The sequence below is a fragment of the Pseudonaja textilis genome, chromosome 8 (assembly GCF_049901715.1).
Source record: "Pseudonaja textilis isolate UNSWEBS1 chromosome 8, rPseTex1.2, whole genome shotgun sequence".
Classification (NCBI taxonomy): Eukaryota; Metazoa; Chordata; class Lepidosauria; order Squamata; family Elapidae; genus Pseudonaja; species Pseudonaja textilis.
Genome location: NC_141997.1, coordinates 34,037,233 through 34,109,321, shown reverse-complemented (window position 1 = coordinate 34,109,321; position 72,089 = coordinate 34,037,233). Strand labels below are relative to the sequence as shown.

Here is a 72,089-nt window from a genome sequence, read left to right as displayed (position 1 = left end):
TCTCTGTGTCCATCACCCAAAAAGTCCTCCTACTTCCCTGGAATTCATCTTGATTTGAACTGAGGAGCTGCTAGATACAATCAATTTGTTTACCCCATTGATGGATTTTTTCACAAAACGTTTCCTTATTTTGACATTTATGTGGAAATGAAATGTCTATTGGCAGCACATTAAAAGCTCTCCAGGTGTTTAGAGGGTTGTAGAGAGAATTGACATTATGGGTTATTATCTATATCCAGGGGTGGGATTCAATTTTTTTAACAACCGGTTCTGTGGGCATGGCTTAGTTGGTTTGGGTGGCTTGGTGGTCAAGTTATTGGCTGGGCATGGCCAACTCAATATCACTCATATTGAGGCACGCATCTCATCTCCTGGCCTCTCATGTTTGTGGGGATGCTGCAACAGTCATAAGTGTGAAAAACAGTCATAAGTCCCTTTTTTCAGTGCCATTTGTTGAAGTAATTCCCCGTTAGGAGAATGAGCGCACACAGGGAGACGTAGTGAGAATGATGAAGAATAACACACAAACAGCACACAGCCACACTGTATAGTAAAATGTAGGTTTTTACTTCCAGTAAAACGGTTAAGCAAAGTTCAACAAAACAGTCCAAGTCATTCACGGTTAAAGCATTCAGTTTTTAGTCCAGGGATAATCCAAATATCAAAGTCCAGTATCAAAAACAGTTCAGTAACAGACTTACATCAAATCCAAGAATAACAGTCAATAGGAATGGCAACATCCTTCAGAACAACAGAACAGGAACAAGCCAGGTTTCTGGTTCCATCTTATGGCTGTTTGAGGAACCACATCCAATTACAATTTTAGCATTCCCTTAAAGAGACAGTATTAAAATGTCTATCCTGGTTTACATATTTTCCAACCCAACTAACTGTTAGGTGACTTACATTCCTAACATTCTCCCCTTTGGGTAGGACAATATATACAACCTTACATTCTAAGTCCATAATCCTCACAGCAAGCCTTATGCTTTACAGAGCCTTGGGATTTTGTAAAATGATCTGCAATATTATTTTCTGACATACAGTATTCCAGCTTAATCATCTTACTTTGCACACATTGTCTCACATTTAAATATCTTAAATCTGTGTAACTTTGAATGGTCACTCCACACAAGCAAAGTACCAGCAAAGGAGGGGGAAAAAACTCCAGAGACATTCCTGAGACAGGAAGTCTAGTCCTGCCAAGAATGTAATAAGGGTCAACGGAGAACCAGTTTCTGTAAGCAACACCAGAATGTTTCCTTCCTGCCTTCCTTACAGGATTAGGCCAGTAATTTCTTCTAACAACCAGTTCTCTGAACTGCTTAGAATGTTAACAATTGGTTCTAGCGAATAGGTGTGAACTGGTAGAATCCCACCCCTGTCTATATCTTTTTTATCTCTCTAAGGAGGCTCTGTTTTAAAGATAGAAATTAACTGTTCCATGTCCTCTCTCCACACATTTATTTCACATTATACCTTATTGCATTTAAGAGCAACATAGAATATGAATTACAACAAAGAGAAATTCTTAATATTTCACAAAATTAATCCATATTCTAATTATAAACTGCATTATTCCAAAAATGTTTTAAATACTTGAAATTACCTCAGCTTGTTATAGGCATATGACACAATGGCGGGCAGGGGAAGGATGCTGTAAAATCTCCAGTCAGAAGTGGCATTTGCTGGTTCTATGAACTACTCAAAATTTCCGCTACCGGTTCTCCAGAACTGGTCAGAACCTGCTGAATACCACCTGTGGTATGACAGTGACACAGTTCATACCTCACACATATTAGTCTCTTATCCCTTTAATAGTGTTACTATACTATTCTTGATGATAAAAAATAAATAAAAGTGATCCTGAAGAACTCTTTGAAGAACCATTTAAACTGGTGAACATTCAAACCAATGACAATTGCAATTCAACTTAAGTAAGCATAAATTCAAAGTAAGCATGAGTGTATATTGGTGTACTTCCACCCAAAGGAAAAAAAATCATATACATATGCACATATATATGCACACACAGAAATGCACATACACATACACACATATTTATATACATACATACATACATACATACATACATACATACATACATGTATATTGGTGATGTCTTCAACCCTCTAAGCTGCAAAAATAAACATGAAAAAAGTGAAATGATGAAATTAATTCAGTGTGCAGCAGCTGTGTATAAGGCAAATTGTATGTGAAAGAAAAGAAACTGAAAATAAAAATGTCGATATTTAAAATACTATTATACAAAAATGTGTAGTCTTATGTCTGGAATATTGCTTACACTTCTATCTGAAAAGGAATATAATGGAAGTAGGAAAAATAAAGCAGAAGTAGACAATGAAAATTTTCATGGGACTTTTTCCCTACAAAAAGGGCTAGAAAATTTGGGTTTCTTTATCCTGGAAAAAATTACCTGATTTAGTTTTAAACAATGAGACTTGGTATGAAAAAAAAAAAAAGTGGAGAAACCTTTTCTTCTTCTTTCAAAATATAGGATTCAAGGCCATCAGTGAAGCTGATGGTAAGGTTTGAAAAAGGCAAAAAAACAAAAACAAATCGCAGTTTCTTCAAATCGCACACAATTAAGCTAAGGTCTTTACTATAAAAAGTTTTGATTGTTGCTATTTTTTCATAGTTTCCCAATAAGGATTGGCTAATTTAATGTATAACATGTCTACAAAGTTTCTTGGTCCTGAAGACTAAATGGGAGTTAGAGCAATATGTATCCAAATACAAGTTAAAGAGGGAAATGATAGGTTAGTCTTCATCGCTTGCTTGCAACTATCCTAGAAATATCTGGTTAGATATCATGAGAACCTAAATGCAACATTCTTCATGTGTTCAGGCAGGATTGTTCTTTTGTTCTTATGATCCATCTAATTTTTCAGAATAGTGCAAACTGAAATGTGGTAAACATGGACATTTATTTCATATACTGTTTTCTTCAGCACATGAACTTTTGTACAGGACTTTTTTGAATTGGGATATAAGTCACAAAATAGAGAGAACTGCTTAATATGAAAGCTTTCTGCATACTAAGAAGGAGTTTTTGACCTTCATGTTTAAAAACATCTTTTAAATATGTCAATTGAAACTCTCTGGCATCCCAAGTAGGGGTTCACGTGATACTAATAATCTTCTTCCTGTGTGTGCATCTCCCATTCCATGCACACCTTCAGCCACAGATGGGCTGCGAGGGCATACTTTACCAACTGGTTTGTGAATGCACGCTTACCCATATTTGCCCATGGCTGCAAAACCACTGGAATTTCCTGTGCGTGACAGCCAGGGTGAGTAGATCGGGCGAAGCGTGGAAAGAGCCGGGCTGTGAGGGCAGAGCGAGTGAGCAAAAACATGAGATACATAGGACAGTGCCTGGGCAGGTGGGTGGGCCCAACTGGTGGTCCTAATTACATGTACAGGCAAGCAGGTCCAAACCGGCATTAGCCCACCTTCATTTCCAAAATAGATAATATAGTTTATGTATCCAAAAAGCATATTTTCAAATCTAGTGCAAAGTACTGTATTTTCTTCTATGCCTAGAACCAAGATGCCATCAAGCATGTTTCAATCTATGATAGAATGACATTAGAAACTGTTATATATACTGTCAGACCTTTGTAACTCAGAATTGTTACCATTAACTCAAAAGGAGACTCTTTTCAGAGTTTCAGATTCAAAAACTGATAACTCAAGATAATTATTATAATCTTTGCTTGCACATCTCTAATTGTTTATTTTTACCGTTCTGTTATTGGGTATTGAAGTCAACACATTTCAATTATAGATTTCTCTCCCTGCAATTTTGACATCTCACTTGACAGGCCTCCTAATAATGTAATACATAAAATAACCTTTTAGTACTCTTCTGGACAATGAATGTACAGTAATTGGTTTCAAACGAGAATTGTAAAAATGTAAAAAAAAAGGTATCTCACCACCCACAGCCTATTATATAGCAGCATGAAAAGAAGTTCCAATAATTTCTTGTCAGAATACCTAAATTGTTCAGGCTGATTAGCTAGTAATAAAGTCTACCTTTCAAAAATTAAGTCTTAGTACAGAGTGATATATGTTTCACTGATAAATAAAATGAGTGTGATAATTTTAAGAACATGTGAAAGATACAATAGAGGTAGGTTTCAGTGCCTTCATTAAAGAAAGGTTGTTAATTATTTTAGATTAAATCAGTGCAGCAAGATGATTAATGTAATAATCCAAAGCTGATCAAAATCAAATTAAAGTGAATCATTAGAAACACAAAACAAATTTGACTGCTGTGTAGATGTCAACCAAATAAAATGAATAAAACCAATGTTCAGAATCCTTGGCTTGCACAAATCAGTATTTCAACTTACCTTATTAAGAGAGTAGTACAATTATTGATCAAAGTTAAATAATATTGTAAAATCCAAACTGTTTATAATGCAAGAAATGTTTTTTTCAATAATCACATTCCTTTTCAGACTCACAAATTGACTCAGAAGCACTTAGCATGGTCAGAAAAACTACTCAGAGGAATTTTCAATAAGTGCTTAAAATTATCATGGTTTCTCCTGATTCTCATGGTTATAGATATATATAAGGCAGTGGTGGGATTGAAAATTTTGTACTATCAGTTCTGTGGGCGTGGCTTGGTGGGTGTGGCTTAATGGGCAAGGCAGGGGAAGGATCAGAGGTGGTATTCAGCAGGTTCTGATTATTTCTAGAGAACCAGTAGTGGAAATTTTGAATAGTTCAGAATTCCACCTCTGACAGCCCCGCCCCCATCTATTCTCTGCCTCCCGAGTCCCAGCTGATCATCTGGGTCTTCTTTTGTTGCCCTGCACAGGATAACGGAGCTGGAAAGCAGGTTAGTGGGGTGGGGAGGGAATGGAGATTTTGCAGTATCCTTCCCCTGGAGTAGGGTAGGAATGGAGATTTCACAGGATCCTTCCCCTGCCACACCCACCATACCACATCCACCAAGCTATGCCACGCTCACCAGGCCATACCCACAGAACCAGTAGTAAAAACATTTGAATCCCACCACTGCAAAGCATACTGTAAAAATCCTCATTCCCTCCCCATTCCTGGGGCAAGGTTACTGCAAAATCCCCGTTCCCTCTCCACCTCACTAACCTGCTTTCCAGTTCTGTTCTCCTGTGCAGGGCAACAAAAGAAGATCCAGTTGATCAGCTGGGACTCAGGAGGCAGAGGATAAATGGGGGAGGGGCCAGTCAGAAATGATATTTGCCAGTTCTCCAAACTACTCAAAATGCCCACTACCAGTTTTCCAGAACTGGTCAGAACTTGCTGAATACCACCTCTGATATAAGGTCTACCTAAATGCTCTTGTGCAGGAGCTGAGAAGGCATTGTTCTAGGTCAGCCATAAATATATTGACCTATGTATGTCTATGGCCAATGATTCATGGATATGTTACATAGAAAAGGGAAGTAGCTATGGATGAGTATAAAGTCACATGGTTTCATTTAATTTAATTGCAATGAATTTAATTAAGGCACCGGCTGATTCAACCTGATTCTGGACTATGTACATAAAACAAATAGAATAAGTATTTAAGTTCTACGCTTGGGCAGGAAAAACCATATGCACAGATACAGATTAGGTGAAACTTGGCACAATAGCAATAACTGAATCTTGGAGTCCTAATGGACAATCATTTAAATATGAGCCAGCAGTGTGCTGCAGCTGCCAAAAGAGCCAATGCAATTCTGGGCTGCATTAACAGAGGGATAGAATCAATCAAAGATATTGAAATCTAGAAAGTGCAAAGAACAGCAACAAATACGAGATGATTAGGGGGGCTGGAGGCTAAAGAATGAATATAAAGAATGGTTTCAGGAATTGTGTTATTCTAGTCTAGTGAAAAGAAGTACTAGAAGCAATATCATAGCAGTGTCCTAATATTTTAGAAACTGCCCCAAACAACTTATTTTCCAAAGCACCAGAAAGCAGAACAAGATTTTGTGAATGCTCCATCACTGGAAGTTTTTAAGAAGAGATCCATTTGTCCAGAATGGTGCAGTGCGCAATCACTGAATTGGTTGTTATACCAGTGGAATCCCACCCCTGGTCCAACCTCCAACTGAAGAAGGAGACCATACACCATTCTGGATAAATATTTCTTCAGTGTCTTCTTAACAATTCCAACTATGGAGCATACAAAACTGGAGGCAAGCTATTGCACTGATTATTTGTTATGTCAGGAAATGTTTCCTTAGTTCTAGGTTGGATCTCTCCTTATAACAAGTTCCCATCTGTTACTTCTTGTTCTGCCCTTAGATGCTTTGGAGAATAGGTCAACCCTCTGTGACAGTTCCTTCAATATTGGAACACTGCTATCATCTCACCCTAGTCCTTCTCTTCTCTGAAACTAGACATATCATGTTCCAATAACCATTCATCATACGGTTTAGCCTTTAGACCATTTATCTTCTTTGTTGCTCTTTTCTGCACTCTTCTAGAGTTTGAACATCTAAATGTATTGGGGTGACCAAAACCAGACACAGTATTCCAAATGTGGTCTTACAAGTAAAGCATAAAGTGGTACTATCACTTCACATGATCTTCATACCATCCTTCTGTTGAGTCCAGAACTTCATTGGCTTTTTGGCAGCTGCAGCACATTACTGGCTCATACTTAAGCTGTGATCCACCAGGATTCCAAGATCTTTCTCACAGCTAACTGCTGTTGAGCCAGGTACCACTTATTCTACCCTATGTGTCAGGATTCTGGCAGTTACTCCAATTAAATCAAGAGCCTGAAGCCACATTCCCAAAACTAAAAAAAAGATTTATTTGAAGGTAACATTCTATGTCCAGAAAGTACATTTCATATGAATGGAATGTAATTTCGATTCCACACTGCCACCTGCTCTTTGAAACTCCGCCCTTCTTTCTGTTGTCAACTATAAAACATGTATACAAAATATTTTATGAATTGACACTATGTATCCTATGTTTTTATTTTTGTTGTTTTGTTTTTTGCCTAAGTGTAAGATGCTACTTTTCTTACCATTGAATTGCACCACTGAATTGTGATGAGCTGAGTTTTAGCTCACAAGGTGTATGCTTTTTTATAAGATTCGTAGTCAGAAAGAGTGCTACCAGACTGCTACTGTTTATTGGGCTGTAAAATTATTTTTAGAGGGGAGGCATGGATTGATCTGCCCACTGGGTGCAGTTTGCTGGCAGCAGAATACAGTTGATACAATTCTATTTTAGCAAATCACACTTTAAATCAATTCCCATGTATAGCTTCTGCTAAAATGGAGTCTTTAAAAGAAATCCATATTGGAGAGTTCCTATATACTTTCAATTTTATTGATAGTAGATTTGTGAAAGGTAACTTAGATCTGTCTTTGGGAAGAGTTATCTGGGTTAAAGCAAAGAAGAAATGCCATTTGCTTTCGCAAAGTATTCCAGGCTGCACTGAAAATTCTCCCTGTCCTCTCCTATCATTTGCCAATGCCAGAAATGTCTTCACTGAGGATATCCCAAAGAAGGCAAGAAGTATCTTTTCCAGCCACATCCAACAAACTTAAAGTATATGTTGCTGGAGAAAGGGATGATTTCTCCTTCTTAAATAATGACCAAAACTGGAGAAGAGTAGTGCAAGAAAATTTCAGGGAGTTTTACAGAAGAAAAATTGGGAACCAGAGTGCCAACATGGTTGCTTAATAACAGAATAACAGTTGGAAGGGCTTTAGAGGTCTTTTAGTCCAACCCCCTCCTCAAGAAGAAGAACCTATACCATTCCAGACAAGTGGCTGTCCAATCTCTTCTTAAAAACCTCCAGTGATGGAGCACCCACAATTTCTGAAGGCAAGTCTTTCCGCTAGTTAATTGTCCTCACTGTTAGGAAAATTCTCTTTAGTTCTAGATTGGTTCTCTCCTTGATTACTTTCCATCCATTGTTTCTTGTCTTGCTTTCTGATACTTTGAAAAATAGGTTGACCTCCTCTTCTTTGTGTCAGCCCCTTAAATGTTGAAACACTGCTATATGCCACCACTACTCCTTCTCACTAGACTAGACATATCCAATTCCTGCAACTGTTCTTCATATATTTTGGTCTCCACCCCTATAATCATCTTTGTTGCTCTTTTCTGTACTTCATAGTGTTTCATTTCACTTAGAATTATGGTATCCATGTTACTGTAAAAATAGTTTCAAACAGCTGCTTATTTGAACTTTTCTGAAATGGAAGCACAATTTCAAAGGGTTTTACAACCATAATTAACACAACATTATGTTATAATTACTGGAAAGTTTGACACCATCACAACACACCTGCATATGATAATAGGGAATGTTACTCTACAGTTACCAGTCTTTGTTAATATATGCTGAAAGAGGCTCACACCTGGGTTAAAATATGTAAGATTTCACTGTTGTATGTGTCAGAGGACTTTGCAGGAAACACTCCTGTTTTTCACTCAAATATAAAGTTGAAAAACTTAATGCAACTTACACATTTATTTTGTTGTGCTGAACATTATCCCATTGGGCCATTTTATGATGTTTTGGGGCCATTTTGAGGCCCAAAACCACACTGAAAATGGCCTGAAAAATGGCCCATTTTTGGCCCAGAAAATGGCCCCAAAATGGTCTGAAAACAGCCAAAAAGCAGGCTGAAAAATGGGTGGGGGTGGGGCCAGCCAGTGATGGGATTTGGTGGTTCCCCAAACTCTGCCTAATCTTGACTACCAGTTCATCAGAACCAGTGCGAACCACCAGCAGCCCACCTCTGCTTATAACTCTTGTGATCTATACCCTTCCATTTTGATGGAAATAACCACTCTGGCTTCCCAACTTATGTTCCTGATTCTTACTGATTCTTTTTAATTCCTTGCTTGTGGGCAGATACTTGGCTTTCAACCTTGGGACTTGATCTTTTGCACTTTATCAGTTCTGAACCTCTGAATTATAGTAGCCTTTAGGGAACTTTCACCCAGCAGATTTACCAAGATGCTTTGCTACAAATCTCAGGCAAAAACACTAACTGCCTACCTACCTCTAGCTAATTTACAACCTTCCATTGCAGTATGATCTCTTTCTTTAGTATTGTCTTTAATAATTTATAGCAAAGCCTATATACCTCAGAGATCTGTAAGTGACAGCTCTCTGCCTGCTTCTCACCTCAATCAGGATAATTTTCACCCCTGTTTGAAGATAGGAACAACATTTGCCATCTCAAATCCTCTGACATCCGATTTCTCAGAAATCATAGAGCATGATTCCAGATGTCATCCAGAAATTCCTTCAATAATTGCTGATGCAACTGATCCATTCTTGGAGTCCTAAACCCATTCATAGTAGCCAAGTACTCACAAATAATTCTTTTTAAAAAATCCTGGATTTCTACTTTCTTATGTCTAAATAGTTCTCTTTTTATCCATTTGAACAGAGTTGCCGTTTTGGGAGAAGACCAAGGCAAAGTAGGAATTGAGTACTTATGTCTTCTCCCCATCACCTGTTACCATCTTACTATATCTTTCAAATAGCCTTCTTTTTTTCTTCCTTGCCAAAAACAAGAGTCCTTTCAGATTTTTGGCTTCCTTTTGCAAACATTAACAACTAGTTAATACTCCACAAGGTTACTTTTAAAAAAGAATGGGTGTTTTAATTCTTGGCTCATATTTACACAGTAATTTCTGAATCTTTTGCATTCGGGGGAAAGAACTTTAATATCTCTCATACAGATAGTCCTTGACTTACAACCACAGTTGAGTGAATTTTTATTAAGTGAAGTTTGCCCCATTTTATGCCCTTTCTTGCCACACTTGTTAAGTGAATCACTATAGTTATTAAGTCAATAACACAGTGAATGAGTTCCCCCATTCCTCATGGACTTTGCTTGTCCAAAGGTTGCAAAAGCTGATCATGTGACCTTGGGACACTGCAACTCTCATAAATATGAATCAGTTGCCAAGCATCCGAATTTTGATCACATGACCACAATAGTCATAAATGTGAAAAACATTCATAAGTCACTTTTTCAGTGCTAACAGTCTCTAAATGAATTGTGAGTCAAGGACTACTGTACAAATAATAGCTCTCTCCACCCTGGACACTCCCTGATCACTTCTATAAGATGCTGTGTCCTCCATATTTATTTAATTATCATATGGCTTGTGTTAGCCAGGGATCACCGAAGTGGCTGGCTGCCTCTGTTAAAGGATTTATTTTTTTGGGGGGGGGTGTTATCTTTTCCCCGCGGGATGCCTGAATGCCGGAAGGCATTTGGGGGAGGATCCTTTCTTGTCCCTATGTGGTTTATTCACTCATGGGAATCGAGCCACTGACCTCAGCGGTGGCAGGCCCAGCATCTTTCCACATGAGCTATCTCGGCCCCCATGTCCTCCATAAAGAAGTCTCTATAGATGCTGTCTCCATTAGAGTGAAAGTTGGTTGATTTGCCAACTTTCCAAATGAAGATCAAGTGTGTTGAGTGTGCTTGAGTATAGAGGGTGAAACTGTTTCACATGTTCTTTTAAAGCCCCCACTGTGTATATATTGGTTATTGGAGCAAACAAATTAACTCTTTATTCTATTAAACTCTGCTTAAAGCCCTTCAGATCTGGTTTGCAAGATGATTCCAGACATATTATTCCTGACTTTCTTGAAATGCAGACCATCTCTTGCCAGAAATTACTCTTTATGACCTCTCCTTGCTCTTTCCTTTCCATAGATAAATTACATCCCCCTTTGACAGGGCTTGCAAAATTTTAATACTCGGTGAGATAGGTATCCATTTTTATAAAACAATCCGTATTCATACATCAATCAATAAAGCAATCTCTTTGATGTTACTGATTGTGATTAATTCATGTAACATCCAATATATATTAGCGTTTCATATGAATAAAATATCAAGTGCATTTTCCTCCAAGGAGCTTATAATGCAAATATTTATGTTCTTATCTTATTTAGCAGACTGATATCTGGTAAATGTGAGTATGCTGGCCACAATATTTCGATCAGACATCACTTTTTAAAAAAGGGCCAATTTAATTTGAACTAATGTGGAGCCCACCTGTTGTGGCTCAGAATCAATTCCAAATCTAAAAACTTACTGCCTGTTCATCACATTGACATGGATATATATATATGTCAATGGGAACTTCTCTTCTCCTTATCTATCTATCTATCTATCTATCTATCTATCTATCTATCTATCTATCTATCTATCTATCTGGAGGCAGGGAGACAGGGAAGGAGGGAGGGAGGGAGGACAGAAGAGATAAAAGTTTATAAGTACACCTTTCTGAAGCCTGTCAGCTTTTAGAAATGCAGCATTTTAGCATTAGATCCCTTTGAATCTTTTACTTTTCTGACAGAAACATCTCTCTGATTTTTGATAGAATTGGATATCACTGTAAACATAGTTGCTGCTTCAGTGGGCATTAGCACAGATTGTAACTCTCAGGGGGCAGAGAGTTAGGCAAGGAGAATCTTTATAGATTTTGCTTTAAAAAAAGAAACACCACCGTCTCTCCTTTTAGGAAGTCATGCACTTTTATGAAAATAGCAGACCTTCTAATGCTGTTTGGTAAAAGACTCCATGGCAAATTATGAAAGGATGGGTGCAGTATTAGATGTAACGAGAGCTAAATTTAGGATGGAAAAACAGTGAAAACATCTCTAAGACTGGAAAACATTGAGGGGGAGGGAGGAAGATTTGATTCCCCACTCAGTACATAATGTTCTGGTGCTGGCTCATCTACAAAATGATTGCTTTCTGCAGTGACTGTGAATATTGCAGCTGATGCTCACAAACTCAGCTATGGTACAGGAGAGAGAGAGAGAAAATCTGCTTTTCTTCTACAAGTTCAAAGCACTAAACAATGTACCACTTCAACCTTTCTTTCTTTTCTTTCTTTTCTTTTCCCTCATAGCAGAAATATTGCAGACCAAGTGACTGATTAAAATCATCCAGTGAACTCTCAGGTCTGAGGGTCAGTCCTATTCTACTACCTTAATCACCACATCACAGCCTATGAATCTGCCTCATCTGGTTGTGCACAGGGGTGGGTTTCTACCGTTTTGGTCAAACTGCTAGTTCCAGTGATCATTTAGTCCCGCCCATCCACCCCTGCCCTAGCCTGTCCTTTATCTCTGTGTTTTGCAGCTCAGCTGATTTGCACGGCACAGCGGATTGCCATGCTTCAGCTATTTTAATCCCTGGGGCTACAGTAGAAGGTAAGTATTAGAGCTGAAAATGGGCGGATTTCAAATGCTGCGCGCACTCACTAAACCGGTTGTTACACTAGTTGAATCCCACCACTGGTTGTGTATATTAAAACTGTATTAAGTGTGGTAGTATTGATATTGCTAAATTGAACTAGTTACTATCCTTTCATACTAGGAAGCACAGGAGCTGTGATTGGTGACAGGAAAACTGGTGTTACTCGGGTTAGAGACAACTATTAATTCAGCATTACTCCATGTCTGTGATGACCCGGTGTGTGGCGCAAAGGAAACACAGTCAGATAATCAATAGGAGTCCCTTTATCAGTTCCAACTTTGCCCCCAATGTCCTGGTTACCTTCTGGCTAGAGAAAAACTCTCCCAGGAACAGCCTTTGGCTGCAGAGAATCAAGTCCAAAATGTGGTCAACAAAAACTATAATTACAATCAAGACAAGATGATGTAATTAGTCTGGCAGGGCAAGGAGAAGGAATTCCAGACTTGAAGGAATGGTAGTAATTCAACACGGTTAGGAGGATGTCAGAAATGCAGATAAAGTCAACACAAGATAAACTCATGTTTGTTCCCAGCATGCATCTCTTTTAAATTCTCTTCCCAAATGTGGCTAATGAATGGAATCAGGGCCCTTTCCTCCCCCATAAGCCATGCAACCCACATTGCTCTCTTATCCGTTTCTCCCTCTGTGCCCTAGAGGGGGTAGGCCTGGGTCTTCCTCTGAACTCCCTCTCCCTTGTTCTACCTATCCCCTGCTCTGTTCAACCGGATTTTGCCCTTCCCCAGTTTCCTCCACAGCCATGGAGCCACACTCTCACTCTCTGTCAATTGTTCATCTTCCTCCTCTGATTTAGACTCCTCCAGGAGCATGTCAATGTCAAGGCCACCAAAAAAAATTAGCCAAGGATCCATTAACTTCAAAGATTGGTGAGGGGGGGAGGAGGGACTTTAAATTCTGGACTAAAGATACCCCAGAGCTCCAACCATGGTACTTTTCACTTCAGCAGTGAATCAATTGTTGTCTTTATTGCTTCAATATTATCTACCATAAATATTTTATCCCAGCTGAGTCATCCCCAAAAGCCTTCTGCCAAGTTAAACCAAGGACTTAAGCATCTGATGAGCTATGGTTTACTGCTGAACTCTGATGCAAAGCTTGATAACTGGGGGCAAATGAAGAAGGGGAATAGAGAAAATTTCTTTCAAAAAAATATCAGTATGGAAGATAACTGTCTCCCTTCTTCCATGTCTCATTTCTTTTCTTTTTTTTTTTCTTTCTTTTTTTTCAGTTTAAACACAAAGAGACAGAGTGAGGGAAAGAGAGGAGGCACAGAGTGCGAAAGAGAAAAAAGAACAAAAGAACCTTAAGTCAGGCTTAACTTTTGCTGCTTATTGGGGAAGGTCAATGCTGTTTTTTTAATAAGAATATGAAAGTAGTTTGACATTGTATCCCTCTGAAATGTTTTCCTTCTGGCTTTCCAATGTATCCCCCAGTCCTGGGTCTTTTTATTTTGTTTTTGTGTCTTTCTTTTGTTTTTGTCTAATCAGTTCTGGTTTGGGTAAGATTCAGTTTGAGATCAGTCAAGGTTGCATAAGTGCTGCCACTTGCTATCTGATGCATGTAAGGTTTTACTTAAACTTACAGAAGAAGAAAAAAAGAAAAAGAAAAGAAAAGAAAGGCAGATTGACTAAGTCACCCCCTGCAGTGTAAAATCTCTTTTTCTATACCTTGCTTGAATTCTTTATGAAAATACTTTAATTACATGTGAAAGAGGAAGGAAAATATGCCATTTCTGGCTGAGAGAAGAGAATTACTGAAATTCAGAGGGATTACATTCAGAAACTGGTATCTTTCCAGGAACCTGTAGTCAGTTGATGAATAATGAAAAGGGATATTTGTAGGATTTGCAATATTTAATTTTAAATTGAAATATTCTTGAATTAAATGCAATGTGAAAACAAAAATCTCTTGTAATGTTTTTGAAATACCAAGTGTCTGCATTTCTGCCCCATATCAGGCCAGTGGTCGCCCAGCCAATCAGTGGAGGAACACCGACTGCATTTTATTCCATCTCAACAGTGGTGGGATTAAATTTTTTTTTACTACCAGTTCTGTGTGTGTGTGGCTTGGTGGGAAGGGTATAGCTTGGTGGGCATGGCAGGGGAAAAATACTGTAAAATCTCCATTCCCACACCACTCTTGGGGGAAGGTTAGTTCATTCCCTCCCCACCCCACTAACCTTCTTTCCAGCTCTGATCTCCTGTGCAGGGCAACAAAAGAAGACCCAACTGATCAGCTGGGATCGGGAGGCAGAGAATAGATGGGGGAGGGGCCAGTCAGAGGTGATATTTGCCGGTTCTCTGAATTACTTAAAATTTCTGTTACTGGTTTTTCACAACTGAACCTGCTGAATACCACCTCTGCATCTCATTCTTCATTCCATTGAATTAATTTTGGGTAGTGAAAGAAGAAAAAGGGACTGGGTGAAAAAGAGAGACACCGAGAGGTGAGGGGTCAACAATATCAACAATATTATTGGGCGATCAAAGCCCCATGCTCTTTAATGTGCATTTGATGCATCTTAAAAGAGGACGTGGTTGAATGTTCCTGATGAAGGAAAATCATACAGTTTTGGGAGATCCTAAAAATAAGATACTGAATCAAACAAGAGTTCATGAAGGGAAGTTAGTCACAGCTTTTCTTTTGTAGGAGGACCCAACCCATTTAATTTATGGACTTAACCGGCTTGACTTTCTAGAATGGATAGGAGCCATTCAGCATCAGGGGACTAGCAAAAGTTGTCGTAGTCCATCACTATTCAGTGAAAAGCTTCTAGGCCATGGTCTTGCACCTTCAATTGATTCAGCCTGATTAATGTAATGAAGAAATTACTGTAGGATTGGAGTATCTGTTAGACATGTAAATGGACAGATTATCCATCTATCCATCTTTCACCGCTGGTAGTTTCTTATCAATTGTAAAAAAAGAACAAATGCAAAAAATATGTAACTTTATTTATGTTATGTATATAACCTTCCTTCCATTAGCCAAGTTACAAAATTCTGCTATATTTACAATAATTTCCTACAGCCCCTGTGCATTTTAATTTTAACAGTTTTAAAAAAGCAATTTTAGTGAAAATGTAGCATTTGTCTGCCATCTATTGGTTCATTATAATTGGTTGCCTTTTATCTTTATAAGATTCTATTTTTCATGTCCTTTTCTAAAACAAACTAATATTTGTTTCTCTAAATTTAGAAAGTTCTTCCTTTTTTAAAATAAAGATCTGATGAAGATTAAAGTTTTTTTTTTTTTTGATAAAGATCACACATGTACTATGTACTATTTTGAGGCAGCTCAGAAGATTTATAATGTAGTCCCTGCTTCTGTGTATCATTTCTCATGTAGACAAGTACGTGGATGATTTCTGAATTCCCCTTTAAATGATAATCTATTCATCATTACATTAACACATCACCACTTAATTGCATAGGAGCTTCTACAATGAGTGAATGATGCCTTTTCTCTCCACATCAAGGCATAAATTCATCCAGTAAATCTCTAGCCCTTTTGATTATTCAGAACAGTTATCTACGAATGAACAACAGAAGTAAAATAATAATTAATATTTGAAATATTAATTACAAAATCGCTCTCTCTGTGTGTATACAGTGTGTGTGTGTGTGTGTGTGTGTGTGTGTACACATATATACATACGTACATATATAAATACATACATGAATTCATTCATACATACATACATACAGCTGATTTGGAGATAATTTTGTGCCATTTAAATGAAATAAGGAACCAGGCCAATGAGAGTCAAAACTGCCAGAGTTGAACCTTTGAACATTGTTTGTGGTATTTCAGAGTCCTATTGTTCAACATAAACTGTCCCACAAAGACATATTACCCTTTTCGTTACTAAACCATCATGTGGAGCTGCCACCAGGATAACTTACAGTATATGGACTTGTGAAAGAATTTGTTGTAAGTATGTTGATGATCTTCAGTTATTCTGCTTCCTAGCTATTAACACTCTTGAACATTGCCTAACTTTGATAACGACTTGGATAAAGAACAAAGATTAATTAATTCCATAAAAGTTGGAGATAATACAGTATTATCAATACTGTATTATCTCCAACTTTTATGGAAGTAATTAATGAGACTTCGGACTGAGGTGTTACCTGTTCTGCATGAAGTTACATTTCTCAATCAATCAATCAATCAATCAATCAGAACTGAGCTGGAAGAAGAAGTCTTCTACTTCAATCCCCTGCTTAAGGATCAATCAATCCCCTGCTTAAGCAGGAGATCCTATACCATTCCAGACAGATGGCTGTCCAGACTTTTCTTAAAAACCTCCAGTGATAAAGCACCCACAACTTCTGAAAGGCAAGCTGTTCCACTGGCTAATTGTCACTGTTAAGAAGTTTCTCCTTAATTCTAGGTTGTTTGTCTCCTTGATTAATGTCCATTCATTGTATCTTGTCTTGCCTGCTGGTGCTTTGGAACATCAGTTGTCCCATTCTTCTTTGTGACAGACCTTCAAATGCTGGAATATTGCTAACATGTCATGTCTTTTTACAATTTGGGGTGGGGTGTTTCTAAAGCCAGAGCTAACACCAGAGCATATAATGGTGATTACATAATGTTTGCACCATTATAACTAGTGCACACCAATTAGTGACCCTTCATGAACCAGATGTCTTAGGAACAGTTATTCACAAATGTGGGGTTGTTCCTCAACAATGTCAAGAAATTGATTGATGATGAAGAAGGAAGGTTTCTAATCAGGGCAAGCTATACAATGTCTGAAAGATTTCAATTGGTTGTTTCCTTTATCAGGCACAATTTAAGTTGCTAATGTTGACTTTTAAACCCCTAAATGACTTAGATCTGACTAGATGAATGACCAATTCTCTGTCCAGCAGGAGATACCCTTTCGAAGAAGTTGTTTGACAGAATCTCATCTTTCTGGCATACCAGACAGAACTGTTTATGATCTGCCTCCCAAGAATCACACAGATGGTACTATTTCTATTAAGCTTTTAATTATTAACTGAACTTGATTTTAATGATATTGGTTTAAATTTTACATCCCATATAAATCAACTGCTTTACCTCTATGATTTATTATTTGCTTTTTTTAAATTGAGGTAATTCCCCGTTAGGAGAATGAGCGCATACAGGGAGACATATTTGAGAGTAGTGTTTAATAATATACAAAGAGCACACAGATACACTGTACAGTAAATGTAGGTTTTTACTTCCAGAAAGTTTTAAGCAAAGTCCAAAATAAGCAATCCAAAGTCATTCACAAGTTAAATCAGTCAGGTTTCAATCCAGGGATAATCCAAATATCAAAGTCCAGTGTCAAAAAACAGTTCAGTAAGACTTACATTAAATCCAGTAATATCAGTCAATTAGAAGAAATGGAGGAACAGCAATACTTTCCAACAGAAGGAAACAGAGATACACTCAGACTCTCTCTTCTGAGACTAAGACTAAACAAACCAGGTTTCTGGCCCCATTTTATGGCTGTTTGAGAAACCACACCCAATTGCATACTCTTGCATTCCCTTACAGATATAGTACTAAAATGTTTATCCTGGTTTATATATTTCTAACCCAAATACCTGTTAGGTGACTTATATTCCTAACAGTAAGACCTCTTGAATGTTGTATGGAAAGGAGCCAGGGTTACAGTTAATTAATTATAAACTACAATATATACACTCTGCTTTCATTTCAAGTAACCATTGATATCTCAGTTAAAAGGAAGACTCCTTTAATGAGACAAAAACAAAACAAAACAAAAAGGGCAATGTGTTCATTTTCTTTGACAAGGGCCTCATGACTCCGACAGCCTGCTTAAGTGCTAAACTAGGCTTGTCCTAGTCACTGTAATTAACTAAAAAACACTAGAGCATCCCTAGACAAATTTCCAAGTTTCTGATTTTCCTCATCTCATTGTTCTACAAATGAAAGGGCTGCCATTCTGAAAAAAACATACTCTGTTAGCATGATGTCCTTGATTACATGAAGGAGACTGGCTAATGTGTTGTACAAATCCCTAAGCTATACACTGTCACACTCTCAGTAGAAACATTCAGCCAGAAATTTGGATGTGCAAATTAAGATACCCTTGCCCAAGAGAACATGTGAAGTTCAGAAGAAAGATCCTTATTTTGTAGAGTGCTCTCAGATATGTTAGATCTTTCCCTAGCTGTGGATATTTTTTAATGAGAAAAAATATTTTGGCATCAAAGTGAAGTATTGACATAAAAGATTTCCCTTATCTTAAAGCAGGCCTGTCAAACTGGCAGCCCATGGGCCAAATGCACAATACACAGGCCATGCCCACCTTGGCTCTGCAAAGGCAAAAAACATTGTGATACATAACTATATGTCATGTGACACGATCACGCTTGACACCCATGTCTGAAGGGGATTCTGTTCCTCTGTCAGAGCCAGAGAGACTCAACTGTCAATCAACTGGTAAAGTCATGATAGCTATGGCCTGATAAAACTACCTGAGTTACCTAGTTAGTTTTATTGTATGAGGAAAAACAGTGAAAGTACAGCAGAGAAATGACCTCATGCCAGTTTCATTGGAACATCAGTGATTACATTCACCTGTTTTTAATAATCCAATAATTTCTAAAAAGCTTAAGGTAGAGGCTAATTAGATATAGGGTGCAGGTCATTCATCTCAAAAAGAATTTAATTAACCATGAGTCATTGTAAAACCAGGTAGAAGTGGGGAATTCAGTTTAAGAAGAGACAGTGGATCTAGAGGTGGGGACCATGGGAATAAAATTCAGAGATTCTATATTAATAAGTTTATATTTTTCAAAAAAAATTACTCCACTAGAATTAAATATGCTATGTCTTCTGAAATTGGCATGGTTCTCACATATTAACTTTTGGATATTGATTAAATTGAAAAATTGAATTTACTTACACATATTGAATTAGGGCATCCGTCGGAACCCTGACTACTACACAGACATTTGAGAATACCCCCCATCCCAAAATGAAATTAGGGATGGTGTGGTCCATAGCAACACAGATGAATCAGATCCATGAGTAGCTATGGACAGCTATAAGAGACCATTTGATCAGAGTTCACAAATTGAAACTGATCCCAGTTTTTTAGCTCCAGAATATTTGCAAGAGAAACCAGGAGCTGGAATGTACAGTAATTCTTTATCTTAGAATTACTAATGGTTAGAGAAACTTCTGTCATCATTTTCTCATAACTTGATTTACCTGTGTATTTTGTCATAACTTGCACCTCTGTAAAAAAAAAAAATGGGTTAAGTTTTGTAGCATTCCAAATGCACACAATTTGATTTCTAATTAATGAATTTCTCAGTTGTCTAAAGTTGCAAGTTGACTGTTTACTTTTCAATTTGTGAGAACATTCCAAGTTGCTCCATCATGCTGTAATAAGCTTAAGGTAAAAGCTCCTTAGATACAGGAGGTTCTTCAAATTTGTCACCAATGCTTATAACTAACTTTGGATTCGGCAAAATGCTTACACAAAACTATATGGCTGCTGACCTGCCACAGTTAGAAATTCTGCTATTTTGGGAACATCTGGCTTATCAGCTCATCAATTTATCAAAAATATCTGCAATTTTTGTTGATATGGCTATCAACCCAAACCTCATTCTGTTTGTGACTGGCTTCAGTAAATTAGTAATTTTGTCTTCTACAGAGAATTGTATGTTGTTTAATCGCTCAAATTATCTGCCTCTGATTGTTAATTCCTAGGAGGTCCCATCTCCCTTTCTCTTTAGTCTCTGTGACCTCCTCAAGCCATAACTGTTAAAAATTATGACACTTCCATTTAATACCCCAAAATTACATCGCATATTGCATTGCATATTCTAATAATCCAAACTTCAAAGATAAAAACAAAAAAACCTATGTCTATAAATGCCCAACTGATTTTGATTCCTATGAGAATTGACCATGTTTTTTTAAAAAAGAATTCAGAAGTCCCATGTCCTACTCACAGATACACATATACCCAGAGATAGAAAGAGTATTTTGGAGAATGGTTTTAAGATTATAGTCCAACTCCACAAACATCAGAGCTCCATGACATCAAATTCATGATGTTATGTAATCTGCACTGGTCCAGTCAATCAGTAAGTAGGTATTTTATGCAATCAGAAATTCCATAGTATATCTATATACTACTGTTGGAAGATAAAAGTCTGCTCATTCTAATGGCGCTTTTTCAAAAGATTTTCTTTGTTTTTCTTGGATGAGAAGCAAAGTGTCTTAAAGGAAAAACAAAGGAAGCCCAGTTGCCTTTTGAAAAAGTACCTTTCGGACAACCATGACTTGGATGATTGAGAATCTTCATAGACACCCTGATCTTCCCTCATCCCCACTTTCTTTTAACCTGATACAAAGAAAACTCTGCCTGCATTTGATCCTTAGGCTGAAATTGATTAAATATGGAACAGAACCCTCAAGATAAGGGTAATCTTTTATGTCAATACTCCACTTTAGTGCTAGACTGCCTCATAAAAGAAAATTGACAGCCAGGGAAAGATCTACATATCTGAAATCACCACACTGAGTAAGAAACCACATTCCTTCTGGAATTCACACTTCCTCATGGCAAGGACATCTTAATTTGTACATCCAAATCAAAGCCCATTGTCACCATAATGACCATCACTCTCAGCTCTCCAAACTGACGGCCACCTTCAGATTGCTGAAGCTTCATTTTGCTCTCTGCTTCTTCAAATAAAATTCTGTTTCTATTTCTAGCAATAGTCCTGCATGTTTTTTCCCCCATAGGGTAACCTGTCTTGGAACCAGACCAAAAAAATTCTTCTACTCAAACTCTCATTTCTTTTAACTGGGCAAAAGGCAATAATTCTTGAACCAAGGTACCTTAAATGGCTGACTGTTAGAATGTGCCCAAACTCCAGGATCTATGATTCTCGAAAGAATGAAATTTGGGGAAATTGTGGTTGCTTCTCTAATGCCAGAAGATGCAATTCAATGTGGTTGAATTGTTTCTCCGGCCATGTGATCAATTAAAATGACAACACAATTAAAAGCCTTAATCAAATGCATTAATGAAGTCCATAGCATCTTCTTTACTCTAAGCTTTTTCAATTAGCCAGCATATATCAGCAATATCTCTTGTATCTATAGAACCTCTAGCAGAGGGGTGTTAAATTCAATTTCATTGGGGGCTGCAATGGGGTTGTGTTTGACCTCAGGGGCTGGAGTGGTTATGGCCAGGGTAAGCAAGGCCAGCTTTATGCCACTCATATCAGGGGCATCTGTGGTGGCCCAAGCACTCAGCCAGCAAAAACAGGCTCCTGAACTCCATTTTCAGCTGGGACAACTTCCTCTAACCTTCTGCCAGCTTTCTGTTTTCACTGGCAGAGGCACCATGGGCCAGACCTTCACTGTTCCCAGGGTGGCTCCATGAGCCAGATTTAAGCACCCATGTAGATCCTTGTTGTGGTTTGCCAGCAGCAGGTGTGGACGGCTGAGGACTCAGAGAGTGAGGACTCACATGAGGGGCCTGTGTGTGATACAGAAATGGGGCCAGGACCATCAGGGAGTGGAATGCTGCCTTTGGAAATTGTGGAGACTGGCAGAAGTGATGAAGAGGCCCCTGAGGAGCCTGTGCCCAGTGTGCGTGCATGCAGGGCTGCTCAAAGGAAAGAGCAGCTGCAGCAGCATGGGCAACTCAGGAGTAAGGCTGCAATGTAATGGCCCCTCCCTTAAGAGATAAAAGCCAGCTGAGAAACCAGAGTTCTTTGCAGGAAGCAAAGAAGTTTTTGTACTCAAGCCTTGTGGACATTCGGAGTATCTCGGTTGGTGTCTGGAGACTTTGTGTTTGAAATATTTCTTAGTAACTTTATATAGTATTCTTGGCAGCCTTGAACAACCTTGGCAAGGCTCGTTCTTATCAGAGACAATTAGTTTGAAACAGGCTTTTAACCATGAAGGAACAGAATTCGTAAAGAATCATTAAAAGGTTTTGCTGTTACCTCTGTTTCGTTTTTGTTTCCTTGGAACGAGGTGTGAGTCAGAACAATTCTAAGCATTACTTTGCTGCCCTGTGATTAATAGGCAAAAGCAAATTTATTTCACCAAAAGAAACTATTGGGAACAAATCAAGGATTTGTGAATCTGTAAAAGATTTTTGAATCTGTGAAAAGATTCACAGTACCTGTTCCTGTGATGAGGCACAATCACTAGCTTTCCCTGCCTGCAGCAAAGAAACAATTTGACAATTAAGTGGCAATTGACAGTCAATAATCTCACACAATGAAGCAACTTTAGTTAAACTCTCCTCCTTTCTCTCCGCTTCCTCTGCTTGGCATGCAATAAGGTTAAAACAATGCAAAAAAGCCACTCTCTTCTATAGATAAATTTGGAAAATATTTGGAAAATATAACTACTTGAACAACATATGGGAAAGCAGATGGTCATAGGCAGGCATTGCCATCTCAGAAAAAAAGAAGAGGTTTTCATTGTTGATGACATTTAAGCGGATGTGAGAAGATGTGTAGCATGACAGATGTTTCCTGATCAAGCAGCTTGGAAATTCCTGATAGAAGCATGTGTTAAAATTAGAAGGAGAGTTAAAGAAAACCTGCTCGTCTGCTCAAAAACAATCATTTTGTATTGCAGTGTCATTTTATTTTATTTTTTATTTTGGTTTTAATTTTGAAAACCTGCTGGTGCTTTCTCTTAAGATTCATAGAGAAGAACTACAGAATGGCAACAACCTTATCACTTTTTTTTCAGAATTATCGCAATAATGTAAGTAGAATAATTCTGGTGTTTATTTCAGTTCTACCAATAAGGGGAAAAAAAAAACCTTTTTATTAAGGCAATTGCTGTTAAAGAATATGCCCCATTTTCAATTTTACCAGGCTAATTGCTAAATCAGTAAAGCTATGAATGTTGTATACATAAAACCAAGAAAATGATTCTTGGTGAAATTATGTCACTGAACACATTCGGAGAAACTAGAGTTTAAAAACAAACAAGCCAGCAGCAGCAGCAAACGGGAGCAGCATTTCCTAAATTCATAAGCAAAGTGTCAACTTCGAAACAACTTTGGCCAAAGCCGTTTTTAGTTCTGCTTCGTTTCTTAGTTGCCACTATTGGAGGGCGGGGGGAGTTAGAAAGGACTGGAATGCAGTGCCTTAGCCTACTAGACAAAACATCAACCCAGACTCAACATGTGAACATCTGAGGAGACCGACGGGGAGCTACTGTTGGACTGATTGGTTATCAGGACCCAAGACACCTGAGGGGGGTGGGAGGTTTCTATTCTTTTCAATGATCTGATGCATGTGAATTAATCAGAGCTAGCTTCATTTTCTAAGTGCTGATCTGTTGTACTCAGTAAAAGTTCTTTAAGCCTGAATGGAGGTTCTGAGTCCTGATTCTGTTGGGTTCATTGCTCAGAACTATGACACAAAGCCTTTATTGAAGGGTGATTTCAACTACAAATGCACAGAGATGGGACTAAATTTTACTGATTGTGAACCTTTTTAATTTATGTATTTTGAAATAGCATATCATGATGTACTTCCCATATTCTTGACCATGAACATTATAGAGAAGCATAATGGTGGGTTTGCTTCAATTTGGAAAGTCAGTCCAAATGATTCTAATGACCATTTTGTACATTTTGTATTTGTTCACACATATTATACAGTGATATTTGTCATAAAATAGAATTTGGTGATCCTACTAGAAGAAAGTCTACAGCACACCCTTTTCTTAAGTGCATTTGTATTTCAATGTTATTCTCTCTACCCTCATTTTTAAAAACTTTTCCCCCTTTTTTCCTCTGCAAAAAATGTGCTTCCACTGTGTACATTGATCTTGCCTGAGCTAAAGAGTAAAGACCAGGATGCCATTCAACAACTTTTCATATTTTTTTGAAGAGAATGCCTGTAATTGCGGATGCTCTGAGGTTTTCAAGAAAAGATTGGACAACCATTTTGCCAGGATGGTATAAAGTATCTTGCCTTGGGCAGCAAATTGGACTAGAAGACTTCCAAGGTCCCTGCTAAACCTATGATTCTATGTAACTTTATATAAATTTTGCTAGTTGATCTATGGCTGCCTGATAATTTTGTCAAGCACTTCTAATTTGGAAAGTATGAATGAATTTACCGTACATAGTGAAAGTATAAATGTATGTCTGAATAAGGGGAGAGAATACTATGACACACAGAAATGTCACCATAGAGAAGGTTCAATTTAAAGCGTACACATCAGTTCAATCTTGGTCCACTTTAAATATGATCTGTTTCAAGCTGGTCAGAAGTACTGCCTCAATTCAGCTGGTTCAAAAATATGAGAGAGAAAGGGAAAAAATCCCCCATTGACTAATATGACAAATTGGAAAACAGTCATGACCTTTTCATTGGTTGATATAATATGTTTCCAAGGATGATAGCCTCTTTCAATGCAAGTCTGGACCAAAAGAGACACAATATAATATTTTAGGATAGAAAATAATGGAATGGAATGGAATGGAATGGAATAGAATAGAATAGAATAGAATAGAATAGAATGGAATGGAATGGAATGGAATGGAATGGAATGGAATTCTTTATTGGCCAAGTGTGATTGGGACACACAAGGAATTTGTCTTGCTGCAAATACTCTCAGTATACATAAAAGAAAAGATACATTCGTCAAGAGTCAAGAATCATAAGTTACAACACTTAATTATAGTCATAGGGTACAATAAGCAATCAAATCACACTAGGAAACAGTCAGTATAAATCACAAGGATACAAGCGACAAAGTTATAGTCATACAGTCACAAGTGGGAGGGGATGGGTGATAAGGAGTGATGAGAAGATTAACAATAATAGTAGTGCAGACTTTGTAATAGTTGAACAGGGAATTATTTGTTTAGCAGAATGATGGCTTTCAGGAAAATAATTGTCCTTGTGTCTAGTTGTTCTGGCATCATTTTGAGGGAAGGAGTTGAAACAGTTTATGTCCAGGATGTGAGGGGTCTGTAAATGTTTTCACAGGCCTCTTTTTGACTCATGCAGTATACAGGTCCTAAATTGAAGGCAGGTTGGTAGTAATTGTTTTTTCTGCAGTCCTAATTACTCTCTGAAGTCTGAAGTTTGTCCTGTTGGGTTGCAGAACCAAACTAGGCAGTTCTAGAGGTACAGATGACAGACTCAGTAATTCCTCTGTATAACTGTATCAGCAGCTCCTTGGGCAGTTCGAGCTTTCTAGTTGGTGCAGAAAGAACTTTTAAGATTATTACTCGATAACAAAATTAGAATAAAGTAATAGCTATGGTTGTGTCTCTTCACATTTTAGACTGATAAATGTGAAGTCCATTTTCTACAGTTTGGCCCCAGTTAGCTAAAAAACGAAACACAAATTCTGCTCACTGTGTCCAAATAGTTTTGTCGATGAGCTGTGTAAAGTCGTAAGTTGGGGTACACAATTGATGTTCATGAACTCACTTAAAAGTCCATTCCATCAAGTTTCCATTCTGCAATATATTTTAAAAGAAGAAAATTCACGTTAGTTTTTGAGCACAACCTTTCATTAAATAAATGTAGTTCTATATAGTGTATTGTGTAAAGAAATGTCTCACAGATTCATTTAAACATATTTAATGCCATTGTAAGATCTGAGATTAGAGATCGATTATCTTGGGAAAAATCTGTGTGGTGGCTAGTCAAAAATGACTTGATGGCACATAATCCATCAGTACAAATCAAAGGATATATTCCAATTCACCCAACACTTGGAAAGTATTATTTGAAACAATTCATTTAAAAATTCAGACTGAACAAAATTACCTGATAGTCTAATTTAAATCTGTAGCTTTTTCTTCAGATAGATCCAGAAAAGACAGGAGGGGATGTTTTAATGTCTGGGAAGATTTGTTTTTTTCCTAAGAGAAGTGTATAAAATCTGGGGGAAAGGGATTTGCATCTTGCTTGTTGTTTGGTGGAAGAGTTCTTTAAAAATTGTATATAAATGCCTTTAGGCTAGCATTCTACAAAAATTCAGACACATGCAGCAGTTTGGGAATTATGGTGAGGATTAGATTTTTGATGCACAAATGATACCAGATAATAAGCTGATGTTTTGTATCCCAGATGCACTATTGTTTCCCCCCCCCAAAAAAAGTGCTCTAATAATTAATAGAAAATTAAAACTATCAGTCACAAGTTTATATCTTTCCATACTTTCTGCCCTTTTACATTTATTTTATTTTATTTATTTCAGTTTCTATGGACATCTTATCATGGTGCCTTTTGAATCTAGGAAAACACAATATAATTACAACATAAATACATAATTGGCAGCTAAGATAAAACTACAAGCAGCATGGGCATAATCATTACATGGGATTGGCCATACATTCTGACTTCCTATGCCCATAACCTGACAAGTCTTCAAGACCATAGAAATGGCCAAAAGAGTTGGGGATAATATAATCTCCAGGTTGGTAGGGTGGTAAAGATGTTTCAAAAAGCAGATTCCATGGCAGAAAACTTTCTCTCTTCTAGGTCCTATCGAATGATGCTCTAAGGGAGTTTATAAGATAAAAGGTATTAATCCTTTTAGATTGAAACAGATTGTTGCTGATAGTATTTTCTGAATCTCTAAGACAAACTCAAGGTTTCGAGGAGTATATATTTAGATCACAAAAGGAAGGGCATTCTTCTTGGGGCAATTTTTTTGCCAGTGTCTTATTCCTATAAGGTTATAATGTATAGACAACTTTAAACACCAAATCTGAAATAATAAAAAGTGGGAAATAATTCAGGGACCTATGAGTACAGGCATAAATCAGAAAGGCTATCATGCTACCATTACTACCTCAATCATAGTGTCTTTAAAGGTATACAGAGATCCTCAGAAAGAAATCCTTCAAATTACCATTTTCTCCATGGTTTGTCCAGAAAATATCAGAAAATGGGTTAGCAAATGTATAAAAAATGTGAACTATATTAACTAATTGACTAGTTTATTAACTATTTTTGTAATATTTATGTAACTATCATCTCTCTCTCTCTCTCTCTCTCTCTCTCTCCCTCCCTCCCTCCCTCCCTCTAATATATTTATGTCTCAAATGTATAGGCTGCCCAACTGAGAATGACTCTGGGTGGCATACTAAATAAAAGCAAGCAATATAATGTGTGCAAAAATGAAAGGTGATAATCCAGACATTAATAAATTGATATGTTAATCAAACTGCCTCAGTTGAAAAACATCTTAACGTAGACAGTGGGAGAAAGTCTGGGCTTCATGATTAAAATACAGCAGGGTCAGGAACTTCTAGTGGGATACTATTTCAGAAGGCCTGTCCACTAGATCTCATTAGATGGCATTGTATAAACAATGGTAGACAAAACATGCCTACTCTGCCAGTTCACATCAGATCAACTGAAAGAATGGGAGAATGACGATCCTTAAATATAACCCCTTAGAAGCAGCCAAGAGCAAGTAACAGAAAAAGGAGAGTAAAGTCTAGGAATGCCTGGTCTTATACAAAGCAAAGTCAAAGGAAGGTCAATTTGAGGTGTTTTTTTTTTCTTGCTGTTTCTACTTTCAGTTGAGTTGTCTTCTCCATCAATGGATCTTTGTGTTCTTCCTCTTTCCCAAGGTCAGATCTATATTTTCACTTTTGGATAACCAGACTCCAAGCCATGAAGGGCTTTACAGGTCACAATTAATTCCTTGAATTACTTCATGGTTAAGAAGATAATTTTATCCAGTTCCTTAATATCTGTTTAATACTTATGACTACCGTACCACTTCTGCCATAATTTAGCTTCATTTATTTATGTTTTCTCTTCCATACCTAACCAGAGTTATTACACACAAAAAAGCATGATTTGGTTTGAATTTTAAGCTATGACTTTAAAAGAAAAAGTCATGCAAGAGATCAACTAGCTCATTGATCTGGGTGTGAAGTACCATGATCTTTATTGCAATAGCACAACATATAAGTAATACTATGCACACACGATTCCTTTGAATTTGACCTTCTATATAAAATGTATTTTTCTAATTAATTAAAACCCATAAATTGTGGAAAGCAGTGAGCCATCTTGATCTTTAATTGCAGAAATTTGCTTTTTTCAATGGAGCACACGAAAGAATAATTGCTAATTATAAGCACTTTCACATCTACAAACAGTAATTAATTAAACTATACTTCATGCCTGTGAAGTATTGCTATGATTATTTAACTTATGCATTTAAAAAAAGTAAACTACTTTTCTAAGGAAAAGCAAATACATATTTCCATGTCACAAGAGCATATAAACAGTTTGTATTATTTCAAAAGAACACTAAAACAAAAACTGAAATTTTCCCATCAGAATATACGAAAGACTTTGAACTCTTTTCAATAACATCTCCACTATGCTCATGATATGGTTACGCATACCTCAAAAATGATTTAGACATCCCATGAGCATGCTTTAGATTACAACACGAGTGTCAAACTCGTGGCATCATGTTGCCATCACGTGATGTTTCACAACCATTTTCCCATTTGCAGAGCTGGGATGGGAGTAGCCTGTGCACGATGCTTCTGGGCTGTGAGCCTCCAGTTTGACACCTCTGGATTACAACAACCCCTCTTTTTTTCAGACTTCAAGTGAAGCACCCATGCAGTTGCAATAATTTTATCCAACTGACTCTTTAAGCAGTCATATATTTTTTGAGACTTGACATAAAACATGTCATTTGGAAAAATACAAGTTATTGGCATGGTTGTCTATGGAGATTCTCAATCATCCAGGTCATAGTTGTTCCAAAGTTTCTTACAATTAGCAACAGGGGTGGGATTCCACCATTTTGGACTGGTTCAGGCAATCTGGATATTAAATTTGCATCTGGTTCACCGAACAGGTATTTGAACCGACCAGCAGCCCCTCCCACCCTGCCCCTCCCTTCCCAGGAGTCTCCACTTGGCCCATTTTCGATGCAGGTTAGTGCAGGGTCCATGCGGAGGCTCGGGTGGGGGGGGAATGGGCCTTCCAGAAGTACCAGAAGTCCAGAAATGGGCCTGTTTCCAGCTTCTGGAGAGCTTCCAGAGACCATGGGAAGCTATTTTTACCCTCTCAGAGGCCCGAGGGAAGCCTCTGGACCCTTAGGAAGGTGAAAAATGACCCTCCCAGAAGTTCCAGTAGCCCACACCCACCATGCCCAAGCCCACCCAGCAACTGGGCAGTGAACCAGTTGCTTGGATTTTTGAATCCCACCCCTGGTTAACAACCAATGCTCCAAGTATGGATTGGTATAATTTGGTCATTGTATGACACATAAAAGTAGGAATTCATAGGTTAGTGATAACCACATGTTGCTCCCTAGTGACACAGAAAGAACCAGGAATTACCTTGGGAGAAAAAAAAATGTATTTTGAATAAAGGCAATATAGGAGGGAAAACATATTACCCTAGATGGCGCAAATGGGTGGGAGTAAGACAAGAAGCTACAGAAAAAGTTACCAGGCATTTGGAAACCCCAAATACATGAGAATCATGACTGTTCAATAAGAAAAAGTTTTGTTTCAAATAAGTGGATTAAGCATACGCACATGCACACGAACATATGCACAAAGCAAAGAAATGAACAGAAACCTAAACCATGAGTGATTTAATTGCTAATTTATCATATAGAGATAAAGACTGGAATAAGTGGGAGAGATTGGTTGCTCATTGTATTGCAAGGGCCTTTGGACATAGTGGAAAAGGAAAGTAGTAAATTAAATGAAAAGGAAAGCAGTCTGACATCAAGAAAATTGGAGAAAAATAATAGAAGATAAATTAATTATAGAATGAAAGAAAAGAGGGTGAGAGGAAAGTGGCTTAGAACAAAAGCCACAAAATTCACACAATTTTTGAATTATGCTAATGGAATGTATGAAAAAGAACAATTGATACATTAATGATCTGAAAAAAAGATGAGAAAAATCTGTAGAAGCAAATTATTGCCAGAAAAAAGGAGCATTTACTATATACATCAAGACAAGGATAATTGCCAATAATGTAGTAAAAGAGAGTAAGGAAAAGTTAAGATTCTGCCCCCCCTTACCAATTGTTGATGCTGCTGAATAAAATAGCATTAAACATAACAAACAGTTCCACAGCATCTCAGAGAAAACCATTTTCACTCACAAATGAAACAGCATACCAGCACGGATGCTTCCATGCCAACTATGCATACAATCAGCTCACTACAGTTAGTCCTCAACTTATGACCACAGTTGAGCCCAAAATTTATGTGATTAAGTGATTTATGCATTAATAAGTGAGTTTGTTCCATTTTATGACTAAGAAGCTGAAAGTACTTATATTTCGTGACTCTTTCTGAAGGAATTAAACTATTAGTTTGAACTACTTATATACATTGAGGAAAAAAGAGGGGAAAAATAGCATTATATTTATATTAACCAATTTTTTAATAGAAATCAAAATCACAACTGGCTACTCCACAGCACACATCCTGTTTTAAATGGCATTAAAAGTGTCTAACAGTTGTGCTGTACAATATTGAGCAATTAAGACATCAAAGGCCTAAGATGCCCCAAGGAATTGCAAGATGTAGAGAATTACACTGGTTAACAGATGCTCAGCTAGAACAGGATCAAACTGTGAAGTCTTTGAATAAAAGTGTAAATAAGCAGAACCCAAGTAGATTTTTAAAAATAATAATGATTCAAAGTGATCAAGCCAAGTTTTCTAAAAGCACATACTTCCATATTTGTTTGTTCATGGTTTTCCTTTACTTACTTTTACTAAGACCTCTGTTCCCGAAGAAAAGTGATTCACAGGTGATCCTCATTCAAGGAAATATACATGATTCTATTATGTGGTTCATTGTACAGCATTTACAATACTTTCAGAACTACACTAGTCTTACCTAACTACATACTGTATTACCCTCATAGATTTATGACCAACACTGCTTGGAGAGGAACTGACTTGAAATGAGAAGGCTGTGGGGCTGCGCACATGGTTTTGTCCAATCAATGAGTCCACTTCAAAAAGTAAGTTGCCTCATTTTCCTAGGGAGTTTAAACACCTGGATTTCAAACATTTTTTAGAACTATGCTGATAGATAACTGTTTAAAGTATCTAATTTTACTAGCTTGAGTATATGCCAGTTTTTATGGAGCATGTCAAATCCCGCCTACTGAAAGCAAAACTGGTCAAGGCCCATTTAAGGAATAAGATTTAGATTATGCCAAAGAATCTAATTTAAGAGGAAATCCTTTTGCCCCTTAAACCCACACCAGCACCTCCTCAAATGCAAAGGTTTCTTTAAAAAAAAGAAAAGAAAGAAAGAAAATTGATTTGAAACAAACTCTGAGTGGCAGAAAAGGAAAAAACAGAAAAAGGAACCTTCCAGAGACATTGAAAAGCTGGTTATTAACTTCCTTGGCCTTTTCATTCATGAGGTTTTCTTAGCTAAAAATGTAGACTGAAAGCCATTTGTACACACATCAAAGATTAGATGAGCATACCCCAGCTTTTATACCTTTTTGTATAAAATAGTAATGTGTGTGTGTGTGTGTGTGTGTGTGTGTACACATAAATACAAGATATTGAGAGACAGAGATAACAGATAGATAGATAATAGATCAGTGGTCGCCAACTGGTGAGCTGCGGACTACTGGTAGTCCACGAGAAAATTTTGGTGGTCACCAGAGAAATCCCTCCCCAAAGCACCCCCCCTCCAAAGCAATTAATCCAGGCTGTGTGGGAACACGAGGCTGTGCTACCCACATGGCCCGTCCACCCACTGGCCCCCACCCTTCAGCCAAGCACAAACCTTACCTTGAGTAGAGCTATGTGAGCTGGAACTGGAAGATAAGACCAATGATGGGGGAGGGAAATCCAACCTGAGGTGGCTTTCTGACGTTGGTGGGAAAGTCAGTCCCATATTCCACAGCTGCAGTAGTCACAAGACTGGCCCTTTGGTCATCCTGGAGCAGCTCATCCATGGCAGGCTGTTGCATAGGCTAGTCCTGTAACTACTGCAGCTCTGGAATATGGGACCGACTTTCCCACCAATGTCAGCAAGTCACCGTCAGTCAAAATTCTTATTAGTGGTCCACAGGATTTAAAATTATGAGTTTAGTGGTCCCAAAGGGTTGGTGACCCCTGTATAAGATGATAGATAGATAGACAATAGATAGATAGATAGATAGATAGATAGATAGATAGATAGATAGATAGATAGATAGATAGATAGATAGATAGATGAGGGGGGGTAGGCAGGCAGGCAGGCAGGCAGAACTAATAAACCAAATATCTCTTGGTTTTCTACTTCATCTTTCATGGTGCACTCTTGGCTAGGTAGTATGAGATAAGCACCAGTGATATTTTAGCATTTGATAATATAACGCTGAACAAGATCTCATTGGTATAAAGTCTAAATTCCTCCAAGACAGGTCAGAAACAAAGATATAGATGAAGTCTTGTAATGCACAAAGAAGGCAGGGGGAAGATTCCAAGATGCCATTTTGCTTCCATTTTTAAATATTTCTTCATAAACCTCCAAGCCAATACAATTTTGTTCACAATGGAGCTTTTTAGGGAAAAAATACAGTATATCCAACCATCAAACATTCACAGACAGTTTATGTTTCTGATTCCTCAAGAATAATATTTATCCACTGAAACTTGGGCTATCGCTGCCCATTTTCAATAATGCTTTGGGTGATATAAGGGCAAAAAAGAACAACACAATATTAACAGTATTTGTATCCATAATATCAAAAAACTGGGGAGAAAAAAACACAAAGGTATTTTTCTCTCCATGTGTTTTGGTGTATAACTCTTGATGTTTTGGATACCTAATTCTGGCAAGTATTTTTTTAAAAAAAAACAATAACAAGCAAACAAATGCCATCCACAATTATTTCGTATTCACTAGTCCATTTGATAGAAGTTAAATCTGAAACATTTGAAAGATGCCAGCTTGTCAAGCCCTGCACTTAAAGCATTTTTTTTAATCTGCAAAAGCTTTAGAAAATATAAATGTCTTCATATGCTTCCAAAAAGATTTCAATATTGGCACCAAGAGTGTATTTCTAAGCAGAACATCTCACTATAAGTGATGCATTACAGAAAAAGCCATTTCCTTAGGGACCATCTGCTTCAACTTATTTAAAAGGAAATCTGAAAAAGATAAAAGCTGATCTTCACTGTGGACAGGCTTTTAAGGAAGAAGAGATGATGCTTCAAATAACCTGAGTATTTCAATACTTTGAAATTCATCCCCAATTGTACTGGAAACTAGTGCAGATTAAAAAATGCCAGTGCTGGCCAATTACTCTTAACAATAGCATTGTCCTATTTGAATTTTTTTTAGAATAGAATTCTTTATTGACCAAGTGTGATTGGACACACAAGGAATTTGTCTTGGTGCAAATGCTCTCAGTATACATAGACGAAATTCATCAAGAGTCAAGAACCATAAGGTACAACACTTAGTAATAGTCATAGGGTACTATAAACTATCAAATCATACTAGGAAACAATCAATTAAAAATCGTTAGGATACAAGCAACAAGGTTACAGTCATACAGTCATAAGTGGAAGGGGATGGATGAAAGGAAGAATGAAAGGATTAATAGTAATAATAATGCAGACTTAGTAAATAGTTTCACAGTGTTGAGGGAATTATTTGTTTAGCAGAGTTTGGGGGAAAATTGTTCTTGTGTCTAATCGTTCTGGTGTGCAGTGCTCAATAGTGTTTTCTTGAGGGTGGGAGTTGAAAAAAATTATGTCCGGGATGTGAGGGGTCTGTAAATATTTTCACAGCCCTCTTTTTGGCTCGTGCAAAAATTGATAATGTGCCATTAAGTCACTGACATATTTTAGTAATCACATCAATATATTTTCTCCATGATGATCTGTTCCTTCCTGGTTTTGTAGGTCTTCCAACATGCACTTCCAGCTGAGTTGATCCAACTATGCACTTCCAGTTGCGTTGATCTATCACTCTTTTTTCTTTCTTTCTTTTCGTCTTTCCCAAAACCCTCTCTAAAGAGCTAGATCTTCACATAATTTTCCTCCAGGCAGGTAAACTGAAACTTGATTTGTTCAATGAACTTTTGGTTTGTTGTCTTGGCTGTCTACAGTATTGATGGAAGTTGCCTTCTCCATCACCAGAGTTTAGAAATCATCAGTGTTCTTCTTCTATGGCTTCTTCAAAGGCCAATTTTCACTTCCATGTGTCACAAGGGAATACCTACTTTACATCAGATGAACATTCCAACGACATTAAAAATAATATGTACACCTTATTAGAATTTGGCTTTATCTTAAACTGGTGCAATAGATTGTGCAATAGATAGATTAGGAAGATTTGGTGATGCTAAATATCTTCAGTCTTTCCAACACATGAAGAATCTTTCTTTTTTTGTCCACCTGTGTATAAATGTAAAAGAAGATGGCATTTAATAAAACTTTTAAAAAGTCAGAGTACTTTGAAGCTAGAACATTCTACCATGTGATTACTCTGGGAAATATTAAGTCATCCTACCCAGTAAGTGTTAAGTATTGCAGTTCAGCAGTAGCGAAGCACTTCTAGTACCAGAAGTGTGACAGTAAAATCATTTATTTAGGCTGATACTTTAGAGGTGTTCTTTCCTAGTTCTCTAAGTTTGTATCTTGTAATAAGATAGACAAAGGATATGTCTAATCAACGTTCTAAGCAGAATAGCTTAGATCATTGATTAGACTCATCTTAAAGCAAGAGATAGAACTTTGAGTGGAACATGCTTATTGTTTTTTATATGTTCATAGAAGATATAACTATGGATAAACCGAAAATTGTAATTTCAAATATTAAATCACCAGAAATCAGACTTACCTTTTATATAATTGTACGACTGAAATATTTTTTTCCATAAATTATAATGCAACAATCATTTTTCAGCCAGCCATGAATAAGATCACACCTGCTTATCTTTGCTCCTGGTCTCCATCAAATCATCTGCTATCCCATATGGGACTTGAGAATTTGGAAACCTTGATTGAAAATATAATGATCATATTAAGAACATAAATATTGGAGATTCCATGCCTTTGATGATTCTTTTCTTAAGACCTAATTGCACCTTCTTTTATAGAGGAAGTATTCTTCTTTAATATAGGAAATATTAACTGTTTTATCACATTGCTTGCTTTTAATTAATGATTTGTTAATGAAAATTAAGGCTGTCCACCTTTTCAACAAAACTTTAATTCTAAATAGAAGATGCCCAAATCTAATTGTGGGAATTTTCAACACTCTTCTCCATTATCCTTCACTATACTCCTTTTGTTATTCTATTCAAAACTTTAAATATAAGTTTTTTTTTAAATAGCTTTTTGAGAAGTAATCACAAAATGTGCTTGGCAGAAGAATCCCACATTTTTTGGTCTAACTTGAATCTTAGTGGAGAAGATTTGTTGAATCAAAACATTGCAGGCCTGATCCACAAGAAGTAATCTATCTGATATCCATCTGCCGTCAAAGTCGGCTAATTGTTCTCTTGAATACTTTAACATCTTTAGGAGTGTGGAATCTCAGAACTCCTTACTAATGACAGCCTAACAAAAGCTTAAATTATTTTGCACAAGATTACATTTAAAGCCTCAATCAATCTAACAAAATCCATAGAACAAATGTGAAGAATTAGTAAGACTAAAGGTCTTTTTGAAGCTGATTTATTATATCCATTTGACCCAGTCTTTGTGTTAATGTAACTTATGTGATTTATGGTGTCCTCTCTTAGAACCACAAAAGAATAAAGAAGTGATTAACATCTGTGACATTAAAAGAATTATCAGAAAGTACAAAGCCCCCAAAAGAGAGAAAGAATGTAGCTTTCAGAAGCAGGGAAACTACTTTTTATCTATTTTAAATTTGGCTTTATGTTTAAGATTACATTCCATCAACCTGTTAGCTGTGTGGAATGTAATTGCAGGCAATTTGAGTTGACAGGTAAAAGTCATCAGACATATCGTGTGATTGTTATTCACTAAGTAAATTCTTGATGGATGTGTGGTTAGCACATAATTTCAGGTCTGGGGCTAGATGCCAAACAAATCAATTGAAATTAACTTCCAAGCATTTCGAAGAGAATTAGGCATTGCTAAATTAAGCGGAAATCTTAGAATATTTCCCCAAATTTAAGTTCCTATAAAGTTATAAAATAATAATTATACTGTATGAGAAAGAAGACCAATGTGAGTACAGCATGGATTGATTACAAGATGGCATTTGACTCTCTGCCACATGATTGGATGATCAAATGCCTAGGAAAAAGATGAATCAATAGAAACGTCAGAAAGTTGTGCAAAAATAAATGGCACAATGGAAGACAAAGTTGCTGGTCAATGGTGATAGTTAGGGACAGTTTAATATCAAGAGAGAAATATTTCAGGAAGCTCAATGTCACCAATGCTACTTGACATTGAATTGATTCCTCTGCCAACAATACTGAACAATTCAGGCCATGTCTGTCAAACATCAAAAACATCTGTCAGGTTATCCCATCTCCTTTAAATGGAAAAACTATAGCTATAGTATATGGAAAAATACCAACTGAAATAAAAACACTGGCCAACACTGGCCAATACACAGCCAAGATACCTTAATGGAGTTTAGACTGGACCAATACGCCCTTTTACCAATAATATGGGGAAAATATTGAAAATTGAAGTAATCAAGTGCACCATGGAAATAATATTAAGAGTGGGTAAAAAAGATCACTACGAATACCTTGATCTCTTTCAAGCTTATAAGGTCAAACACACTAAAGTCAAGAAGGTTTGTAATAAGTAGAGCATGAAAGTGTAAAAGAACTTAAAAGTCCAAATTATCTGGAGGTAATACCATCAATGCAATTAACACCAGGGCAATTCCAATCATTAAATATATAGCTGGAATAATGCACTGGACTCAAGCAGAACTAAAACTTTGGATAGGAAAATCTGAAAAATAATGAGCCATGTCTTCCATCCCTACCTTTCCCCTGGAAAATGTTGCAAGTACAACAAACAATTGAAGAAGAAGAAAAGGGCACTGGAAGGACATTGAAGATGTTATGCGCTAAAACTAATACACCAGGGAAGACTATGGAGAACTTGAGAGATGAAACTGGCCTTCAAGAAAGACCAAATGAAGAACAGATAAGAGACATGGAAGGGCCAAGTATCACATGGCCAGTGCATTAAAAAAATGTCAAGCAAAGCACATAACAAGATCTTGTAATGGCTAAGGGCAGGAAAGTTGAAGAAAGAGACAAAGAAGCTAATTCTGCACAAGACCAAGTCTTAATAACAAATGCATACAAAGTCAGAGTTGATATGACAGCAGCAGATAGCAAATTCTACCTCTGTAAAGAAGCTGAAGAAACAGTGGACTACCTAGTTAGTTGCCACAAGAAGACTGCACAGACTGACTACAAACAATGGCATGACAAAATAGAAACATGATGCATTGGAGTATCTGCAAGAAATATCTTTTGCTGCAAGCAAGTACTGGTGGGATCACAAAATACATAAAGTACTAGAAAACAAAGAAGCTAAAATGCTCAGGAACTTTGTAATTCAAACAGACAAACACCTGTCACATATCACCCCAGATTTAACAACTGTTAAGGCTGGATATGAGACATTGCAGTATCTAGAGACAGTAGAAGAGAAGATGAAGAACTGGAAAATGTCATAAAACACAAAGACCTTCAAATAGAAGTAGAATGACTGTGGCAGAAGTAAACAAAGATAGTACTTAGAGTGCAATCCCAAAACATTTGGAGTACCATTTGAATCCTATCACCATTGACAAAAATCACATCGGTCAAGTGCAAAGGGCAGTTTTACTCAGAAGAGTAATTAGACCTTCAATGCCATCAAACAGCAACATCTGCCTAACCTTGATCCTTGGGATGATCTCAACAGATTGATAGAAATGCCAGATCCAGTTTAAACATCTAGATGATTGTGCAAGCAATGTTTGTCAACTAAAAAGATACTCCTCTGGTCTTTTTAGCTGCCAGAAAAAGGGAGTGGGGGGAAATAAGGCATTCCTAAAATGCCTAGATAATCACCCCGGCAGCACAAAGTTGTCGGAGCGTAAGAAGGTTATTAGAGAGCATGATGGATGACTCTTGGAGATAGATGTGTCCCATTGAAGAAGTCACATCCAGGGGGTGGGGTGGGGAGATCAGGGTCAAGGGGAAAATGTATGATGTAATTTAGTATCAGCTGCACACAGCTAATCACCAACATGGTCACTTCTAATAAATAAATTTTATTTTTTCTGACATGTGGCTAGAGACTTTTAATTTGAATGAGGGTGGATTTGTTGGAGCCCTGACAATGTTATTATCTCTATAGACCTCTGTGCTCTAAAGACTGGGTCCAGATTTTCCTGAGTGTTTCCAGGGGGGAGGGGGGAAACTTGTATCCATTTTCTCTTCTTACAATCAGAGGTGGTATTGAGCAGGTTCTGACCAGTTCTGGAGAACCAGTAGCGGAAATTTTGAGTAGTTCAGAGAACCAGTATATACCACCTCTGACTGGCCCCGCCCCCATCTATTCTCTGCCTCCTGAGTCCCAGCTGATCGGCTGGGTCTTCTTTTGTTGCCCTGCACAGGAGAATGGAGCTGGAAAGCAGGTTAGTGGGGTGGTGAAAGAATGGGATTTTGCACTAACCAGGAGTCAGTTTTGAAAGTAGCGTAATCCCGGGTTACATTCTTCGTACAGACACAAATTCAATTTCATTCTCATTTTTATGTTCTATTCCATATTTTATTACTGTTTTACATTTTCTGCATAGCTTCTCCCTTCTTTTAATTTTCTCAATTTTATTTTAATTATCTCATCTCAATTCAAATCATTATATTTATATTTTTTGTCTGTCCTGTTTCAATTATCTATTATCTTTTCTCATTAAACAAAGTTTCTCCTGTAGTTACTGATTGGAGTATGACGCCTTTATATCTTTTAAGTTTATCAATTTAACTCTTATTTAGGCTTCACTATAAATCCTAAAGTTATAACATTCAATATAATACATAACTTCCATTTGGATTCTTCTTGGTACATTCTTAAAATACACACTATATTCTTAAAAAAAGAAAAAATATATAAATATATGTAATTAAAACAACACATTCCATGGCATTATCTTCCTCCTGCACATTCTTTTCCGGTCAAGTTCTTCTTTGAGGTGGCCATTTCTGACCACCGCTGCAACCGCCCTCGGGAAAGGGAGTAATGGCCAGCTGAGGAGGAGAGATGTGGCTCTCCTCAACACTGCTGGCTGTCTCCCCCCTCTTCACCACCTCTATGGGGTGGCTTAGCCCCAAAACCAGGCGGCTCGGGGAGCTCCAGCGGCGAGCCCAGACCGAAACCATGCACAATCACAGATTTCTGTCTGCCACTGAAGGAACTCAAACCGGAAGTCCGAGTTGCCTGTGCTGTTGTAGCTGCTCTTTCCTGTGTGCATACACACTTGGCACAGGCTCTTTGGGAAACTCCTCATCACTGTTGCGAGCCCCCACAATCTCTGAATGCAGCAGTCCACTCCCTAATGGTCCTGGCCCCTCATCTGAATCCTCGCTTTCCTCAGCCATCTGCACCTGCTGCCGGCTAACCACAACAAGCAGGCAGTTGGACTAGAAGACCTCCAAGGTGCCTTCAACTCTCTGTTCTTTGTTTAATGTATTTGTTACTCAGGATTATAAACTACTTCAATGCAGTGAATGTAGCAGAATAAATTTTGTCTGTTACAAGGTTAAACAACAATATCAGTACTTAATAATCATTAATCCTGTTGCACCAAGCAAACACTTTCCACTACAGATAAGCACTAAGTACTTCAAACTAGATTTCTAGAACAACAGGCCTTCCTGAATTCTAAAATTTTTGGAGCTTCTCCAATCTTCCTGGTGTGTTTTATAGAAGAGCGGCACCAGCAGATAAGGCCTATTTTTGACTGCTCTGAAACGGTGTTGAATAAAAGACTACAGAGTCTTACTGGATAAGCAGATATTGCACTGCAGGGAGCAAACAGTCCAAGTATTTTCCCTTCACTGTACTTAACAGGACAGTATTTTCTGAAGTCTCTTCTGTCATAGGATTCAGTTTAAAATCCAAGCACCTTCCAAATGCTTTCTTCAGTTGGGTTTTTGAAAGGCCCAGCTCATCTTTTGCTAAGAGTCCCTCATCTTGAAAAGGTATTCCCTTAAGCAAGAATCCGAATTATTTTATTGGGCACCATCTATGTAGGCAGTGTTCACTTCTAGTGTTCTTCTCTTTCTTCCAAACCACATTCCTCAATAAGAAGGAATGAAGAAAACTCACCAGCTGTGCTCTCAGCTCTTTTACTTTGCCAGATGGCACTTAATAGTGCCTTGCACTGTCTTCTAGTCGGTATCAGACTATTTCATTTATTCCCATGGGGTTCAATAGAAAGGGATAACTGTCAGTGGAGTTGAAGAAAGTGAACATCAGGAAAGCAGAAGATACTTCTTTACAGACTGACAAATTGCTGCTCCAGTCCCTTAAGTGAGGTGTCTCTGATCACCACCTACCTGTTGCCACCCCTTCTCTATGGCAGAGACAGGAGTCCTTATCTTTTCAGAGCCTCTAGATCTGAATTGTTGAAGCTGTGGAACTGAAATAGAAGAGCTGCAACTTTCATAATAAAAATGAAGCATGTTTGTTAATTTGGAGACTGGCCTTTCTGCTTTTATCTAGCAAATGTTATCAAGGGCATTACTATAGTTGTATATACATGCTGAATGAGAAGCCTGCATTATCTGCTTTCTGACCCTTCTCCGAATATCCAACACAATCTCATTATTGGTATGTACAGTAACACATTCATCTCTAACCTTATAATGTTACATTTGGAACAGCTGTCTGCAATAAAAAGACACTGAATGCATCAGGCTCCTGACTGAAACTCAGCAAATATTTCCAGGCACACACCATGCTGCTAGGATTAAACATGGAGGCTCTCTATATACAACAAAGGCTAGAGAAGAATCTTAATTTAATACTATAACATACTCTATAAAATTGTTGAATGTTTTCTGTATAATTCAAGATGCAACTTTCTTGCTATAAAGGTAAAGGTTCACCTCACACTTATGTGCAAGTTGTTTCTGGCTCTAGGGGGTGGTGCTCATCTCCGTTACAAAGCTGAAGAGCCAGCACTGTCCAAAGATGTCTCCGTGGTCATGTGGCTGGCATGAAATGCTGCTATCTTTCCACCAAAGTGGTCCCTATTTTTCTACTTGCATTTTTACATGCTTTAGAACTGCTAGGTTGGCAGAAGCTGGGACAAGTAACAGGAGTTCACTCAGTTACGCGGTGGTAGGGATTTGAACACCGAACTGCCGACCTTTATGATTGACAAGCTCAGCGTCTTAGCCACTGAGCCACCGCATCACTTTTTCTTGCTATAGCCCAGGGCAATTAAAGCTGTCACCTCTTCTTCCTCTATCATTCCATGGACTCCTTGATGTCTGTTTCAAAGACAACAACGTTGAAAGTAAGGAGTTGTTGATTGTTTATACTGCTCATATTTGTGCTGTCAGCTTCAATCTCAGTGGAGAATCCAGGAATCTGAGGATAGATGAGAGAAAGACCAGGTGTTCTCATCTTGGATCCTACTCACTGAATGCACTACACAGGGAAAACAATTCAGAAAGCACTTGATGCTGTGATCAGATCACTCCAAGGTATGGTTCTTAAACTAAAGGAAACAGTCGTGCCTGAAAATGTATCATCTCTGTTTTACCAAATGCCATATGTAAATGTTGTGTTTGTTGTTCAGCTTGCCTCTCAACCTAAATCCCATTAGGCATTCCTTACCTAACAAGTCTGTCATTCCTAAATTTTGAAAGTACATCAAACAAAAACCATTGAAAGTCCTGAAAGCTTACTTTATGATGATTTATGACTCTTCAAGCCTTTGGCTTTCTTTGAATTCCCAGACACATATTTTTGTCACAAAGTGTTTTAAAATTATGAAGAAAGAGGTAAACAAATGTTCAGAAGAACAAGATAATTTCTACATTAATTTCATTTCCCACTTGTGAGAGCAAACAGTGATTTCTCATATAGAAAAATGTGCCCTGTGAAAAAGCATATTATAATTACTATTTTTATTAGATACTGCTAGATATTGAAAGCAATTTCCCCCTTTCCATATTAGTTTAGAGTGTAAAATAACATATTTACAATTAAATGTAAAGGAAGTATATCCAATGAATAGAGTGTAGTTATCATACTAAATATGTGCCTAATTTGAACAGCTGTTTAGTCATATAAAAATGAAATACTTTTTTTCCATTCCCAGCAATGAAAGCTAATTATCAGAAAATATATACCATTCAGAGTGCAAATGCAGATTTGCACCTTTAAAAAATAAAAAAAGACATATCTGCAATAATAAGTTAATATATTTTTCTAGAATATTTATTCTGTTTTTTCACATACAAATCTCACATTTCCACTAGTGATTAACAGTCTCTCCTATAGCGCTGAACATTATTGTGCAAAACTAACAGTGTTTGTTTATTTACTTAGAATTATCTTATTTAATTTATAGGCTTCCCAATTTCCAAACAACTTTCAATAGCTTAAAACTAAAACCCACAGTTTCAAATAAAATGTACAACAGACCAGAAAAATAAAGTACCCACCTAACTAAAGAAGGGAAAAATTACTAAAAGAAAGCAAAAGAAAAGGATAAAGGGGGTTCATATAATCATCATGTCCACAGAACAATAATTCTTCAACAATTTCCCCAATAATGTAAAAGAATGTAAGGAGCAGACCAGACATCCAGCCCTTGCTTATCAATGAAGACTGAGTGGAGCAAATGGCCAGTTTTAAGTTTCTGGGTGTTACCTTAAAAGAGGACCTGACCTGGGATGCCCACATTGCAGCCCTGGTCAAAAGGGCCCAGCAGAGATTATACTACCTGAGACTTCTCAGAAAACAACAACTGAATGAAAAACTGCTGGTGACCATCTACCGTTGCACCATAGAGAGCATTTTAACATACTGCACCTCTGTATGGTTTGCCAATTGCACAGGGGCAGATAGGACTGTGCTCCAGAGGGTTAATGGCATTGCCCAGAAGATCATTGGTTGCCCTCTCCCCTCTTTGGAAGAGCTTTATAGCTCCCGCTGCCTTAAGAAAGTTCAAAACATTCTCAAAGATCCATCTCATTCTGGGAACCCTTTTATAGAACTATTACCATCTAGCAGATGGTACAGAATAATAAAAACAAGGACAAATAGGTTGAAAAATAACTTCTATCCCAGGGCAGTAGCTCTTTTGAATTCTGCTGTATAGTGCAGTGTTGGTGTGGTGATGGGGATTTTCAGCTCAATGTGTGAAGGGTGAAGAACGTGTGTTTGTGTTTATTTTCATGGTCATGTTCATGATGTGCACTGAAGATGGTGTTTGATTTTGTTGTATGAGGTGCAATGACTATAAAGTAAACTACGTGGGAGCCACACAAATCTCTGGTAGAAAATCGTTTAATGTTTTCTTGCATGACCCAGGAAGCTTTGCATAACTTCCTGGATCACACAAGATTATTTAGTTGATGGAACCCAGAGTATACTCACCCTGTTGGACCCATCTTGCTTGGCCAGAAACCAAGATGTAAAATTGGGTATCATCTGTATATTAATGATACCAGACCCCAAACCAGTAGATAATTTTATTCAGTGATTATTCAATTGAATGTGAGACAGTATCAAACAATTGAAGGCAGATGATAGGCAGAATATCTTCCCACTTGTCAATACCATTTGAAACTGGACAAAGAGAAAGGAGGACAGTTGTTGTAAAAAAGGGTCTCCTATCCCCAACTCCTGAAGCACACCCTCAAAACTGAATACTGTGATTGACAGTATCAAAAAGTGCTGAGAAAACAAGGAGCCTGAGGATGGAAACACCCCCATCCCCATCAAGAAGTACAGATGTAGTAGCAATAGAGATCCTGTAGAGGGCACACGCAGCATACTGCTGTGCATAATACACATGGGCCTCTTTGCATTATCTCACTCCCTGTCCCAGGTTGGTAAATCCCAGACTTGTACAATGATCTCATCTATTAACATCACCACTATTCTTAAGGATTAGTGGGGGGATTCACCAATCCTAATGCTGTATCTATGTTGCCTTTGTCTGCCTGTAAAAATCATATAAAAAGAATAAACACTGCCCAGGCGTTTACTCAGATATCTTGGCACTCTGCACAATGACTGGTCTTTGAACTCCATCATGCAAACAATGAATCTCCATACTAAACTCTGGCTTGAAATCAGGGTCCAAATAATGTGTTTCATCTGGAGATGAAGTCCAACTATCCTCTTTACTACCTCACCTAAAAGAAAACATTGGAAAATGATCAAGCAATATCTTCTTCATTATCATTGCCTGGAATGAAACACAGGTAACCTCCTGATGGCTTTAACTACCCCAAAGGGACCTGGATTTAACAAGCAGGTGGCCAAGCTGTATAGTTTCTCACAGGACCAAACTCAGCTCAGACAACTATATAAAGCCTTTGCCCAGGTACCTTAATGGACCCATCCAATCAAAGTCCAATTCTCTGTGCATTCAAGAGACTTTATTTTCCTAAGAGTGAGAATATTCTTCACAGCAATTCTGCTAATGGTCCTGCTGCATCTCCTTCCTCAGCAGAGACCAGGTTTTCATAAACAGGACTGCCAGATAGCTAGTGTCAGACTCTACGAGGGTGGAAAAATAAGAAAAAATATTGCTATATTACTTGGAATTGATCCCTAAAATCTAGCCTGGGTACATGGTTCTCCTGAGGGGAGTTGCTTTAATAGGCTCAGCCTCACTTCTGCAAGTGAAAAGCCATCAGAAAGTGACCTAACCATGGCAATGGACTAACAGCTACAGTATGTCCTCCAAAATCAGATCACTTTTCAACTGCCACAAGACAACGACCAGATCTAATGTATGGCCTCTACACTACTTTGGGCCCTGGATGATCTGGAAGAAATCTATGGTTGCCACGTTAACCATGAGTTTTTGAATTTCCCCAGTTGTAATGTGACTGAAGGACTGACTGAAACCCCAAAGCACCAGGATCTCAACCACCAGCCTAGCAATGAAGTATAGCAGCTTAGCAGCACAATCAATAATAATACTGTGCAACAGGGAGAGTTGTATAGCAGCAGCAATTTCTGGGAGTAGAGCCCCCCAAAATTCCAAAAAACCCACAAACACCCACCTCACAGATGATAAATGGTCTCCTGATCTCCCCCACCCCACAGCTGCCAAACCTAAATTTGGCAAATCTCTAAGCACTGCACATCTGGCCCACTCAGATTTTAGTTTAAGCTGGATCACCTACCAAATTGTGAATTAAAACAACTTTATTATAAACGCAACTTGCCATTCAAACAAAACAGCTGGAGCCAGGGCTACTAAGGCAATCTGGTAACCTGCTCCAAGAAGAGATCCTGTGAGCTGCATATTGGAATTGTGGTTAAACAGTATGCTCAATTTTCCTGAGAGTGGCTCACTTGCAGATTTCACCATATCTCTCTGTCTATTTTGGTCTTGATGTTCCAGCCTGTTCCCCTACCCTGATGTATTCCCAGATCCGTCAGATTTTTGCTTTTCTATTCCAGGCAGCCATTAACCCTACCTCAGGGGTGTCAAACTTGCATTGTCATGGTGGTGTCACATGACATATTGGAACTTTTTTCTCATTCGCTAAACCAGGTGGGAGGCGGGGCCAGCACATGATGCATCTGGCCTACAGGCCATGAGTTTGACACCCCTGCCCTGCCTGCTTACCTTTATTCCTATCCCAATTTGCACCCACATTCACAACAGCTTTGCGACCCATCCAATAACAAAGACAGGCTTTATGTTACTTCAATAAAGGCCAAGTGATGATATGAAGATACTCTAGGGAAAAGACTTATACTTTTTCTCAGTTTGTTTATATATTCTGGTCTTGGAGCAGAGCAGGATGCAAAGAAACAATAAAAGAGCATAAAAAGAAGCAACCTCATGTCTCAGCATTTTCTCTATGATTATGTAAATAGTGCCAAATAGGTCCAGGTGATTTTACAACATCTGTAATACTGCATATCTTGTATGTTTAAACTACTGAAGAGTTGCAGGAGATTTCTCTGCATGCTCAGATGAAATAGCTAAAAAAGGGCGATACATTTGTAAAGCTCCTATGACATGTACAACCTCACCAACCTAGGGCAACCTGGGAGGAAACAGCAATTATTGTTGTTTTCTTTTCTTTCCCACAGTCAGGAGGAAGACGGAAAATTTATTTTCTACTAATCAAGATGCACAAAGTTGATTTAAACCCACAATTTAGTGTTCAGTCTGGAGAGATCAAATCTTAAAACCATGTTGACAGATTACAAGGTCTCAAGATACAACCTGACACCAAAAAGAAAAAAAAGTTCAGTGTTGTGTTTGCAAACTTGCTGTGTTTTAGTGAGAAAAAATGAAGTGACCCACAAAGGCCAACACCTTTCTGATTACTCACACAACTGTCCAATAGCTGCAACCCTTTCAAAGGACTTGAGGTCCAGCAGGTCAAAGTTGATATAACTTTAATGTTTGTTACAGTCAAAGACTAGAGCAATTTAAAAACTCTCAAGGAATATCCAGTTAAAAGTTATAGACTAAAATAATAAATATCAGATTTAAATCTATATTAAAACCACAACTTGCAATCCAGTCTGTCAGTTGCATACTATCAGCATGGCCGAACTATAATATATCAACCCTTAAACTGTGAGGCCCATATTCATTAAATACTAAAATACAAGAGAGTGATAATGCAAAAGGGTTTGCTTCATTAATTGTGTAAAATAGCTATGATGGATTAACCACCTGTTTCCAATGAATCCCAGGTGCTGTTACATAAAAACTAGTCACTTGCACTGGGACGGCAATAGCACTTAGACTTATATATGGCTTTACAGTGCTTTACAGCCCTCTCTAAACAGTACAGAGCAGTGGTGGGATTCAATTTTTTTTTTACTACCAGTTCTGTGGGCATGGCTTGGTGGGTGTGGCAGGGGAAGGAAACTATAAAATTTCCAGTCAGAGGCGGTATTTGCCGGTTCTCTGAACTGCTCAAAATTTCCACTACTGGTTCTCCAGAACTGGTCAGAACCTGCTGAATACCACCTCTGGTAGAGAGTCAGCATAGTGCCCCCAACAATATGGCTCCTCATTTTATCCACCTCGGAAGGATGGAAGGCTGAATCAAACTTGAGCCTGGTGAGATTTGAACTGCAAATTGCAGGCAGCCAGTAACCAGCAGAAGTAGCATGTAGTACTACATTCTAACCATTGTGCCACTGTGGTTCACTCTGTTTGTCCTGGAGATAGATATTATTAGAATGGCCAGGATACCTATCAATTATTAAGATTTTTTTTAAAATATCTCCATAAAAAAAGAGCATCGAAGGAGTATGTATCTACCTCAATGTTATTGCTAGCATCCCCAGCATACAGAGCATGTCTATTAAGAACACTCAACAGAAAACAAACAAACAAACACAAACTTAAACAAGTATGCATGTTAGACTTACAGGAAAAAGCATTAAGTTTAAAGAATCAGGATAAACAAAGGAAAAAAATGTATAAGTCTATCCAATCGGACAACAAGGCCTCAAGGAAAATAGATATGAAGGAAACAGATTCTTTGTTGAGCACAAGCAAAATTAAATCTAATGCCATTATGTGCGTAATTACACACCACAACAAGACATTTGTGTGTGTTATTTAGTTTCCTTCCTTCCTGATTCTTGTAGGATTTCACCCCACTGATGCTCACTGCCAGTGAAAATCCAAAAGGATTAAAATCCTCCAGCAAGTACTTCCCTCATTTTTAACCTTAAAGGAGGGGAATTTTGCTTACTTGGGAAATCAATTGGCTGGCATAGCCTTACTTTATTATTTATGGAGCTTAATGGGATCTCTAACTGTTATGTCCCTGGAACTCTAAGGAGTTCCCACTCAGGTCCGTTCGCGTTGCGGGGGCGGCTGCCCCCTCGCTCATTGGTTGGTTCTCCCCAGCAGCCGGCTATAAAAGCAGGCTGCGGGGTCCAACCAGTTGCTGATCGCTGCGAGCCAGTTCCAGGCTTGGCTAGCACGTTCAGTCCTTTATTATCACAATAAAGTAATTGTTGCACTCATGCTCTGGTTCAGCCTCTCATTACCCAAACTTAACACTGGCGACGAAGGTGGGATGGCTACCAGAAGCACAATGCAACCGCTGAGTCATTAGCCGCCGATCCGTAGCCAGAGAGAACGATCGGTAGGCGATAAGAGCAAACGCTGATCCGCAGCCAGAGAGAGCGGTCAGCAAGCAACGAGAGCGAACGCTGATCCACAGCCAGAGAAAGCGGTCAGCAAGCAACGAGAGCGAACGCTGATCCGCAGCCAGAGAAAGCGGTCAGCAAGCAACGAAAGTGAGAAGCGTCTGTAGCCGCTTGTTAGCCCAGCTACAGGGAAAGTGAAGCGCTGCGAGCCGCAGCCGTTCGTTTCTTTAGGCGCGAAATTCAAACGGCTGTCATTTGAATTTCTGCCTTAAAAGTACAGCGCGGTGCTGTAATTCAAAGTCACTGACGCCCACGCAGGTGCGAATTTCAAAACGCTGCCAACGGCCGGCAGCCTAACCTCGTGTTAGCCCAGAGAGAGAGAGAGAGCTGCGAAAAGCCTCTCCTGAGCTGAAAGTCACTTGCCTGCCACAGGCACAAGAAACCTTCCTGCTGCTGCCCCAGAGAGATTTTTCCTACAGATTATACAGCCTGAATTCCTCACTATGAATTCCAACCCAGTCTTCCCAGCGTTCAAACCGGATGAGGAGAAGTGGGAGTCATACAAGAACCGTTTTAACCATTACATCGACGCAATTGGGCTGGCTGATGCAGGGGAGCACCGGAAGAAATCATATTTCCTGATCTACTGTGGAGCCATCGTCTTTGACACTGCCACAGCACTCGTGGCTCCACGTGAGTTAAAAAACGTTCCATGGTCAGAACTGTTAGAAATCCTTACTAACCACTATTCTCCCAGACCCTCACAGATTGCCAGGCGATTCACCTTCCGTATGAGGAAGCAATCAGACAAAGAGACCATCAACCAGTACATGGCCGCCCTCAGGACCGCAGCACTCCATTGTGGGTTTGGAACCTATCTGGAGGACATGCTCCTCGATCAGCTAGTCTGCGGAGTCAAGGATCTTCACCTTCAAAGGCGCCTACTCGCTAAGAAGGACCTCAACCTCGCACAAGCCGTCGAGGAGGCCCTGGCAGCAGAACTGGCAGCACACTCAGCCACCGAAATCCAAGGTCCTACTTCCAAGCTAAGGGCAGTTCCAGTCCACTCCGAAGAGGTGGTCATAGAAGAAGACTCCAGTGAGACAACCGACATCCACCGCCTCGCCAACGCAAGACAACCACAGGTAGGAGCCAAGCAGGAAAGCATCAGTCCACCCAAGCACATCACCCTGTGCCTATCCTGTGGTGGATCTCACCCGAGGGCCACCTGCAAATTCAAAGGAGCCACCTGCAACATCTGCCACAAAAAGGGGCACATCGCTAGAGTCTGCCAAGCCTCTCACAACTCGGCACAAAGGCATCCTCTCTTCTCACATTCTGGACCCCAGAGGCAAGTATTGAACTGTCGCACTCACCACCATGCCAAGCACACTTGCCATACCATTAGTAAAATCTCTCTCTCCGTTTTGTTAGAAGGTAAACCTTGTCGCATGGAGGTTGACACGGGGTCAGCGCTCTCAATTATCTCGTGGAGCACCCTCAAGAGGCTACAGCCCAGTCTATCAAGAAGCCGGCTCCAGAAGTGCCAGTTTAGCCTGAAGGACTACCAGGGGAAGGACATTCCTGTAATCGGCAGAGGCAAGTTCCTTGTCAATTTTAAAACTTTCAAAGGCCACCTACCTCTAGTGGTAGTTAACGGCAGCCTCCCCACACTCTTGGGGCTTGATTGGTTTCCCCATCTCGGCCTAGGGCTAACAGGAGTCCATGCTGTCTCAACCTCTGACACTGACTCCTTATTCGCTGACTACTCAGATGTATTCAGCGATGAGCTGGGGTGTTATAACGGTACCCCTATCTCATTCTCAGTCGACCCCCAAGCAGTCCCAATCAGGCTAAAACCGCGTAGAGTCCCATTCGCTATTCGGCCTAAATTAGATGCGGAATTGGATAAATTACTAAAACAAGGGGTCATTGAGCCAACAGATTTCACCAAATGGGAGACGCCCATTGTCACACCCCTCAAAAAAGATGGTAGCCTGAGAATTTGCTCGGACTACAAGACCACAATTAATAAGTTTTTACAAGTTAGCGCTTACCCAGTGCCCGTCATTCAGCATTTATTACACACTTTTGAACCTGGCAGCATTTTTGCCAAATTGGACATGTCTCAACCGTATCAACAGTTCCCTGTTGACAACCAAACAGCGGAACTCCAGACCATTGTCACCCACAGGGGTGCTTTCCGGTGCAAGTGTCTCCAATTTGGCGTAAGTGTTGCCCCAGGCATTTTTCAATCCCTCATGGAGCGGATTTTGCAGGGCCTCCCTGGTGTAGTACCCTACTTCGACGACATCTTAGTCTCGGCCAGGGACAGACCCCAACTCTTCCAGAGAGTTCGAGCTGTGTTAGAGAGGTTCAGACAGCATGGCCTCAAATTAAAAAAAAGAAAAATGTGCCATTGCCACTAGACAGGTGGACTTTCTGGGTTATAAAATTGACGCCTCAGGCATTCACCCCCTGGGTCCAAGGTTAAGGCAATTCACGAGGCACCCACTCCAACCTCCAAAACTGAGCTGCAGGCCTTCTTGGGGCTATTGAACTTTTACGCGTCCTTCCTGCCCCATAAAGCATCAGTGGCAGAACCCCTGCACAGACTGTTGGATAAAAAATCGCCTTGGCACTGGGGTCACAAAGAAGACTCCGCTTTTCACGCCGTCAAATCACTACTCACGTCAGAGGCGGTCCTTATTTAGTTCGACCCCAACCTTCCATTAGTGCTAGCAGCAGACGCATCCCCTTTTGGAATTGGGGCAGTGTTAAGCCACAGGCTCCCCAATGGCTCCGAGGCTCCCATCACTTTTTTCTCCAGGACGCTCTCTGCAACAGAGCGCAATTATAGCCAGATCGATAAGGAAGCTCTAGCAGCCGTCGCAGCAGTGAAGAAATTTCACGAATTCCTCTTTGGCCACGTTTTTAAGCTGGTCACGGATCATAAGCCTCTCCTGGGTCTACTAGCTGGGGACAAACAGACCCCTCAAGTCCTCTCTCCTAGAATGACGAGATGGACCCTTTTCCTAGCGGCATACTCGTATAGACTCATACACCGCCCAGGTAAAACATTGTCCCACGCAGACGCCCTCAGCCGCTGCCCCCTGCCGGCTCCAGCTGAAGACCCTGCTCCGGTCCATGCTATCTTTGAGGTCACCCAATTGGACCTCCCCATCACTGCCCTTGACATTGCGGCCAAATCCAAGACTGACACAACGATCGCCCAGGTACTGGACTGGGTGAGGAGGGGATGGCCGGGCGGTGATGTTGAAAACAAATTTACACCTTTCAAGACCCGCCTGCAGGAATTATCCAGTTTGCAGGGCTGTTTGCTGTGGGGCACTCGAGTGGTCATCCCGACCTCACTGCATACCCGAGTTCTGGAGGCGTTGCACGAGGGGCACCCTGGCATCGTCAGAATGAAGGCATTAGCACGCAGCTACGTATGGTGGCCGGGCCTCGACAAGGACATCATCAGATGGGTAAGCTCCTGCAATCCCTGCCAGGAATCCCGTCCAGCTCCTCCAATTGCCACCCCTACTAAGTGGGAAAGCGCCAGCGCTCCGTGGTCCAGAATTCACATCGACCTAGCCGGCCCATTGCACGGAAAAATGTTCCTAGTGGTCATGGACTCCTACTCTAAGTGGATTGACGTGGCACAACTATCCACAACCACCACCCTAGCAATTACCAAGGTATTAACTCGCCTGTTTGTAACACACGGGCTTCCAGACTCCATTGTTTCCGACAATGGCCCCCAATTCGCATCAGCCGAGTTCAGCCGTTTCGCTGCCAACCTGGGCATCCGCCACATCTTCACGGCACCATTTCATCCTGCCAGTAACGTATTGGCTGAAAGAGCCGTTAGGACCACTAAAGAAGCTCTAGCTAGGTTCAGCAAGGATGACTGGCACCATAAACTCTCCCGTTTCCTGATGAGCCAGCACTCAACTCCGTGCACAGTCACTAATAAGTCCCCAGCTGAGCTCCTGATGGGCAGACGCCTGCGGACTGTATTAGACAGGCTTCACCCACATTACTGCCCTGACTCTCCCCTCGCTTCCACATCGGGGGTTAGGCATTTTGTCTTACAGGAACCCGTATTCGCGAGGAACTTCGCTGGAGACCCACTGTGGATCCCGGGCGAGATCGTGGCTATCACCGGACCCAGGTCATATCGGGTTAGACTGGAGGATGGTCGAGTCTGGAGAAGACACCTAGACCAGCTGCGAAGGCGTCACAGCACCCTCGTCAGCAGTGACTCAGAATTACAGACCGGGGCAAGGCCACAGCATCAACCCCACATCAGCACCAACTCCGGTGACCTGATTACACCAGCAGCCGATCCAGGGAATCCGAACACGGACAGCGACGTCCAGATGGCTGACCAGTCCGAACCAGTCAATGGAAGCACGTCCCCAGTGACCAGCCCTACGAGTCCCGAACCAACCCGAACCGAGGGGCGCGTTCGTGACTCCCTACCGATCCTGCCTTCCCCTTCAGACTCTGAACTGACAGACAACCCACCCAAGTTGCGCCGTTCTGGGCGCCAGCATAAACCTCCTACCTACCTCAAAGACTATGCGTGTTCGCATCTGGGGGAAAGGGGTGTTATGTCCCTGGAACTCTAAGGAATTCCCACTCAGGTCCGTTCGCGTTGCGGGGGCGGCTGCCCCCTCGCTCATTGGTTGGTTCTCCCCAGCAGCCGGCTATAAAAGCAGGCTGCGGGGTCCAACCAGTTGCTGATCGCTGCGAGCCAGTTCCAGGCTTGGCTAGCACGTTCAGTCCTTTATTATCACAATAAAGTAATTGTTGCACTCATGCTCTGGTTCAGCCTCTCATTACCCAAACTTAACACTAACCACTTAACATTGCATTTGTGCCAGTTATTCAAAGCATTATATAAAAATTTGCTATTATTCAAAGATGCATGAAGAAAACTGGTATCTAAAAATCTCTATTTCCTAACTCTTGTATCTGGTGGATAGATGTGCTTGAAAATAAAGTGTATATATCATTAGCATTACTTAGATTCAGCTTGCACAACATGGAAAATATAATTAGTTACATGATTTAACTTTGCATTACAATGATGAGGATGGTAAGAATAAAAAAGGCCTCTGCTGACATTGTAAGGCACAACTTCTGTCTTAAATTGTTATTGCCAATATTCTTAACACAGCCTCTTAAGGATTCTTTAATTAAACAGAGGGCAGGATTTTTTTTCCAGCTACAAGTGCCATATCAGACGTGTCTTTGTATCCTCAGTCCTTTTAGTGATGCCACATACTGACCCTTCTAAATGAATCTCATCAACCCTTCTAGCTTTCATTCATTTATAGACAAAGATAATTGTCAGCATTCCAGCAAATCTCCACTCCAACCAATAACTCCAAGACAGAAATCTTCTCAAAAGTTTATTTGGCTATTAACTGGCACAACTGGGGAATCCTGAATCTGAAAGTTCCGGGCTTCCTTGGAATAAGTAAAAACTACAAATCCATCCCCTGCACCCATCAGTACATCACATGGCCCAAACACCATCCATCCCAAATTAAGACTTCCTCTCACTTATGCACAAAAATAACATGGCCTTTAATTAGAAAAATCATTTTATTATGTCTAACTACATATACCTCAAGAAATTCCCCCCTCTCACTTTCCCAAGCTCAAATGTGGCAGCGTGGGAGCATCTGGTCTCAATATGGCTTCCAAAGCTGACAATAACAGGAATTCATTTTCGTTACAGGTTTAAGAGGTTTATATACTTTGTTGAGCTTTAGATTTCAGGCTTTGTTCTGACCCAAACATTGTTCCAAGGAAACAAACACGAAACAGAGGTAACAGCGAAACCTTTTAATGATTCTTTACGAATTCTGTTCCTTCACGGTTAAAAGGCTGTTTCAAACTAATTGTCTCTGATAAGAATGAGCCTTGCTAAGGTTGTACAAGGCTGTCAAGAATACTATATAAAGTTACTAAGAAATATTTCAAACACAAAGAGTCTCTAAATACCAACCAAGAGACTCCGAACGTCCACAAGGCTTGAGTGCAAAACCTTCTTTGCTTCCTGCAAAGAAGTCCAGTTTCTCAGCTGATTTTTATCTCTTAAGGGAGGGGCCATCACCTTGCAGCCGTACTCCTGAGACGCCCATGCTGCTGCAGTTGCTCTTCCCTTTGAGCAGCCCTGAGCGCACGCACACTGGGCACAGGCTCCTCGGGGACCTCTTCATCACTGCTACCAGCCTCCACAATCTCCGAAGGCAACATTCCACTTCTTGATGGTCCTGGCCCCATTCCTGAATCACATGTAGCCCCTTCATCTGAGTCCTCGCTCTTCAAGACCTCAGCCATCTCCACCTGCTGCCGGCGAACCACAACAGGCTTTGAGAGAGATCAGTGACTTATATATTCATTCATAATATCTCGGAGTGAGTTTTCTAAAATATTATTTTTCTTGTAAGAAATTCAAGTATCAAACAGATTTATTTATTTGTTTGTTTGATTTATGTGCCGCCCATCTTGTCTAGAGTTACATTCAGACTCCTGGGCTTTTAAAGAGTATTGTCAGATAACACAACGGTTTTAAGTATTAAATCCTGAACAATGAAATTTTTGAAATATGTGTTATCCAAGGGTAACAGCCTTTTACTCTTCAAATGGATTTCCATTACCATCATTCCAAGATGTCATAACTTTAAAGATCAGAATCATGAAGGCAATAATTTCTCCCCCTCTAACACTCCATGGAAGTGAAAATTGGACTTTGAAGACAGAGAACATTTTTTAACACTTTGGAGCTTTGAAGTTAGAAAAGATTTCAGAATTACAGAATTGGAAGGAACCTTGGAGGTCTTCTCAAACAGGACATCCTATACCATTCCAAACAAATGGTAGTTCAATCTCTTCTTAAAAACCTCCAGCAATGGAGGACCCACAACTTCTGAAGGCAAGTTGTCCCACTAATTAACTGTCAGGAAATTTCTCCTTAGTTCTGGGTTGGATATCTCTTTGATCAGTTACTTCTTGTCCTGCCTTCATATGCTTTGGAGAATAGGTTGACCTCGTCTTCTCTGTGAGAGCCTCACAAATATATTGGAAGACTGCTATCATGTCCACCTTAGTCCTTCTGTTCATTAGACTAGACCAGTGGTAGTCAACCTGGTCCCTACCACCCACTAGCGGGCATTCCAGCTTTCATGGTGGATGCTAGGGGTTTTGTCCCCTACTTTATAAATCATCATTACTGTGGAACCACTGAAAAGAGATAATTTTACTACTAACAGAGATACAAAAGTGGGCAGTAGGTATAAAAAGGTTGACTACCCCTGGACTAGACAAACTGATGTTCCTGCAACTGTTCATCATATGTGTAAGCCTCAGCCCTCTAATCATCTTTGTTGTTCTTTTCTGCATTCTTTCTAGAATCTCAACATGGTTTTTTTGTATCATAGTGACTAAAACTAGTTGTTGTCTTACTAAAGCAGTATAAAACAGTGCTAACACTTCTCATGGTTTTGATATTATCCCTATGGGTTGTTTGTTTGGGGTTTTTTGGCAGCTGCAGGCTTATATTTTGTCCACTGGGTTCCCATACCCCAAAATATCATGAATAACCCAGAAAAGAAAAGATGGATCAAAGATAAATCAATCCCAAATTCCAAAGGTACAAATGATCAGGCTCAAATTGTCACATTATGCAAAGACCGAACATTCTTGAAAAATCCATTATGCTGGGAAATATGGAAGAAAACAGAAGAAAAGGTCAGTAGCAAGTAATTATAGTGTTGATTATTGCACCATTAGAAGATAAAAATGACCAAATTCAAGAGATAATCCTAGAAATATTTAGCTATGTGGTTGTTAAGAGTCAGTTCTGACTTGATGGTTCATAAGTAGTCATAACCTTGAGCAATACTGACTGAGAAATGAAACCAGAAACATCTGGAAAATTTAAGTGTCAGTAATTGTTTAATAAACTTTTCCCAATCAATTTCTTGACAGCTTTCAATTTATTTCCATTTTTTTCTATTTTTCTTGGATTGGTATCTTGGATGTTATCATCTTTATTGTATAGTGTTTCAGTATTTGTTTTTAACCTTTATTTGATCTCCTTTGAATTGGTTACTATCTGTCCATTTCCATCTTTTAGCATACCAATTTGAGGTTGGAACCTCTTTTTGAGTTCAGAGATCTATCAGTATAGATTAAATCAAATCTGAGAACCTGTTCAACTTTAAATATCCCAAGAAAATGGTACATATGAACTTTGAATAGGGATGTAATCCAGATATTAAATTATAGTCCAGAAAAATTATCCACTTTGAATTAAATTCTATGTCAGATTTGTTTCTAAAGTATGAATTTCCTTTGGACAGTACAGCACAGTACCATGACTTGATAAACCATTCCTCCAAAATGCAAATCACATAATCATTCCAGTAAAAATATATATTATAGCCACAATGCAGTGCATATAATTATATATGTTAACTATAATTAGAGGGAATACATGCTTAGTAAGAATATCACAGGTTGATATTGAAATTCGGGTTTTAAATTTTGTTTAACTCTAATAGGAATTACATTCTTGAAGTCAAGCCAGCTCAGTTAAAAGGGGAGGGAGTTCTTCAAATATCTTTCAGATAGAAGAATTCAAATTAACCAATCAGGTTGTAGCTGCAATCAACTTACAAGAATTAATTTAACATAAAGCCGAGACATATGGAAATCAGGCTGGAACATAGAGCCAAACAGATGTTATTGCTGATCTTGCTTTATCTAGACATGGTGAGATCTATTCCATATTTAGACAATGCAGTGATCCTGAATTCATCGAACCCTCCCATTCAAAGCACCTAAGAGGGATATTTCTCCAGCCATTTCCTAAATACAAGTCCCTCTGAAGATACATTAGTGAATCATCCTTTCATTAAAAATAAATCACTTTTGAACAAGTGGCCAACAGCAACCTAACAAATCCTATTTTTCTTCTCTTCCCTTCATAACACATCTATGGCCATAGTGTTTGTCTCAAAGTTATATTTGATAGAATGGTATTTAACTTTCCACACTGAGTTAAAAGTAAAGTGAATGTGCACTTGATTTCAGCAAAATACCGTAATTCTTCATTTCATTTAAGAAGGATAGGAGAACATAAAACAACTGTAAAGAGGCTTTGCCTTTTTCCATCTAACTTCACTTTATAGTGTGAAAATATAAGAAATTGGATTCCACTTATTGAGTGTCACATTTAATGAAGATTTTCTTTCATTTTACAACAGCATCCCACCTAAAGTGAGCTATTATATTTCATAGAATATTTAGAAAGATAAAATGAATTGTAAACTTTGGTTAATTGTAATTCTGGTTCAATTTGCAACAGTTTCCTTAAATAAAATTATTGATTTTTTTAAAAAAAATTGAGATAGAATAAAATATCCAGTACTTAAGTTAAAGCAGCATCACTAAGTAATTTCATGAATCATCTCCATTATTCTGTTACAGTAGATTTTTCCATCTTATGCTTCCCAGATTGATGGACTGATGAAATGAGAGGAGGAGGAAGAGGGAGAGGAGGAAGGAGGGAAGAAGGAGGAATAGATGATAGAGGGTGCCAAGAATTACAGGGATAAAGTAATAGGGTATCGCTCTCACTAAAAACCTGGGTGAAGATCAAGATTTTCATAGCCCTCCTGACCAACAACAGTGAACAGTCATCTGGATCATGTAGAGATACTGAATTTAGAAGGAAGGCACTGCTATAGAGAAAAAGCCCACTTTTAGAATCCTGATAAATGATATTCTTTATTTGAAGGCATTGGGTCCTTGAACTGCATTTTGGATTTTGAATCTAAAGTGCAACCTAGCTCTGGTATAAAGTAACAAAGCAAAGGTCCATTTTGAGTTGTTCTAGAAGCGAGATTGGCAGCACAGAAATTTGATGATAGCTAGCTAGGTGATAGTAATGATGGGGGGGTGTCACAGAGGGAGGGAGGGGGAGAGAGAAAGAGAGAGAGAGACAGAGACAGACAGACAGAGACAGAGAAAGAATTTTAGTTTTGTCCTCTATAAAAAAAGTATTGCTTATGTGACAATAATCTTAACTACAGGTAGTAGATTACTAGATGGATAACTAGTAGATTAAAATTAACCTGCAGACAAGAGCCATGGTGGTACAGTGGTTGGAATGCAGTATTGAGGGCCAACTCTGCCCAGCCTGGAGTTCAATCCTGACATGTTCAGGGTTGACTCAGCCTTCCATCCTTCTGAGGTTGGTAAAACGAGGAGCCAGATTTTGGAGGGCAAAATGCTGACATTTATAAATCACTCAGAGAGTGCTGTAAAACACTATGGAACAGAATATAAGTCTAAGTGCCATTGCTATTAAATTTTAGCAGTATTAAAGGAGACTCTATTGGCTAAATTCCAACTCTCAAGTAGTAATAGGAAGATTACTAGCTGATAAGCACCAGCCATGAAATGCCATCAATGCTTATTTATGCAAACATATTCAACTATATTAAGCTACAATAAAAACCTAGGGAAATTATCTGTTTTCTGCTTCATTTAATGCTTTACAATATAATTCTTTTTGGTGGTATCTCTACTGTCCTAAATATTGTTAGTGCAATATCTTCTTCTTCAAAGATAAGGATTTAAATAATCACACTGATACTAACTGATGCTCAGATATAATACCAGGTATGTATGTTTTGCTTAGGATACAATCAAACATGTAGACCCTACAGATAGTTTAAAGCTATGGAATGGGAGAGACATATGCTTAGAACAAATGGAAATAAATTGATTACTTTTTATTATACTCAGTATTAATTCACAATTCAAAGGGTATTGCATATAGCTGTTTTAATGCTATCAAGTTCCCAATGAATACATGAACAGAGTACTCAACATCTGCTTAGTAACATTATATCATTTTCAAGGATAATTCTATAATTTGTTGGATCTTATATGTCCATTTGTCCATGATGATCTAATTCTAGTTTCTCAAGTATTCCAGGCATAGTAAGCGTCTAATTGCCTGTCATCCATTCTCATAACTTGTCCAAGGTATATTTATTTATGCTTGCTCATGGTTTTAAGAGACAGTCTTTATTTTGTTCTATGTTGATTGGATTACAGTTATCAGATCCATAATGTAAAGGTTCTAACATGTTTTACTGCTGTTTATTAGCTACCTTTTCAAGCTGAGATATATATTTCCTCTGGAAAATAGATTCTGATCTTTATGAAACACAATTCCCTCTGTCAGTTCCTCCTTAGAATTAATCTTCTCTTTACTTTCACTGCACATTGTCCATCTTTCTCTATTTTAACTTGGATAAATAAAATTGTTACAATGAAGAAGTGCATATTCACCAATCATAATGGCTATCATTATTATGTCTTTGATATCTAAATTAATCCCAGTTTTCACTTTCCATTTTTAATTTTTAATGAGATTCTTTATTTTTAACTAGCAAATTGGCATTGACTGTATTTATCACATTTTAGTTTTTGATCTTCTGTTCCAGGTATTATCTCATCCCATTTTGATAACCACATACTTCTTGTATAAATTGGACAGGTATGGAAACAAAATGAATTTTTTTTTTTCAATCAAGTGGACTTTGGGATAAGATAGAAACATACTACCTTTCCTTTCTATCTCTGGAAGTTATTGTAAATAATATTTAGAGTTTTTAAAAGGGTATATACAAAGGTTACCTATTAACTTTGGAATTTTGGAGAACTAGTATGCCTCCCCATCAGAAAAACAAACAAATAAACCCTCTTCTCCAGCTGTTTGGTCTATTCTGATGGCATTGTCTCCTGCAGAGACACAAAAATGTTTACTAGCTGTTGATCCAACTACTTCAGTATTTAGTTTCTTCTGAGATGTAACAGCTTTGGCCAATAGCCAGACATTATACATAATCCATTGAGAGTTGCTCTATATTGAGCCAAGAGAAATTGCTTTATTTATTTCTTTATTTCTTTACTTACTTATTTATTTATTTTGACTATTGTTAACTAAATGTAACTAGAGACAAATACACATTCCTACTTATATGACACATGTTCGTTTGAATTTTACATAGGGTCCATACCAAAATACAATCATGTTCCAGTTATACTGTTACTAGGTTTATTTTTTAAAAATGTCAATTTTCTCTAATCTAATATTTTAATGCATTATTGTTTGAAGAACTATTACTTCTACATCAGTGGAATTGGTTTCTAAATATGTGATATTTTCTGTCATTCTATAATACCATTTTGAAAGACTTTGCTATAGCCTTTCCATCTTCCTTTAATCTCATCTGCCTCTATTACAGCTTTCATGATTATCATTATTCCTACCTTAGCTACAAATTTTTCTTATCATTTCTCTGATCTTCTTAAAAATTATCATTTCCTTTAATTTTTCTCCAGCTTTTTTATGATTATGTCTTTTCTTATGTATTAGCACATAAAATTGTACTATTAAATATATTATTCCTAAAGACAAGCATATAAGTGCCTTAAGTATACACTGTAATCAGTGCTTACGTTTCAGTTACAGACGATTCCATGATCTAATATATATGGGGGGGGTTTTCTTATCAGATGGAGGAAACAAGAAATATTTTGAATCTGAGTGAGAGCCATATTCTCCAAAATAAAGCAAGGCTGATCAAATCTGCTTTATGAGATTTTTGGGGAGGGTTTAGGACATGTGCTGGTTATGACACAATACTACTTTTATATGTGTTTTCCTAGATCTGTTTCAGGATACTTTTTATGTAATGCTATTCAGCATAAATAGTATTTTTAAAATCTTTGTGCATATTGTCAGAAAATGGTTGTAATAATATGTTCCTTACTCATGTTTATATGAAACCTTTCAATTATGTCCTCATACCTTGATTGTTTCCACTCATATATATATATTTTTAATTCTTTGCCATCCTGTTATGTTTTACTGTTTATTTTTCTCATGACATTTTTTCACAACAATGGGATAATCCTTTGTTAACAATACGCTCCTTTTTAGTCATGCTATGTACCCATTCCATAGGCTGATCTTTACTACCCAGAGATAGCAATAGCAATAGCACTTAGACTTATATACCGCTTTATAGTGCTTTCACAGCCCTCTCCAAGCAGTTTACAGAGTCAGCCTATTGCCCCCAACAATCTGGCTCCTCATTTTACCCACCTTGGCAGGACGGAATACTGAGTCAACCTTAAATCTGCCAAATTGCAGTCAGCAGAAGTAGCCTGCAGTACTTCACTCTAACCACTGCTCCACTATGGCTCTTCAATATTATTAAAGATCATTAACAATATAAATAATCTTACTTCTGATTGGTTCCCTGTACTCATTAATGAGCTGGTCATGAATTGCAAAGAAAACTGCTCTATGTTTCAAGAGATCTTTGCCTTGACCATGTAGACCATTATTTTTCCACATTTCCTTCATGTCTGACCTATATCTCACTTTTTTTATTCATTGATATACTTAAATGACTGCCACTAAGGCCTGCTAATTATAGAATAATCTAATTGCATGACAGAGGGGCAAGAAAACAGTTTCAAATTTAAGCTGCAACCAGTTTATAGCAAACAAAGTGATGCTTTCATCACTTGGAATTGGAAATGGTATGTAAACAGGAGGAAAAGGAGGGAAGGAGGGAGATCAAGCCAAAGAGATGTAAATATTTGGTTTAGATAGGAAAAATTCATTACTAATACACCAAATTTTATTCTGTTTAAGGACAATTATTTAACTAGGCTTGAGAATGAAAGAATCTTAGAAAAACATTTATAGGCAAACTGATAACTCTTTTCAGATGAATTCCTTTATCCATATCAAATGTTTCCTGAAAGAAACTAAATAATTTATATGCACAATAAATATTTCCCTCTAATGCTACAGTAATGGATAACAGATTATTTATAAAAGTAACTAACATGTGAATCCATTCAGAAAACTGCTGCTGTTTATTTATTTATTCATCATTTCATAAAATTCCCATTATTAAATTTTTGGAAAGAGCAGTTACCTAAATGGCTTAAACCTTTTCCTGTTTTGGTCATTGTAACATTAAAATATAAAAGCAATAAGGTAGTATGATTTGAGCTGTTTTAATTAATGACAAGACAGGGTTACTTAAAGGTCAATTAAAATGTACTTCCTGTGACTACAGGGAAAGTGTTTTATTGTAAGTCCTTCAAGAGATGCTGCAGTTTTTCCATGTGTGCTCAGGTGCAGTAAACTTAAACTATCAGTTCAACATGTGCAAATAAGTGTTTGCGAGAAAGAATTAAAGAGAGATTTAATAAAAAGACCTAAAGATTAAAAAAAATCCTACCCTTTGTATGAAATAGGTCACTAGTCTCTCCCCATGAAAATAATGTCTTTGCAGGGGATTAACTCAAAAAGTTCTATTACTGAATTCTTTATAAATTTAACAAAAATATTGTACAGGGTTAAATAGACTAAAACAGTTTTTGTGATGTTCTTTTGGAATACCGCAGAGGCAGTAAAGTCAAACACTAAGTTTTTCCTTTTCTGATTAAGCTCATTCTCAGAGGTGACTTCTTCCACAAAGAAAACAATAATTAAACAGGTAATTACACCACCATCATATCTTCTGACCTTGGGAGCAAGTGGAATTTAATTTCAAAGGAACAACAAGGCTTTCTTTTCACCTTTTTTCCTTCTTGAAGTCCTCAAGGAGTGTCAGATTATTAACAAGAAATAGATGAGGTAAAATAAATTGTGGTGCTATTATAGTTTTTCATTGAACTATATAATCTTTAGCCAACTCCCAACACCAAGTGGTGGGACCAGATATGGAAACACATATCTCTGTCAAACAACTAGGAAGAAGGTAGAAGGAAATATTTATTGTTGAGGAGGAGAACAAGAATGTTGTGCTCACTGGGTAGGATGGAAGACATATTTTTGATAGGATAGGATAGGTTAGGATAGGATAGGATAGGATAGGATAGGATAGGATAAGGTAGGGTAGAATAGAATAGAATAGAATAGAATAGAATAGAATAGAATAGAATAGAATAGAATAGAATTCTTTTATTGGCCAAGTGTGATTGGAGTCACAAGGAAATTGTCTTGGTGCAAATGCTCTCAGTGTACATAAAGGAAAAGATATATTCGTCAAGAGTCAAGAATCATAAGGTACAATACTTAATAATAGTCATAGGGTACAATATGCTGGGAGAACTGTTCTTCCTCCTTCTCTCCCACTTTTCTACACAATCTATGGTGTGGAAAGAAGTGGGAAATGCTACTTTTGAGCCTGGCAAGAGATCCCTGAAGTCCCACTGTCAAAAATGCCTTCATTCATTCATTCATTCATTTATTTGATATTGCCTTCTATTCGCCCATGGCAACTCGAGTCAGCTTACACAATGTAAAACCATATTTAAAACAAAAAATAAAAACAAATAACAATAACAATAAAAAGAATCAAAAGAATCAAATAAATTAGTAAAGTACAATAGGACAAAATTTGGAAAAAAATAAATAAAAACCAACTCTCACCCCCAGCCCCGACCACAGCAGATCATATGAGTCATTTGATGGGCTCCATCCCGCTCTGGGTTCCCCAGGCCCACTGGTAGAACCAGGCCTTCAGTGCCTTCTGGAAGAGTGTTAGAGAGGGGACCATTCTAATCTCTAAGGGGAATGATGTTCCAGAGAGAGGGAGCTACCGTGGAGAAGGCCCTTCTTTTGGGCCCTTCCCACCAGGTGTATCTCCCTCAGGGGTGGGACCTGCAACATTCCCTGCTTCCTCGATTTGGCAATGTCACCACACAATAAGTGATTCATATATAACTACCAAGGAGAATTGCCATCTAAAATGAAAACAAAACCTCACAGAGTTTTTCAGAAAATAAATACTGTATTTTCATAATAATAAAAAGTTTTGTTGAAAGCATATAAAAAAGTGTCTATCATGTGATGGTTCAGTTCTACTCACATGAACTACAAGTAATAAGATCTGAAACAACTTTGTGTTTCTCATTTTCACCAGCATTTCTGATCATTATTCTTGCTTTGATAAGATCTGGCAAATTTTAGCCTTTTTGAGAAAAGCTGCAAGGAGATTTTCTACAGCCTAGAATTATAGAATGTGATAACTGCAGATACTGCCTTGCATTATTTGGTATCATATTATTTTATGAGGTAAGCTATTCTTATTATCTCTGTCCTACAGGAGAGAAGTTCATGCTTTGAAATAGGAATTTGCAAGAACAAAAGGGTTGCATTGGGCAAATCAGTCAGCAAACTAACAAAATCACAGGATGGCCAAATGAGCGATAGATATTACTTTATTTCTTGGCCATTTCAATTGATTTTGTTTTCATGTATGTGCATTTCTGTGTGTGTTTCTCTGTTTGTGTGTGTAAGAGAGGGGGGAGACAGAGAGAGGAGAGAGAGAGAGAGAAAACAGAAGACCAAATGTTCATCAACAGTAATGGAAATATTATAAAAATAAAATGAAAATGTTTAAAATCCATTTTTAGAGTGAAATTAATTACCAGTTTTAACTTTCATCGGAAAGAAATGATTATGAGCTATGTTTAAGACCAATTCTCTCTTGGATTGGGAGAATTACCCCAACATACATCTTCCAGAATCCCACAACATATCTTTTGTCCTCACTCTTAAGTAGTAGCAGTATCTTCTACAGCAACTGGAGAAAACAGATTCAGATTCTGATATTTCACTTTGGAGATTCTCCTCCTACTACATCATGCCAGAGATCCATCTAACTACAATTCTCCCTCAGGGATTATAAGATTGCTAGAGTACCAGTGAAGGTATTCTATCGGTTTGGGCTGGTTCTGCCAAGCCAGAGCAGTGATGAGCAGTGGAGACTGAACCAGTTCTCTCTGATGCTCTATGTTGGGCCTACCCACTTGCCCAGGCTCCCATACTAACCTTTTGTTGTGGTTGGCCAGCAACCTGTGCAGACGGCAGCAGAATTGGACAGTGGAGAAGAATGAGTCTGGGAGTCTGGAGAGGACTCGGATGAGGATCCTGTGTCTGATGAAGAGATGGGGCCAGAACCATCTGGGAGTGGGGTACTTCCTCTGGAGCCTCCGGAGTCTGGCAGCAGCAAGGCTGAGGAGCAAGGGGAGCATGTTCCCAGTGCGCGTGTGCACAGAGCTGCCAGAAAGCAAGCTAAGATAAAAGGGGCGACTTGGGAGTAAGGCTTGGAGGTGATTGCCCCTCCCATCAGGTATAAAGGACAGGCAAAGGTAGAGAAACTTTTGCAGGAAGCAAAGTCATTCGTTCTGTTCAGATTAATCCTTGAAGCTCTCTGTGGACTTTGTACTTTGGTTGGTTTGTTATAATTTGTTTGGCACTCTAGTTGTTGGCAGCAAGCCAAAGGAAAGAAAGGTGGGTGCTTATCTCGAAGGGACTGTTTGGGACTCAATACCAGCTGGGAATGAACATAATTCCCAGCATTGAAATAAAACAAGAGTTGTTTTTACTAAGTATGTACTTAATTATGGTCTCAGGAAGTCTTGGTCAGAACACTTTTATGTGCTGCTTTTGAAGCTCAGCTGCTTTGCACAGCACAGCAATTTCCACACGGCACTGCTGAAGTATCAGGGAGAGTGCAGGATTGCAGGAGGTGAGTCAAAATGTCTCTGCACCTGAACAAAGTGTGAGTTTGGTGCATGTGTGTGTGTGCAAAGTGTGTGCATGCACAAAGCGCACCCACCAAGCTACGCCCACTGAACTGGTGGTAAAACTATTTGAAACACACCACTGTAGAGTATGTATTTTTTGCTCAGCAGATTCTTAACTAAGCTGTATGTACAATCTAACATACACACACACACACACACACACACACACACACACACACGGAACACCTGTTAACTATATTGCTGAGCTTTCAGATTATGAGTAGAGAGTCTCATTTTGTTCACATTGAACGCCAATATATCCAATCCCCTGTTTTTAATCAAATATGCAACTGAAATGCAACTATACATCAATTTCATACATTTTCACATATTGTGATCCATTTTGACAGGAAAAAAAATGCAAACAAATATGTGTCTGTTGTTGAACAAAATGCCTAAAACATGCAAATACTAATGCAAATAATAGATGATATAAAAATATGGTTGAAATGTTTTATTGCATTAAATTATGTATAATTTTTTTTGCAGAGTTTTAAGACAACACAGCTTGAAGTGAAATCAGAATGAAATTTTAAAAAAAATCTGTTTGTGTGTGTGTGTGAATTATATCAAAATTGAGTATTACCAATGGTTTAGAATAGAACAGAATAGAATAAAAGAGTTGGAAGAGACCTTAGAGATCTTCCAGTCCAACTCCTGCCTAGGCAGGAAACCCTACACCACTTCAGACAATTTTTTTTAATTTGTCAATTGCTTACAAGATAAAAGGTATAAGTAAAAACATAGTTATGAATACATGGATACATATAAGAAAAATAAAAATATATATAAAAGAAGCAATAGGACAGGGGTGGTAGGCACATTGGTGCAATTATGCATGCCCCCTACAGACCTCTTAGGAAAGGGGTGAGGTCAATAGTAGACAGTCTAAAGTTAAAGTTTTGGGGGTTTGGAGAAGAAACCAAAGAGTCAGGTAGAGTATTCCAGACATTGACCACTCTGTTGCTGAAGTCATATTTCCTGCAATCAAGTTTGGTGTGGTTAACCTTGAGTTTGCATCTATTGTGTGCTCTTGTGTTGTTATGATTGAAGCTGAAGTATTCATTGACAGGTAGGACATTGCAATGTATGATTTTATGTATTATACTTAGATCGTACTGAAGGCGGTATAGTTCTAGGTTTTCTAGGTCTAAAATTTCGAGTCTGGTGGCATAAGGTATTCTGCAATGAGTAGGGAAGTGGATAACTCTTCTTGTGAAATATTTCTGGACTTTCTCAACTGTGTTAATATCAGATACATAATGTGGGTTACAGACTGATGAGCTGTGTTTTGTATGCTCTAGTTATTAGTATAATATTACCAGAGAAAAAGCTACGTAAGATTAGGTTAACAACTCTTAATGCCTTTTTGGCTATGTAGTTACAGTGGGCTCTAGCACTTAGATCATTTGAGATGGGTACTCCAAGATCCTTGACAAAGTTTGGATCATGAACAAGGTCTTGACTATTCAGCCTGTATTTTATTTTCTGATTTATTTATTTTTTGCCAATATGTAGAACAGAACATTTATTTGTTGAGATTTGAAGTTGCCATTTGTTTGACCATTCTGATACATTGTCAAGGTCTTTTTGAAGGGTAGTAGTATTGTCTGTAGTGTTGAATAGCTTTACATCATCAGTGAAGAGAATGCAGTTGCTCACAGAGGTCATTTATGTAGAGTATGAAAAAAGTTGGTCCTAGAACACTGCCTTGAGGGACACCACTGTTGACAGGTACTGAATCCCAATTTTGACCATTTGTTGTCTGTTTGACAGGAATGCTTCTATCCAGTAATGCAGGTGTCCAGAGATACTGTAAGATTTTAGTTTTAGGAGTAGTTTGTCGTGTACCACTGAATCAAAGGCTTTACAGAAGTCTATGTAGATTGCATCTATTGCCTTCCCTGATCGAGTTCTGTAGTCCATATGTTTTTGCAGTGTAAGAGTTGCAGATTACATGATAGTTTTTTCCTAAAACCAAATTGTTTATTAGAGAGTAGGTTGTTTGTTTCTAAGTGGAGGATGATGGATTGGTTAATAATTGATTCTATGACTTTACAGGTGATACAGCATAGGGAGATTGGTCTGTAATTTTCAACTAGGCTGGGGTCTCCCTTTTTGAAGATGGGGATGACCATGGCTTGTGACCATAGTTTTGGTCCTGAAAGATTTTTCAAAGATTATGCTTAGAGGTTCGGCTATGGCAGTGGGTAGCTTTTTTAAGAAGTAGGCACATATTCTGTCCAGTCCAATAGATAGAGATGGTTTTAGATTGCCTAGTGCTTTTTCAACATTGTCTTCTGTAAAATTGATATGTATGAGATCATTGTAGTTGTCTGTGGTTTGTCTAGGAAATATTGGGCATGATCCATTGCTGTTTACAAATACTGAGCCAAAGAATGTGTTAAAGAGGTTGGCTTTAATAGTGTTGTTGTTGCAGTCTTTACCATTAGGTCCTTTTATGTGTGGGATGGACCTTGAGGTTTTTTGTTTATTGTTTACAAAATTGTAGAAAGCGTGGGTGGAATTGGTGTGTAGAAGGCTTTCTTCTTGTTTAATGTGATAATTGGTGCATTCAGTTTTTATCTGGTGGCATACATTTTTGTATCGGCTTTTGAAGTTGGCGACTTATAACAAATGGTTATCCAACATCTTTGCAACAACATTTAAATGTATCTCACTGAAGAAACTGAACTGAATCACTCATCCTTCCCAAATAATGTGTTCAGTACAATGACAAATTACAATGATTCAGAAAGCCCATAAGCTCCTGCACAGTTTGGTATTCTACTACTACAGCATTCCCATCAGATATCCATCCAACCTCTATTTAAACATTACCAGTTAAGAGGAAGCCATCACCTCCCTAGGAAATCTATTCCATTTAACAGGCATTTAATTGTTTTCATACAGTTCTCAACCACATTCTTTGCCAGTAGAAATTCTGCATTGATTAAACATTCATAAAATTAAGCAAATTTTATGGACTGCTAAGAAATTAAAACCCATTATCTGTCAAAACATTTAGTGGAATGTTAAATCTTTCAAAAATAACTTTTTTGTAGCAATATTGCCTTTTACAAAAACGGCTTCAACAAGCATTATGTCTAGCATTCAAAGGGGAAAACTATAAATATCTAACATTTGTAAAATTCTGCAAAATTCTTCTCTCTTCTCTTCCTCTTCCTCTCTCCTCTCCCCTCCTCTCCCCTCTCCTCCCCTCCCCTCCCATTCATTTTCTATTCCGACCTAACACCACAGAGTAAAATAAAGTCATTTCAATTCATTGGCTATTTAATTTGACAATTTCAGGCAAATAATGGAAAATGTGTTGAGAAAGAACAAAGAATCACTATCTAATCTCTCTTCATCTTTATATTCCATCTTCTTTGCTAAGGAGAACCTGGAGAGTTATTTCTAAATCTGTAATCTCATGAGTATTTATTAGCAGCCCTGTAAAATATTTACTAACAAATCAAGGAGAATTCAAAACTAAGTATTTCATGCCCATTGTAATGAAATATCAGCCATGCTTCTCAGAACAAGGACTGTTCTATCTTCCTGCTAAGTTCCTGCTCTCTTTTTCATTGGAGTGTAGAACAACATTATTTGCATATCTAAATATGATCCAACAACTCCTGACTATTGAAGCATTTTCTTATCCTATAATATACAAAAAGGAACAAACAGTTAGATATGGTGAAATATTAAATGAAAAGGGTGAACTCAAATCTATACAAAAAGTAGAGGAACAAGGTATAAAGATGAATTGGTTTTCATATGCGCAAATACATTCAAGGTATGATAAAGATTCTAAAACAGAGGTTTCTATGATAAACTGACTGACTTAGATAAGATTTTGACAGGTACTGATGAAAAGGTGATTAAAAAATTGTATGGATATTTATTAGAAATTAAACTAGAAGAACATGTTAAAGAAACTATGATTGCTTGGGGGAAGAATTTTGGATATGGGATTGATCTAGGGAAATGGCAAAAATTGTGGTCTCAAAATTATAAAATGACAATGTCAACAGCATATAAAGAAAATTTGTATAAGATGTTTTACAGGTGGCATTTTCCCCGACAAGAATAGCAAGAATGTTCAAGAATAAATCCGAAAAATGTTGGAAATGTCATCAGACACCTGGCTCATATTACCATATGTGGTGGACTTGTACGGATGCTAAAAAATACTGGCCTAAAATCCACATCTGGTTGGAAAAAATAACAAAAAAAACATATAGATTTGAAACCAGAGATATTCTTATTGGGAATTTTACCTGAAATATATAGTAAAGACTTGAAATACCTGATTGTAAATGTATTAACAGCGGCTAGGATTGTATTGGCTAAAATCTGGAAAAATGAGAAAACACCATCACAGGAGGAAATTATTAAGAAAATATTGGAATGTGCTGAAATGAGCAGATTTACATTTGAAATTAGAGAACAGGATGATAAACAATTTTATAAAGTTTGGGATCTATTCTATCAATGGTTAGACAATAAAATGTAGTAACAAAATATGTAGACTTTTAGAAAATACTAAATATATAAAGATGTCTTTTTTCCTCATTATATCTACAAAATGATTTTAGGATAGATTTGGGATGATAATATGAATTGACATTAAACAAATTAAGTAAAATATGATTGTTTCCTAAAGCATGAATGAATAAAAGTATAGTCAAACGATTGATTAATAATTATACCAATGTATTTAATATTGGATTGAAAATACGAGATCATATACAATGCAATTATAATTGAAGACTATGAAATGGAAGCACAAAACAATTTGTAAACCAACCGGCACACTGTATGTACATATATGGAAGATGGCCTGATGTTTTTATGTTTTGTTTGTTTATGTTTGTTTTAAAAACCAATAAAAATTAAAAAAAAAATGATCCAACAACTCCTATTTCAAAGAGAGATGAATATGCGATGTTTGATTCTAGAAATTGCTACATTTATAACAGATAAATTAGACATGAATCTATTACATGAACTTTTGGCTGTTCTGAAATTGAAGTAGCTCTTCAGCATTTCATTATATTCTGTCACTGTGGATCAGAATCCAAAAAAATCATTTCTTTAGGTTATTAGTCCATTTGGTCTATTTCTTTAGCAGAATCATCCACACTTTGAGAAGAAATGATCAAGATTAGAAAAATAAATCATGACAAAATATCTAATTTTTTTGTATGTATACAATGGCTGGAATTTCTGCCCACAGATTTAACTCTATTCATGCTTTGAAATGCCAAAATGAAAGTCAGCTTTTCATATGTGTGTGTGTGTGTGTGTGTGTATAATCATATATGACATAACAATTTTATACACTTAGAAGAGCATATTGCAAACCTAAGTAGAAAGGAGTCGCATTGCCAAATACATGTTATTGCAGTTCTATGTGGCCCAGATAAGCAGTGTTTGGTGTTTTAATAAGTCTCCAATTGTTTTCATAATACTCCAACTCCTGGCAGTTTCTTTCAGGGTTTTTCCACTCAGAGAGTCTCCCATTATATATCTTTTCTTCCTTTCCCACATTCTTTCAGACTGATTTTTTCTTACTTTTGCAGTAGAATCTGAACCATGTTATCTGGACCATGTTTTCATCTACACACAAGAATCCAAGAGTTAGCATTTTCTACACCATTCTTTATCTCTCAACAAACAGAAAACTTGACAACAAGTTATATCTTGTTTTCCT

General features: G+C 38.2%; 1 long non-coding RNA gene across 1 annotated transcript; it reads left to right on the top strand.

The window, feature by feature from the left end:
- Nucleotides 1-22,940: 22,940 nt before the first annotated feature.
- LOC148125170 (uncharacterized) lies at nt 22,941-62,574 on the top strand. Its single transcript, XR_015744509.1, has 4 exons — nt 22,941-23,060; nt 31,213-31,311; nt 60,190-60,242; nt 61,265-62,574. It is a non-coding gene; the product is annotated as an uncharacterized LOC148125170 (long non-coding RNA).
- The last annotated feature ends 9,515 nt before the right edge of the window (nt 62,575-72,089 follow it).